We start from the raw sequence: 72,089 nt of genomic DNA, 5'->3' as shown, positions 1-72,089 counted from the left end.
CTGGGGAATATGTCGCAAACGAGAGGGACAACGGAATAGATGGCTGTATAGGTAGGAGAATCGAGCAGCTAACAACCGCGATGGAAATATTGATGCCATGAGATTCCATGCTCTCACACTTGCGCCCCGAAACAAATTTCGAAGGAAGGTGACAGTAATAAGGTACCGCTAGCAAAAGTTAGAAGCGACCTGAGAGCAGGACAGTTGCGGCGACGTATAATTAGTTGCAGGAATGCATGTTGTGAAACCGTTTCTCCGTTGGGGATAGTGCAAGGCACTTGCACGCGGTAGTACTAGTACATACGCGGTCAAGAGGGTAGGGGTGGCTTTAAAAACACTAGTATTCATTAAAGCGGTCAAACTTCTGAATTTGGGTCAGTTATATATCTTTAAGCTTTCCACCACTCCTTGTCAGCAGAACCAGCCGATCACCCTGGAAATTATTATATTGACAGCCAATCAGCCCAAATACCTTTGACGCAGTTTATGTACATCCACAGTGATTGGTTCATCTCTGACATGCCCTCATAATTGATGACAATATAGCTCTACGGAGGGCTGATTCTGGTTGATTCAGTTTCAGTAAGTAATCTCCCTCGAAGACCGTGCGATCTTGGCAATCAATTTACCTACCCACCTAGATATGACTCAGTTGCTTGGGCTTGATTCTTCTGTAACTAACGTGTACATTGCTACGGAGTGTGGCATACGATGATGTGCTGAGATACATTTAAATCGCTTACAGCTGATAGTCTCTTCACATCTCTCTCGATGTATATCTGGATTATAATCGCAGCATTTATCCTGATATTGTGCTGCTATCGAATCACAGTTCCTCCTTCCCACTTGCGACATCTCCCCCGTGTCGCGACACTTCCTCTCCTTTGCAGTTATTTGACTGGAGAGTCTGAAGATCGTCGGATCAAGAGGCTCATCATCCCATTTGCGAGGGACACCCATGAACATGTTGTTCTAGTGTGGGTCCTTGACCGATGGATGGTGCATATCTTGAATTTCGAAGTGTGGCCACCTTTCCTACACTTTTCCTTATACTATCGTTGACACCCAGTAAACAGCTTGCCTGAGAAATGTGCGATAACACTGCTCTGTTTCCTAAAGAGACTCCAGATGACGCTTCTCTCTTATGGCGTTTCGTGGGTTCCGCCACTCTCCTCATGTCCAATGGCAAGCGGTGGCAAAAACAGTCCGTCTTGATCAACGACGCGTTCAGCGCCAAAATCCCCGTCCAAGCATTCACATCCCTCGCTCATAATCTTTCCGCTATTGTGGGAAAGTGCCGCACTATGCAATGGGATAAATACGCTCAACGTTTCGCCCTCGACGCTGTGGGTTCGACGGTCCTCGGGCACAACTTCGACGCTATCGAAACGGACAATCCATTTGTCCAAGAGTACAATGCTGTCATGGCTGCTATTGCCGATCCTATATACCTTATCTTCCCATGGATGGAGCATACCTTTCCTAGGAAGAAGCTCATCTGTCGGATCGATACCTTGGTCGAGAGGTTCATGCAGCTCTTAACTGACAAGAAGAACAATCCGGGAGACGACATGATGACATTCATGCTTAAGGACCCTGCCATGTCGCACAAGGAGCTCCGTGATAACATGATCGTGTTATTCATCGGCGGACATGTAAGCCTAGTCGTTACTTGCACTCGATGGCATTGAATTCACTTCCATCCGTTATCAGGATACGGCGGCCGGTGCGATATCGACATTGTTCTATTTTCTTGCATGCCATCCTGACATGCAGCGGCGGGCGCGGGAGGAAATCATGGAAGTACTGGGCGACGATCTTGACCCAACCGTCGAACAACTCTCCGGGATATCATTGCTGTATCTCACTGCTTGTATTCGCGAAGCCATGCGTATCAATACCCCGATTTCCTACATCGTTCCTCGTCAGTCGAATCGATCTGTCCGGCTCGGAAAATACTTCGTTCCCGCGCGTACTTCGCTGATAGTGAATATCTACGCCATTCATCATGACGAAGAACGCTGGAAATCTCCCGATGCTTTTATCCCAGAAAGATTTTTGGAACAAGGATGGCAGAAATCCGGATGGCTTCCGTTCGCTCTGGGGCCACGGCAGTGCCCAGCAAGGAATTTTGCCATGTACGAGCAAAGAACATTGGCAGCCACGTTTCTGCGGGAGTACGAGTGGTCTTTACCTGAGTACTCTATCCATAAGGATTCGTTGAAGAACGCGTTCTCTTCCTTTGCGCTGACTTTACCCCACGACTTGGATCTGACGTTTAGGCGGATTTCAAAGGGAGAGAGAAAAACTTTTCGGCGTTCCCAAACGGAAGTAAAAAAGGCACCAGTTCGAGGGCACGATTTCTCAGTCGGTGTTCAGTTTTTGGCTAAAAAATGATAACATTTACATGCGACTACCTCATGTTGGGGATTAACATAGAAAGGTCGCTCTTGTGCGAACACAATTGAACGTCACTATACATTTATCAGGAAGGCTGATTCATGCCGCTAGCCTGACCTGCCGGGGTCCGACATCTGTACTGTGCACATGATGTCAAACATTGACATTAAATATGAAGGGAAGAGGAACGCACCGAGTATATCTATCTGTACGACCATTGGTATTCGCACAAGGAACACAAGCGGCAGTTCAGTGTTAGTCGTCCTTCGGGCGCGCTTGCATGCTTGGAATTGAGAGATTTTTGTCACGTTCATCGACGCGGGGGCTTGGTTAAAGATTCCTAAAGCACCGTTTTTAATGGATATCTGGATAGAAATTTATAATTCGCACCTTGAGCGTGCAAGACAGGAGCTGTCACTACTTCAATGAATCGACCGCAAGGATACTGCCTTCATCGTGACATCGGTATGGCCATGCATTGGGGACTGAGGTCTCCATGCTGTTTCTACAGCTACAAGGTCCCTCATCAACCATTCGGATCAGCTCATCTCGATACCGAGCTGAATGTCGAATAGCACTGAGCTGGCGCTCGACATCAACCGGTCCGACCTCATCAGGGAAAAATAAAGTCATTTTCGGATCGCTCAAAGTTCTAGAATTACATTCGTCAATGGATTCTACCTTGATACAGACATTTACGAACCTTGGCTTTCCGTTGAGCAAGCCGCAGTGCCATTTGTCGATACCCGCACCGACCAGTAGAATCGCCAAAATGAAGAAGCCCGTGTCTGCTGTAGTCGCGCCGGATGAGCAGTAACGAAGGATCAAAACGTAACGGCGAGAACAAAATGAAGGTCGATGCCGTCGTAGGTAGGTAGAATTACACGGCACGGTCCATCGAAGGGACGTTGGGCGTAGCTCGTCATGGTTAATGCCAAAGGTTGTTTGGCGACATCAACAAACAAACATGGTTCTCTCCGCCACTACGACCGTCACGCGTCCTTCGCACAAATCGCGACAATCGTCTCATAGGTCTGTCTGCAACGTTTCTAAGGAGTACACGATGCCGATGCAGCCAGTTTGGATAAGGTTCGATGGTGAGCAAGCATATTTCTTCTTCTCCTCATGTCCTTACACACCATTCTAGGCATTCTTTGGCGGCGAACGGAATCTGTTTATCACTGTATGGGCGACTAACGGTCCGCTGATAGTAGGGCGGCACTGAAGGCTTGCCACTGGCTGCACCGACGCCGCATACAGGCATCTTTTTGTAGTACCAGAATTCGGTCCTGTCGGAGGCAGTAGCTCTAATGGTCAGTCTACCTTGCCATTCCTCGCGACACTTCTTTTCATCCTCGAACACTATATCTGGTCAGTGATTCTATGTGCTGTGCAATGGACTAGTGGCTCAAAGAAGGATGGACGTTAGGTCAGATCTTTCCCATATGCGCCAATATCACCTCACTTTCCTCACATAATCTACATTCCAGGTCGTCCGCTTCGCTGAAATATAATTTCACCGCATTTCACTATCGTGCGAAGCTGCATCTGCTGACGAGTACTATGCCCGGCGTCCTTCGATGGACCGTGCCGTGTAATTCTATCTATCTACCTACCTACTTGTCGCTTCCTAGGAAGTATTGAACCGGTCGTATCTGGTTGTTTCACTGCAACAAGGTGATCAAATTCCATCGCTTCTAATCTAGAAATTCTCGCTAACTGTTCAAATAGATGCAGGATATTGGCTATAGCAGTACACCTGGACGACCTCTTCGGATGATAAAGCCGTTCTCAGTGACCATTGTCTCTAGCGCATATTCATACAGCTACAGCTACTGTAAAGAATATGGGATGCCCGATGCAGGATTGTAATGGTATGAGATCAATAAGCTACAACATAATCAACAATACTTACTACTGCTATCTAAAGGCTCGCTCGTGTTGTCTCATAGTGAGGAACTAGCAAAGTTACTACGCTGGATAGCATGAATAGCCATTACCGTTGTCAGACCTCGATTCCGAATACTCAGACCCGAAGACCCATATTTGTATATCAAACCGGTATCCCATCCTCCATCTTCACGCTGGAGTCCTCGAAGAGTCTGGAGGTCGATGTCATTTTTCACATCTGTAAAGTTGCACACAATTAGACGCATTGCCAAGGCAAGTCCGTCTCCTTCCGTCCCAATCCGCTCCATAACTCTCTCTTTCAGGAGTGGATAGAAACGACTATGGGTGACTGGGTTATCACAGCCGCCGATAAATCGATAGAGGAAGAAGAGGAAGCTCTCTGCTGTCTCGTAATACCGTGATCCTTGGAGGTAAGCACGATGGAGAAGAACCTGGTACACCCATTCCAATGTCTGGTTCATCTCATTTCCTCGACCATAGGAATAGAAGAGGCTGAGAACATTGACACAGACGACAGGATCGATTCGTGGCCGGGTGTGGTCAAAGTACGTCTAACCAGACAAGTTAGGATTCACCCGTGGATTCAAGGTGGAGAAAGATTCACCTGTACGATCCCGTCTTCGTTTACATACATCAGCATCTCATCCATCGTAGATGCTGCCACTTCCTCTTTCGCTCGAATCACCGTGAGGCCAAGTGAGGTCGTATCCAAATCACAAGGAAACTCGGTCGTTGTAAGTTTGCCGTTCCCTTTGATCATTATCAGCTCAGCTGACCACGGTGAACCATCAGTTCAACTTGCCGGGAAAGAAGTTCCATTTTCCCTCCTTTGGTGCATCCAAATCAACCAAAGTCCTATCACTTTATCAGCGCCTGATCTGGAAGATGACGGCCAGCAATATTAACTCACCGATCATTAGTCATATCAAGAATGAGCAGCTGAGCGAAGTTCTCTTGGATGGCTAGTCCAGCGCATTCGGAGGTAAGACATCCTGCATTCTTTTTCAAGTATTCTTGACCTCTGAGTACCGGATTTCCTAACAGATTGAGCAACGACTGCTTCAGCTCCGTGAAGTCGCGGTACACGAGACCATACAGTCCTTGTGAACGTGCAGAGAGCACATTCTCGAGTTTGTCGTCTATGAAAATGGTTCGAGAGGGATCGAGGTTCGCTTGAGAAAGCGTATAGCGGTAGAAACCGAGATCGGGTTTACGTCTACCGGCTGCAAAAGATGTAAAAATGCCGTCGAAGAATGACCAATCCATATCCGCCGAAATGTTTCGGAGCGCGTCATAGTCTGGCTGTGAAATGTTGGACATGGCAAAGATGTGCAATGCTCCGCGATTTTTATCTTTGAGTTCCTGGAAGAAGTTCGCCAGATTCCTGTCCCATTTCAAGGAGGCGCAGGAGTCTTCGACTACTCTGTGGATGTCGGCTGGATTGAGGGAGAGTTCGTGTCCGAGACGGTCGTAGCATGTCTCCTGGGAAATGCGGCCTTTCTCGTACTCAAACCATGTCGCAGAGGAGAAGATTTCGCGCAGGGTTTTGGGTGGAATAGTGTTGCTCGTTGGAGGAGACCATGAGAAAAGGACGTCTCCCAAGTCGCAGATAATGCTATCGTATCGTGCCATCGATACTCTGTGGTTTGCAATTCCAGAGCGAAGCCGATCGATGCTTTTATCTTGTCTGTAAGGAGAATTCATTTCCGAGCCTCCGATGTTAGTGCAATTTAGGTTCATTTTCATTGCTGTGGTGCTAGACACTGATCGTGCATTACAGCGCCTTTGACTCGTGAAAACAACTGAATGTACATCAGGCCCACAGGAACCACACCCTTTGCCATAACGCACAAAGGAAAGGAGAAAGAGTTGTCAGGCCAACCATACTCCGAGAACTCGGGTTTTGATGCCCTGAACCAGTATGGTATGGCACCTGGTAAAACGATTTTCTTGGACTTGGCCACGTCTTGTTTCCCTTACGGTCTTTTAGGAGGCCGGCACGAGTTGTATCATATCCCCCCGCGCCTCCAGTCACAGCCCTTGCACCTCTATCTCCGAACAATTCCGGCTTCTCGTCCGCTGAGACCACGCTGTCCGTACCGACGACGATTAACAGATCAGCTCCTCTAACGCACGTCCTACTCGTTCTCCGTGGACGGCGTGAATCACACAATGATTGAGCAGAACTTAGTGGCAGAATTGGCCCAACGTCGTCGTATGCCCGAGGTTGTTTGGTGATATCTACGAACAGCACTTTCTTCAAGACCATCATCACCGCATTCGCCGCAGTAGCCACGACGATAACTCACGACCATGGTCGCGTTGGCGTTTTAGTGCGAGTGAGCTATTGGTACCTTCGGCAGGTCGTCGGATATGGTATAAGCACCCACACAAAGCTTCCCTCAGATATATGATTTAATTATATTATTTCATTTCATTCTCCTAGTCTTTTCAGGTCGCGACACTGCGATTTCTTGAGGCTCACATCACAATCCCTGTACCTCGCGTGTTCTTTTATGACAACGATACGGATAATGCAGTCGGTAGCGCTTGGATGGCTATGGAATACGTTAATGTGATGCCTTCCTGACGTCCCATAATTCACCCATGTTGTTCAGATTAAAGGCGTACCGGCTAATTGGATGTAGCAAGAATTGAGTGCCAACCAACAACATCAGCTATACACCGCCATCGCTGATGTTTACTCGGAGCTGATGACCATACGGCTTCCACAGATTGCCGCTTCCAGGACTTACATGGACAGTTCTTTGTAGGGCCTATGACAATGCAATTCGGCGAAAACGGGCAGGGACCATCAGACCCGCACTGTTGTGGTCTGTTTCTCTCCGTATCCGAGTGGCTCATCGCTGCGGCTTCTGGATATCTCAAATTCTCCCCTTGTGTTGTTGCAGTATATGTCGTTGCTGATGTAGATGATTGTGCAAGGTCGTGAGTCACTTGTGGTTTGGCTGGGTGTGGGGGAAATTTGGGTTGTAGTTTGATACCAGATGTATCTACAGTCGACTCTCTTATAACCCATACCTCCAATAACCCATACTCCCCCATACCCCATAGATTTTTGTATCCACTGACCTCATTTGCAGGGAAATTGATGTCATAAACCCATACCCCATACCCCATAGCTTTTTCTGAGAAGCCCCTCTCTGGTACCCCATAGATACTTAGTCATTGTACTGACAGTAGCATCTAGTGATGTCAATTTAAGAGAGCCAGATGGTTGCTATGTCAGGGCTGTTGTCAAAGAAATGTAAAAACTCTTGTGTGCCATTATCAACTACTTCTACTGCCTTTTCTGTTGCACTAGAAGTCCTAGTATGACATTTCCAACTATTCATGAATTGAAAAAAACCCTCCAAACCTGCAAAGATAATACTGAGGCAAAATGAGCAAGTATTCTTGCTAGGCTCACTGAAAAGGGATCAGTCTCAGTGGAAGGAGTGTGGTTGGATGAAGCAGGGAATTTTGTTGATGAGGACATCATCATTGAGAAGCTCAAGTCAGCATCAGATTTTAAAGCTGCATTCAAGAATTTCAATATGAGCCAGAGACATGCATATGACTGACTTGAGAGTCAAATCAAAAAATTTAATAAGCTATCTCTGAAGAAAAAAGGTAAGTCATGCTCTAACTGTTGAACAGCATGTATTGATTCTTTATCATGCAGCATCAGAAAGGGATGTGGAGCATTGCAGTGATGGTGGGAAAGCACAAGCCAAAAAAAGAAAAGGAGCATCTACTGCAACTAGTGGACAGCATAGCAAGCTTGCAACAGTGCAGCAGCACATTGAGGTCCTTGATTAGTATCATGCCAATGAAAGAAATCAATCCAAGATGGCAAGACATTTCAATGCCAAATATCTGCATCCTAAAATCAAACAGCTGCTTGTCAGTGCATAGATGAAGGCAGAAGACAAGTGGAGGGAGGAGCACAAAAATAGTGGGGTAAATAACCACCAAGTAAAGTGCATGCATCAAACTCAGCACCCAGAGATAACTGAGATGATGGATTTATAGATCACAAAAGCAATAGCAGATGGTATCTTGCTGAATGGTGAAGTCTTGTGCTAAAAGTGGACAGTGTTTGCAGATTTGAAGGGGGTACCAGAGGATGAGAGACTAGGCTTGAGCTCTGGATAGCTGTTAAAATTCAAGAAGTGAAACAATTTAAAGGAATTCAAGTGACATGGCAAAGCTGGATCTGCTGATCTCACCAAGGTGAATGAAGAATGAGAGTGCATCAAGGGAATCCTAGCTAAATATAAGCTCTGTGATATTTATAACATAGATGAAACAGGCTTGTTCTATGGGTAAGTACACTGGCTTTGCAAAAATATCTGACTGAAACAAAACACAGTATGCCTTCTGACTATAGTCTTGCTGACAAAAAGCATTCCAATGTTAAGGGAAGCAAAGTTTGCTTGATATATGCATTCACTATAAATGCCAATGGCTCTGACAAGAAAGAGCCTTTCATCATTGGAAAAGCCTATAAATCTCATCCTTTTCAAAAGAAGTCAGACATGCAGCTGGAGTTCTACTACTGTAATAATGCAAAAGTCTAGATGATGACAGCTCTCTATAAGGAATGGATATTGTGATGGGATGCAGAGCTGCAGATGAAGAAAAGAAATATCTTGCTGTTACAAGACAATTTCTCAGCACATATTATTCCTGAAGATGATCTGCAGTGCATAACAGTCAAGAATTTCAAGCTTAATATGACCTCACATATCCAGCCACTTGATACTGACATCATTCACTGCTTTAAGGCCTATTACTGATTGAGCTACATCTGACAGGCTATTGATCACTGATAGTGATATCTCTCCTGCTGGAATCTAATCAACTTGAGGCTATGTGGCTTGCTGATACTGCATGGAAATCAGTGGATGCTTCCACAATAAAGCACTGTTAGCAGAAAGCTGGAATCTTATCTGATACTCCTCTTGCTCCTGTTGTGTCAGTATCAATTCTCATTGCTTTGCTTGTTCAGGATTCTATCACAGATATAGAGAAGCAGCTGAAGGAATCACTTGATGATCTCCAAGGCACAGATGTATTGCAATGCCATAACTATATGGATATTGAATCCTTGCTGAATCTGGAGATAGAGAATGTGGATGTGAAAGAGACAATGGACAAAGATATCTTTGATGCAGTGATGGCATCACAGAGTGCAGAAGAAGGCATGGATGAGAATGGACTTGAAGGTGATGATGACGGTGATGATGATTCAGTGTTGAAACCTTGTCCTAAGTGCCATGAGGCTCATCAAGCTGTCAAAACTCTTCAAAAATACATTGAGATCATGAATGATCTATTTGCTCAGAACTTGAAAAGCATCTTGGCTTTGTTTGGATAAAAAACAAGGCTTGATGAGGCTAATTCACTTTAGGATAGCCAGATTATGAGCTACTTCACTTCTAAATTACAAGTATGTTATATTATAGGCCTATTAACAAAATACAAGCCTCTATAAGGGCCTTGAAGTTAATCTACAACATCCTCTCTCCAACTCCATAGTCTCTCATAACCCATAGCTCTGAGAGTCCACTGAACACTATAAATTATTAGAGAGTTGACTGTAGAAAGAAATTGAGTATATAGTGTGTAAACCACTTGTTGGACTTGGTTGTTAAGGCTTGTGGCTCACTCAATGATTTAGTGCTTAGTAGAGAAGGGAGAGATGCAGTTAAATCAAATTTTCTGAAACAGATACAGACAAGAGAGTGAGAGATTGCTGTACACATGCTTATACATCACTAGAGCCTATACATTTTGGCTTCATGTATATACTAGTATTCTAAAACAAAAATATCAAAAGAAAGAAAATATTCTAGCTTATTCACCTCAGCTTCAAGCAAAACTAAACCACTCAGAATATATGCAACTATAGTAATGCTCCTCTGCTTAGCATACAAATAGTGGTTCAAGCTATTGTATCTCAATCTCTAGCATATTCTAAGGAAATGTCATCTGCTGTAGGCATTGGTCTTCATATCAGATAGAGTAGGGAGAAGAATTATGTTGAAATAAACTGGAGAGGAATTCAGTGAATTAGAAAGCAAAAACAAACTGGTATATGCATTAAACACCTAGATGACTCATACCAATCCTCCTGCCAATGCTTGAAACAGCTCTGTTGTCAGGAAGATGAGCTATCTCAATATTGGTGTTGAGATCTTGAAGGTATAAGCCTTGAGGCTATAAGGACTGAATGCATGCTTTTTGGTCTATGAGAAATGCTGCATCATACTTAGAAGGAATAGAAACCTGTAAGAAAGAATTAGAGGAAAAGCAGTAGAGATAGTGGTAAAAGAGAAAAGAAAGATGTGGCAAACTGAAAAAGGAAGTATAAGTCAGCTGATCTAAGACATTGAGTTTATATGTCAGGCAACTTGTACTACTATAGCATTTCTCATACTGAATAGAAACAGAACAGGATGAAGTCAGTCATTAATAAAATTAGTGGATCAGATCTCATGAGATGATATTACTCTATTCATTCTTGACCATGTCAACTTCTTCATGCAGAACATCTTTGTCTATAGAGATAATTCTACCCAGATCTCTGCAATTATTGACTGAGAGGATGCAAGGTTTGTCTCAATGCAAGCTGAAAACTCTATAGTTCATTGGCCAATAGGCATTTCAGTGGAGGAGAGTGATTATTTTTTGCAGGTTATTTCAGAATGGATCTTAGAAAATATACTACAGTGGAAAGATGCATTCAATCATAGTACAGATGATCTAAGGAGTCTGGATGACAGAGCTCTATATAGCATGCAAACAGGCAAAGGCAAGGTTGATTGGACAAAACCACCTTATTATTATCTGTCAGAAAATATATTTTTTAAAATCCAAGAGTCTTTTATTAGCACTGCCTGATGCCTTCCAGGAGCTAGTTCAGAACTGCTACAAGTAAACATGTATATGGTGGAGCAAAAAAAGTTGAGATCTGAATCTCTTTGTTTATATGCAATAACACTCAGAGATCATTCATGATCATAATTAAACCTCTTTCATTTTTTATGATACAGCATCAGAGGCAAACTAAATTATAGAATACAAGACTGGTACACTCTATTTCAAATAATGTGGTGTCTTAGAACCTCCAACACCCTTCTATTACTTTATATATTAGTTTTCAATTAGCTAATATCTACACATTGATTAATACTTTTATATAAGAATATTTTGTGTTTTGAAATAATTTATTAAAAACTTTTAAAAGCAATATTAGCTGATGAAGTCTAGTTTATTGACACACTAAGGAATATATATATACCTCTATCTACTACTAGCTCTATTTTGTCTTGCTTGCCTGTTATGCTGGATGTTATAACTGTAGTTATATTAGCTTATATCTAATAGAATTAGTTGCATATTAAGAGAGAATGTTGTTGGAGTTAATGAGGTAGGAGTGTGGTGACACACCCTCTCCATGTTCAGGCATGTAAAATTGCAAAAATTGAGAATACATAGACTGCATTTCAGTCCAGTAAGCATGTAACTGAGAATAGGATAAGAGTGCACTGAAACCTAGCCATCATAAGGCTAAACTGAAGTAACTGTGAGCAGAGTGCATGGCCTAGTAGCAGACTAATACCAGAGGGGTTAGACTGCATGTGAGATCCCAGTGCTTGGCCCTAAATGTGCCAATACCATTATAAGGGGACATGCTAAAAATAAAAAGAATATGATTGAAATATGATTAGCAATTCTGATCACATTGATCAAGGATGCACAGCCATTAATGCACTGATGGGACATGCTTTAGAACAGAGAACTGAGACCCAAAGAAAGGTATCTGAATAACAGGGTGTTGAACAGAGAAATGAAATGATGGCAACAAAGGAATAGATAGAGAAATACTACTCTCAGGAATGAATAGTACACATACTGCTCAGAAACTTGCATGCATACCTATGGTATCTTAATATGCATAACACAGCAAGAGACTCCACATCATACCAAGATATGACACATATCTATTGGGTTGGTTAATTGATGCATGTCAGGCCAGAAGTGGTGTATTTTGTGAGCCAGATAGAATATTGAGATACTGGAAAAGAGAACATAACTATTGTGGCTGACTCTAGACATGGAAGATAATCTCAGGGGTCTGAAACAGTTTACTACTGTCAGAGATGTATCACCAGGGAAATAAGAAAGTGAGCAGACCTGGCTAGGCCAGCTAGCTGATGTCAGCTAGTGAGAAAACAGCAGACAGTTCTGGTCTGAAAGAGAATAAGTGTGGCAACTGTGATATGTGTGTGAATAATATCTGTGGAATCTAGCACAGAGTCTCATGCTTTAAAGATACCATAGTAGGATTGTATTAGTAAGTACTACAGTAGAGTATTTAAATACCACATTGTATAGGTAGAATACAAGTTTTCAACCTCCACAGTTGCAGTGTATTGGAAACAGAAAGCCTTGCACTCTGGCTCTGGGTTTGTGTTTGTAACTTCAGGTGAGAGAATAAACTTATTATTGAATATCACTGAGAGAGATCTGAGAACTGAGCAAGGCATTGAAGCTTGCAAAGGACTTGAACCCAGTTTGATAAGAGGTTTTGGATTGCACTCTAATCTGAGAATAAGAGAGCGGTGTCTGAAGGACATCATCTTGAGTTTTTGAGGTATTTGTGACATATGGTGCTACAAGTGACAGAGGTTCAAACCCTTTGGCTTGATTAGTGTGTGCTTTTTGTGTTATTTCTGCAGATTGGCAGAAGTTCAAACCCTTTGGTCTGTTGGAAAGTGTTTTATTGTGTTTTGTATCTCTGAATCACATAGGTTTGAATCCTGTGGGTCTATGATCGGTTTGGAAACTTGTGAACAAAGATCTATGCTCTTTAGCACTTGTAAATGTGTTTGTGATTGGTTTCTGCTTAAAGTGTGAAGCTTTGAGTTGTGTATTATATGTGTTAGAGATTTTAAGTTGATCTGAGCTGTGCTTAGAACCTTTTGAGAGTTTTGTGGGAGTGTTTTGACATATTGTATTAAGCTGCAGTACCCTTTGTCTTGAGGCCCAGCAACATCTATTGCTATCTCTTGTTTTGATAAAATGAAAAGCTTTGAGATTTAGAGAGATCTAGGACAGTTGTACATGCACTATCACTGTTCACATGCTGTAGATTTATAGAAAAAGATAATTATATTTGTTGAATTACTACTTTTATCATATTATAATCCCTCCACAAACTAAGAGTTTTATGTGTGTATTGATGTGAGTGTGGTCAGTGGATAGCACTCTGCTGTTTCCATTTTCACCTTGTGCACACTCAGATCCTCTTCAGCAGATGTGATGAATGAGGAAAAAAGTTTTGGAAGAGAACAGATGCTAGAATAAAATGTTATTAGATCCAAGCTGCATATGACTAGATTCACATGATAAACTGATGTCACTTTGCACTTCAAGTGGAATGTCAGAGTTCACTGATTGTGATTTCTTGGTCTAGTGCATCAAGGCTAAAGGGTTTGGCTCAAGAGAGATGGTGTAGAATAAACTTTAGCTTGAAGCTGAGTTTCTCCAGCAAAGCAAGTGACCTTAAATACTGTACAAGTTGTGCTAATAATACTCCTACTTGTTGTGTGTTTCTGAGTCCATTATGCCCATTGTACTAGGGTGCCATTACCATACATAAAAGGCTCATTGTGCATTGTTGACAGCATTGTCATGTTGAAAGACAATGACAGACTTGGCCAGTTGTGATGACTAAGCTTTGTCTCACAGTCTTAAGTGCTTGTTTTAGCACTCTGACTAAGCATGAATAGGGGTTAATAAGACAAGAGAAAAAAGGAAAAATCATAACATTACCCCCTTCTTAAGACCATCATCCCAATAGCTTAATTTAGGGATAATTCATAGTCTTGTATGGCATTGTCTGCATTCATCTGCTTTTCATTCATCCACTGGTTAGATTCTGGTCTATATTCCTTCCAACTGATCAGGTAATTGACCATCATTGTCATTCTACTCCTTTTTGCTTTTACTTTTTGTAGTTTGTAATGCAATATTTGATTGATTTTATAGTGTTCTTCATCGTCGATGAGGTTGAGGGGTGGTGGCAGTGGTTGTTCCTGGTTTGGAAAGGCAGGGGTGATGTATGGTGTCAATAGTGTCATGTTAAAAACATTGTGAATCTTCTAAGTCACTGGCAGACATAGTTTGTATGCACTAGCCCCAATCTTGGAGATTATAGTGATGTGCTTAGTAATGGCTAAGTGACTAAGAGAGGTGAATGAGGAATGAACTCTCAAACACCAACATCTAACCACTCAATACACAATCACCAAATACAGTTGAGGTCAGTTGTTTTGAGTACAATAGAAGCACTCTTTCAGTCTTAAGTAAAATCAAAGAAACAGTCAATAAAGACAGTTATTCAACTCCATCTTGCTTTCAAAGATGCAATACTCATGAGAGTAGTTTATAGCAATATTTAAGTATAATTAGGACTTAGAATGAATGCTAAATTGCACTCCAAATCAACTTAGAATATTCTAAAACTCAAATACTAAGTCTATCAAGCACTTAGACTTGACTAGCTGCACTCTTGGCTGGCTAGTGGTCCTCAAAACCGAAGAACTTGTACTCTGATGCTGAAACCCTTATAGTTTGGAATCCAAATTAATCCAAAACCCAAAATACAGTTATTATTCCAATCCAATCCTCTCTAAGTGACAAAGCAACTTAAATAAATCACTAAGTCAAAGCAGAACTCAAAATCCTTTGTCCCAGGGACTAGCTACAGTGGGCTAGAAGGTCTGAATGTGGGGGTGGGTCACTTGCTTGCTATTTCCCCCCCATTCCCTTCTTTTATACACCAACAACAGGTACAGAATCTATAAATAAAGCATTCAAAATAATATTTCTCCTGTTTAAAGCAGAATCATGCTATTATTCTGGAATGGCAGCACTCCTGGACTCCCCTAGGCTTGCCCAGACCCACCTGGCCACCACACAGCTTTATTTTAAGCCTACAGTGCCTGTAGGTATCTAACTTCTTTCTGTCTACTCAAAGTTTTAATCCTCTGAGTTATTCTTAGTAGCTCAATTGATCAGGCCTGGTCAACCAGTCCTATCCACTCTATTCCTCTCAATTCTAAGTCCCTTAGGTCACCTGATATCTAGAAAATTTGGACTTAGGCATTTGAGTCAAAACTCACAGTGCTAGCCACAGATCATTGGGTCTCTCTTCTCACTGCTCCTGGATGATGTTATCTCTACTCAATACTCTATAACTGGCTATGGTATTATACCTCTAGCTGTCTTAGAATATACTTGTCTTAGTGGCATGTAGAATTGGCCCCATTTGAGATACCATTTCTAAGTCCAACTTGGACTTAGTATTTTCCAAGGTGTGGTGCTGAACTTTTCTAAGCTCAAACCTGACTTAGGATTTTTATCCTTAGGCCATGTTATTTTTACAAAGTCCAATTTGGACTTAGTATTGGTGACTAGCATGACTATCAGCTTGGAGCTTCAGCTATAGTCCTCTACTGGCTAATGATCCTCAGTTACTAGCATATTCTAGTGTGTTATGCAGAATTTGCAAATTATAGGGCTAGACATGTAGCCTGCATATCATTGGAGGGCCTCATCATAATTGAAGGGGATGTTAAGATCCCAAGTGAGGAATAACTGGTGGATGATTTCATTTCTGTTTTCTCAGATTTGTCACTCATTATTGAACCAGTCCAAGGGTGTCCTCTCCAGCCTACTGCTGATTCCAACTGAGTGGTGGTTTGAGGGGACAGAGCTGTGAGACTGGCTGCAAGGTGTGAGACACTAGGGTTCTGCAGCCATCTGAGTGAGACTGAGGGAATCTTGGGCATGGTTATCAATTCCAGGGGTTCAAGGAGGGCTGAGATGATCGGGGGAGGGAGACTGCTGAAAGAAGTCCACCAGGAGGTTCTCATCCTTGTGGTTGGGGATGAGGGTTCACTGCTAAGGGTTTCTGAATCCTATAAAACAAGTGTTGCTGTTTTGGCTAGTTGGTCAGGAGGGGTATTGGTGTCTTTCTTCTTCTTAATTGCATCTCTGATGTGAGCTGCTAGGCCCAGCTTCTGGTAAGGGGCTGATTGGAGGCTGATAGGATGTTTGTCAGAATTCAGAGATGTCATGGAGGAGTAGGTCTGGGGTCATATTGTGGAGGATCTGGCAGATGTGTTGGAATTTGTTGTAATATTGGATAGTCCAAGTGGTAATCGAGTGACATTCTCTGCACAGCTGGATGATCACAAGTAAGTCTAAGAGTGTTCTGATAATAGAAGATAGGAGTTTGAAGAACTCTTGATTGAAGTTTGGATCTGATAGAGTGACTGAGGGCATTCAGTTTCCTCCACACTATAGTGCATGAGAAAAGAGAAGAGGAAGCTTCAAGCTAATTGTTAGACCTAAGCTGCATGTGACTAGATTCACATGATAAACTGATGTCACTTTGCACTTTGAGTGGAATGTTAGAGTTCACTGATTGTGATTTCTTAGTCTAGTGCATCAAGGCTAAAGGGTTTGGCTCAAGAGAGATAATATAGAATAAACTTTAGCTCGAAGCTGAGTTTCTTCAGCAAAGCAAGTGACCTTAAATACTGTACAGATTATGCTAATAATACTCCTACTTATTGTGTGTTTCTGAGTCCATTATGCCTATTGTACTAGGGCATCATTACCATACATAAAAGGCTCATTGTGCATTGTTGACAGCATTGTCGTGTTGAAAGACAATGACAGACTTGGCCAGTTGTGATGACTAAGCTTTGTCTCACAGTCTTAAGTGCTTGTTTTAGCACTCTGACTAAGCATGAATAGGGGTTAATAAGACAAGAGAAAAAAGAAAAAATTGTAACAAATGTTATAACATTAATCTCAGCATTATAGTTGAAAGCTATGTTATTTACCTAGGATAAAATATCATAACATTACTATATAGGTGATAAGTAAATATAGTCAAGGATAGATATATATAGAAGGTACTCACATCTCAGTGTTATAGTTAAAAGCTGAGATATGCAGAATAGTGTGATATGCCAAAAAAAAAGGAATATCAAATAGATAAGCAAACATGTGTATATCATACTATTCCTATGTTTAACACTTCCTCTCAAAATATAAATAGTTTGCTTATATGATGCTCAGTGCCTCCACAAAATTCTTGAATTTTAGATGAGCCAACAGTTTCATGAGGATGTCAGCAACCATGTTATCAGTTGAGCACTACATCAGTCTGATGTGGTCTTGCTTGATGGTTTGCCAAATAAAATAGTACTGAACTCCAATATGTTTTGTTTGTTCATGGAATACTGAATCCTTGGCAATAGAAAGTGCATTTTGACTATCAGAGAAGAGGATGGTAGGATTTGTTGAGTAAATAGAAGAGTTTGCAACAAAGATAGAGAGCTCTGAGAGGAGTTTGTAAAGCCATATCATGTTTTTCGATGCTGGTGTGAGTCCAATGTATTCTGATTCACCGGTGGAGACAGTAACAATTGGTTGCTTTCTCAATGTCCACATAACAGCATCTTGATCTATGAATAGAACAAATCCAGATATAGACTTTCACCCAGGCTAGTTGGTGTATGCTATATCATGATAGCTCTTAGGACTGATACCAGGACCACTGATTATGAGCCATTGATTGCATGTACCCTTGAAGTAATGGAAGACTTGAAATCCTGCTTTTAAGTGAGTTGAATGTGGGTCTTCCATGAATTGTGATAATGCTGATACCAGATAGCTGATTTCAGGGTGAGATCCAACTGTGACATACATGAGGGACCCTAGCAGCTCATGATAGAGTGCTTTTTCATGTGGTGTAACAGATTCTATGGATATGGAGGGTAAATCTGGGTTTAGATCAAGATTTGCTTCTATTAGTGTTGCAAATGGTGCCATGTTCTGCACTCTGAATTGTTTTGCAATCTGATCAATGTAGGCTGGCTGTCCAATGCTGATGGTGCACTTTTCTCAGTTCTGAGTGATATGCATCCCCAAGAGCCAATGTATGGGTCTGAGATCAACTAGCTCAAAATGTGAGCCTATTTCTCATTTGAATCAGTCTGATTCATTTTGGGAGTCTGTGATGATAGTGAAATCATCTGTGGCAACTGCAACAATGGTATATTTGGTCTCTGATTCAATCTGGTAGAAAAAAGCCTCATCTGCATTGCTGATAGTGAATCTTAGAGAGATTATCATTGCCTTCAGGGTCTGATACCATTTATGTCCTGCTTGTTTTGTGCTATATAGATATTTGCACAGCTTAGCATAAATATTCTGGCCTTTGAGGTGTTTTGAGATTGTAAAGAATTCTTTATATCTGTTTGAGAACTTGATATAGATTTCCTCAGTGATATCAGCATGCAGATATGCATTTTTGATATTGGCTTGGTCTTTAATTGCATTTTGAGAGGTGGCTATAGAGAGTAGGATGTGGAGAGTGGAAAGATGGACAACTGGAGCATAGATGTTGAAGTAGTCAATGCCTTAGATCTGAGAGAATCCTTGAGCTACAAAATGAGATTTAGCCTTTTCAGGCTCACCAGTTTTGTTTTATTTGATCCAGTAGACAAACCTTGTACCTATAATATTTGCATCTGTGGAAATATCTTCTCTTTTCATCACCTCTCATACTTTCTTCTTCTCACACTGCCTTATCTCTGCAAGCATTGACTTGCACCATTTCCTTTCATCAGGATCACTCAGTGCTTTCTTCATAGTTACTGGTTTGACATCCACTATCATAGCATAGTTGACTGGTGAGTAGCTGTCTAGTTCATCATCATCATCTGATTCTGACTCATCTTCAAGTGCTGTTGCTGCAATTCCAGCTGTGGTGGAATGTTTGCACAAGTTTGGGAGTGTGAGTTGACCAGGTTTTAGGGCTGCAGATCGCTTAGAGTGGCTGGCTTGAGGGATAGAATCAGATTCTATATTTGTGAGTGAAGATTCAGGATGCTCTGGATGAGTTTCTGTGAGTGGTTCATCTGTTAGATTTTTGAAGGGTTTAGAAGCAGTTGATGACTTTGAGACAATAGGATTGGTATCTTCATCCTCCCCCTTGACTATAAATGATTGTGGAGTTAGATCATTCTTGCTGAAGTATACATCATGTTCGATACTGACTTTTCACTTTTTGAGCCAGTAAACTCTCCAGCCTCTGGCTTCAGTATCAATATCCACAAAGTGAGTTTCAATAGCATGCTCCTCAAGCTTCTCTGATGCTTTTACTCAGATCCAGCATTGGCATCCCCAAGGGTGAAGACCTGAGATGTTAGGCTTCCTGCCAGTTGCCATTTTGAATGGGGTTTTCCCTGATAGTATCACTTTTGTTGAGGTGTGATTGTAGATCCATTTGGCATGCTGATGAGCTTCAGCTCAGAGGTATTTTGGTAACCCTGAACTGATTAAGAAAGCTCTAGTTGTGTCTATCAGATAGCCATTTGAACATTCAGCAATCCCATTTGACTGTGAGAAATCATGTACATTAAGGTATCAAACAGTCCCCTTCAATTTGAGATGCTGACCAAACTCTTTGCTAGTGAATTCTCCCCCTTGATTCATACCAAGGATCTTGATGACCTTTATGCCTTGCTGAATCTTGATCTATATCTCATAATGTTTATATGACTCAAAGGTATCTGATTTCTTTGATAAGTATTCAGATTTTGATTCATGGGTGTGTAGGTCATGAAATGTGCAGGCATAGTGAGCTCCCTCTAGTGATGCCACAGACATTGGGCCCATCAGATTTCTGACAATCTTGTTACTGCTATTTTTGACATATTCATATCGGTCTTATTTTGAGAATAGCTTGTGCTTTGCTTTGGCCTTCACACAGATCTTGCAAAATTCTGGTTTGGAGTTAAGATCAAGCTTGATTTCTTTGATATAGCCATTGACATATATGCAGTGAAGAGCAGTGTGACTTTGGTGAACACAAATATTATGTAGCTCAGTGATGTTCACCTTGAGCTTACCTGCCTCTATAGCAATGCCTGATTTGGCTGCCATAGTTTGCTGTGCATTTGAGATTGAGATTATGTGTAATTCACCAGCTTTGGGGATTTTTGCAATGATCTTAGTGTCTGGCCATGATGTGGTCAGAGAGTTTGATATGGATGGAAAATCCAGCATGACTGACTTGTGAGAGTGATATAAGGGTGTAGGCTATTTTCAGTGCATGATATGCATTTTGAAAACTCACAATAGTGGGTTTCTGTCCCTTTTCTATAAGAAGTGGTAGTCAAAGATTTTCTTTTCCTATTGCATAGAAAACTTGGCCATTTACAGCTTTGATGGGCTTCAGTTTAGTTTTGATATAGTTTTTAAACCTCTGATGTTCAGATGAGTATATTTTCGATGCTCCACAATCTGCTAATGCTATAATGTTCTCCCTTTTTGCTGCATAGGCATCACCCTCAGCTCTATAATCAGATGTGTATATCAATGCCATATTCTTGTGATCATTGTCATCAGCTATAATAGTGATAACATGTTCATCATCACTTTCATCAATAGCTGCAGATGCTGACTCTTTTATCTTTTTCTTCTCCTTAGTCTTGTTCTTTTTTGAAGCTGAGCCTTGTTCTGTCTTTCCACCACCTTTGCACCAATAATCTGCAATGAGGTGGCCAGTTCTACCATATGCTGAGTTTGTGCATTTGAGATGAGATCAATCAGGTCTTTTTTTCAACTTCTCTCCAGAGCTCTGGCCCTTCTCTTTGCTCTGCCATTGAGCAGACATTGCTACATTTTCAGCAGTAGCCTTTGATGCAATCTCCTCATCCCATTCTTCATGCAGAGCTGCAATTAGGATGTCTGATGTTAGAGTCTTTTCAGTAAACTTTCTGGCAGCAGAGAGGATGTGACAGATATGATCATAGAAAGGTGAAAGTGATTTTTGGATTATCACAGTGCACTGATTGTCTTCAATCTTTAGACCCATCCCTTCAATTTGTTCATGGAGGACTTTCATTTTGGCAAGATGTTCATGCATATTGCCTTCATCAGGGCATGTCATATTTCCAAGCTGAGTAAGGAGGTGCTCTCACATGAGATCACTCTTGCCAGTCATGACAGTGATGAGCTTCTTCCAGACAAGGGCAGCTGTTGCCTCATCTTTGATCTCATTGAAGGTAGAGTTGGAAATGGTTTTGTAAATGATATTATGTATCTTTGCCTCTTTCTGCTCATATTCCTTCAGCTTATTCTCCAGCTTATCTAGGTCATTATCTGAGAGTGGATGTGAAAATGTAGTATCAGAAGACCAGTAGAAGTTTCTCTTGTGCTTGACAGGGTGCAGGGGTATGTGAGCTGTTTCTTGGAGGTGCTGGCCAAGGCTCTTATCTAGGAACTTGATGGTGAGCTTCTTTGAAAATGCTATCCAGTTTGATCCATCATCCACAAGCTTTGTCATGCTAACTAGCTTTATTTCAGTTGTTGTGGACATGCTGGTAGTGGGGCCCATAATCTATTGGAGTTAATGAGGTAGAAGCACAGATATGGTGAACAAGAAAAAAAGTTTTGGAAGAGAATAGACATTAGGATAAAATATCATAACATTAATTTCAGTGTTATAGTTGAAAGCTGAGATGTGCAGAATGATGTGACATGCCAAAAAAGAAAAGAATATCAAATAGGCAAGCAAGTATATGCATATCATACTATTCCTATGTTTAATAAATGTTTTTTTCAAAGAAAGAATAGTCATAGATAAGTGTGATCTTAAATGAGATGAGTGTATCACTCATTGTGAGCATAGAGTTTAATTAAGAATAATACTTTATTTATATCAAATATTCTTTGTAAAATAAAGCTTTAAATGAATAGAATCATATTATAGTCTGTCAGCATCTGGATGAAAACTAACAGCCATAAAATCTAATCAGACTATTTTCTGAATATATTCATAGTCTCAAAGTGTACAGAAATAGATGGAATGTAAACAATTGAACTCATTGACATTAAGCACAAAGAATGCTACTCTTGATATCATTTCTTACTTATTTAGGTAATAGCCTGACTAAGCTCATCATTGAGCTTAAATATGAATATCAAGTTTTAATACATAGAAGATTCTGAACACATTGTGATGTAGTGGACTTGAGATGATGATTATAGGAGTAAAAGTGAGACTTAGAGCTTTTATCTATTGTCAAGTATTAATCACAAAGAAACCTTGATATTGCTTCTATCTATTTAGGTAATGGCTTGACTAAGCTCATCATTGAGCTTAATGATCTGTTTTGTTATCATATTTGAAATTCACCATTAAGCTATTGTTTCAAAATAGAAATGGACTTCTAACTATTACAGAATTAATTACATGTGTTCTATAGATACTGGCAAAGTCAGCACTAGTATTAGCTTTTTAAGCTGAAATTTTTTTTTTTCATATTTGTTTAGGACTATAGAGATCTGTACTCTATGTGTGTTGTATGTCTCTATTAATTGATGTTACAGAGCATCATAATCATGCTTGTAATACTCACTTTTTGTATATGATATTCTTTTAGCCACTACTTCTCTGTTGTTATGATTCTTTCTACTTTTATTCTCTTTTCTATAAATTAACTCCTATTTATGCTTAGTCAGAGCATCAAGCCAGCACTTAGGACCATGGGAGAAGCTTAGTCATCACAAGGCAAGCCAATCCATCATTATCCTCCAATGTAGTGATCAGCCCTTGATGACACACAATCAATCTTTTGTGTACAGTAGTAATGCTCAAGAACAATGAGCACCAGGATCTAAAAATGTACAATAGGCAGTCATATATTTATCTTCATTATGTATACTATATAAGGAGGCTCACTCTCACTAGTAATCTCTAGCTTTGAGCTAAAGTTTATCTTCACACTATTCTACTCTTGAGCCAATCATAAGGCCTTGTAGCATATTGATTAATATTCACATTAGTGAACTCTGCCATTTCACTCAAAGTGCAAAGTGACAACAGTTTATCACATGTTTATAGTCATATGCAGCTTGAATCTAACATCTGTCAGAGCTTGAAGAATAAGGCTGATATTATCTTGAGTGTCTGTAAAATAATCTTCATCTGATTACTACTTTAGATAAGATGTTCAACAAAAAATGAACTGCTTCAATCATTGATGGTTTATACACATTTGTATCAGAATCTTAAAAAGACTTCCATAAAGTCAATGGATTTTGATAATCCTAATTAAGATAGTTAATTTCTGATTTTTAAAAATAAAACAAAAGTCACTTGTTTTATAAAAAAGCAATAATGAAAATTAAATTTGCTTTATCTATCACAGACATTGTCTCTAGAGTCATATAATCTTATATACAGTTGACTATCTCAAAATGCATGATACTGAAATGCATAAATCTGACTTTGCATACAGATTGGGCTGGAATGCAGTCAGAGAGCAGAGAAATAGACTAGAAATGCATTGTCAGATCCAAAATTGTAGTAAGCTGATATGACATTATGCATGTATTAGAACAATAAAGAATATAATTTGTTTGTATGGACTATAACAAACACAAAAAAAATTATTATAAAGTAGCTCAGCCTATATCTCTATAAACATGCCTTCTAAACTAACATGAAAACTATGTGCTAAACCTGAGAATCTATATGAGCACACAAAACAGAAGTGTCAGGTGACAACCAAATAATTACAAATATAATGCACTGCAACAGCTGGAGTCTAACATTAACTGAAGATAAAGCAGAAGGATGAGAGTAATGATGTTTTGGGATGATGATAAGGAGAGGGAGGTATAGGAGTTGATAGAGTACAACTGCCAGTATTGATACTAAAGTGGTAGTCACATTAAGAGTTTAGGAGTTTGATTGGTATATTGACCTTAACTCAAAACTGAGACATATCCCTGTATACTACTGACTTATATACTGTATAGAAAAGTCTTGGTGATCAGGCACAAAGCCTGTATCTCAGTGCCTCAAATCCAGCTAAGACAGCTGAGTATTATTGGTCTCTGATCAAACTACAAGCTAAGGCAGCTTCTGATCAAGCTATAAGCTGAGGCAGCCAGACATGATTTAGAGGCTAAAATTATGACAAAAAGAAGAAAGTCTCAATGTACACATTAGCTTAGCCTCTAAAGCAGACCTCCCATCCAGACCTCACAACAGGAGACTGGCTTGTAGTATTCAAACATGTTAATGACCATTCTTCCCATTGATATGCTGACATTGTGGCACATTTTGCAAATTGAAAGAAAGATACACTGCTCTTTACACAACCAACTCTTTCATGGAAACTAGCATCTTATATAAAAATTGAACAGCATGCAAATAAGAACTCTAATGCACTATCATCTAAAAAGTCTTGCATTGTTATCTGACCTGATATAGAATGTGCTGTTGTATCTTGATATTAGAACATGCAGCTCTGAGGTGAGACTGTAACTGGTGCAATGCTGATAGAGAAGTGAAATCAGATTAAAAATCTGATGGATGTTCCAAAGAATCAGTGTTTGAAAGGAGAGGAATGATTGAGATCATTCTGCAAAGTATGATAGATTCAGAAGATTCAGTAGTATGGAGAAGCAGGCTCAGTGGATATGATGGCAGTGAAAAAAGAACATATATATCTTCACAGCATTATAGTGAAATATGCAATGCAGGACAGATAAAACATTGATGAATCTGATCTTGTCATCTTTGCTATCTCAGATCATACCTTAGCATCTGGTCCTATGAGTGGATGGAAGTGGGACAAGTTCTGTATTACCATGTGTTTTGCTGTGAATGCAGATAGAAGTGAGCAGATGCCAGTTGTTTTCATTGGAAAGTTAAAGCAGCTATAGTGTTTCAAGAAAAAGAGCTTGACAGCAATAGGATTCTATTATTGAAACAACAAGAAGACCTAGGTGATGAGCAAACTATTTATGAAGTGGATGAAGATATTTGATTTAAAGATAAAGAGAGAGATGTGGCAGGTTCTGCTGACCTTAGACAACTTTTGAGAATATTCTATCACTTATACATCTCATAACACAAAGCTGGAGTTCTTCAAGCTCAATATAACTTCATATGTCCAGCCACTAGATGCTGGTATTGTTGTGGGATGACACAAGTATCTGATGTCAACCTTATATAAGCATAGACAGTTTTGTCCTGAGTCGATGGTCAATTGCCTTTAAGCAATTGACCATTGTACTCAGTCTGGCCTATTATCCACTGTGTAAAAGTAACCTGCCTGCAACAGATTATAGGCCCCACACTTTAAGGCCTATTTCAAGTTTTTTTCTTCACATCCTGCTTGTGCCCTGCTATCTCTCCATCAGTCATTTCACTACTGAAACGATATCACCACATACATTATGCCATCTTTCAACACAATCAAAAAAGGCTTTGACAATCTAAATGCCTCCAACTATGGTGAGTGGGAAGAAAACATGTCAGCTCTACTCAAAACTCGCTGTGAGTACCTTATCACCGTTGGCTATAACCCTGAACCAGAGTTTGCAGACCCTGAGAAGCCAACATACCAGGAGAGGAAGGACTGAAAGGACTGGAAGAAAACTCAGGTATCAGCTGCTGGCACAATCTACCTCTGCCTTGATGAATCCCAGAAGGCTCATGTCAAGGGCTGTCTTGACAATCCAGAGAGGATGTGGGACATATTAAAGACACACCATCAGCAAAGAAAACCAGCAACTCGATTTGTAGCCTATGACAGCTTCTTCAATCTTAAGAAGGAGACAAAAGAATCACTTCCAGACCTTGCCAGTCAGCACACTCAAATCATGAGTCATATCTGTGCTCTGCATCCTGCTCATTTTGGCATCCAGCAGTTAGAAGAAGAGCTTCTCATTATAGCCCTGATTTGTGCACTCCCTCAGCCTGAATTTGGAAACTTCATCACATCACTATTCCTTCTCTCTGATAAACTCACTCTTGAAGGACTCCACACTGCATTTTACAATGAAGAAAACAATCAGAAGCTGCATGCTGGTGATCCAGCAGTCTCTGTCACTCTCAAAGCCACACCTTTTCATTCAGCCACAAATCAGGCTACCAATGCTGCTGCAAAATGTGGATGGTGCCTTTGTGAGAATCATGCAGAAGAAGAATGTATAACCAAGAAGTTTTCACTTAAATGAGACTGTGAATGTGCTGCTGACTGTGCTGCTGGGAAGCATCATCACAAGGGGGCTGGAAAGAAGGACTCGGAAGCTGCTAACTCTGCCAAGATGAAGGAGAAGACTGCTAGCCAAGCAAGTACTGATTTATCATCACTTGCTGTGCCTCATTGGAATACTGATGCAGGTGCTTCTTATCATATGACCCCTCACCGACAATGGTTCTGACTCTATACTCCACATGTTGTTCCCATTTGTCTTGCAGACAATTCAGTCATTTATTCAGCAGGGATTGAGTCAGTAGTATTGGAGCCAGAGATTCAGAGGGAGAAAGGCTCAGTGATGGAACTTCTTGATACATTACATGTACCAGCATTGAAAAGTAATCTCTTATCACCCTATCATCTTACATGGGAAAAGGGATTTAGGATCTCAATCGCTGGATCAGATGTCACTTTCAGCCAGAGTGAAAAGATCTGATTCACAGCAACTGTAAACAAGAGTAATATTGGCTATATCAATGCTACCACATATTCATTCTCAAAATTGACCACTATCATTGCAAACTCAAGCTCTACAAGTATCTGCCAGATAGACAACACACTTTGGCACAGACATTGCTGTCATTGAAACATGGACACTATATGGCACATGCATACAAAGCAGCTAGTAACTGGAATGAAGTGAGAGTCAGATCCCCCAACTGATCCTATCTGCATACCATGCCTTGTTGGTAAACAGCATCATCACAATGTTTCTTGTGGCCCCTCAGAGTGGAAGAAACACCTTCTTGAGCAAGTATACAGTGATATCAAAGGTCTAATGCCTGTTGCAACTCCAGAGGGCTATCGCTACTGGATAACATTCATCTGCAGTGCATCTGACACTTGGGCTGTCACACCTCTGAAGTATAAAAGTGATGCCTTTAATGCCTTCAAGCAGTTCAAAGCATATGCAGAGAATATCCACCCAGGACTCAAAATCATTGAGTTTCAGGAAGATAAAGGCAGTGAATATATGGGAAAGGAGTTTGTCGACTTCTGTGCTGAGCATGAGATCAAAAGGCAATATACTGAACCCGATGAACTATACCAGAATGGCACAGCAGAACGAGCCAACCGCACAATTGCAGAGGCCATCACTGCCATGCTAAATGAGTCACATCTCCCACCATCATTTTAAAACCTCACTCTCCAAGTATTCATTCATGTCTGAAATCACATTTCCACAGATCCTCTTTCAAACACCACACTCTTCATAGAATGGGATCCAAATCACCAAAAACCAGATATATCCCACTTTCATGTGTTTGGATGTCTTGCATATATGCTAGTATGAAAAAAGGGATGTCAAGCATTAGAGTCACACACCCAAAAATATATCTTTGTTGAATAACCAGAGGGAGTAAAAGGCTGGCTATTCTGGAATCCTTCTACACAGTGGTTCATCACCTCCAGCCATGCTGTATTCGATGAGTGTGTATTTTCTAGAAATCACAAAAATATTATAAATCCTCTTGGTGATGATACATCTCTCACAAACAGATATAACAGCACAGATACTGCTATATCTGATGCAGTGATGCCTCATCAAGGGGGAGAGAACATACCTACTGATAAGCTATCTCCACCATCTGAGCAACTCCCATCATCATCATCATCACCATCTTTGCCAGCTCTATCCACTCTATCAAATATGCAAACACTTCCAGAATCACCTTTTACTCCACTATCAAGTCTTCTGATATCTCCTACACTCTCTTTACCACTTTTACATCCTTGGGCATGCTTCGAGCCACAATATGACTCTAAAGGTCTTATAATCTCATCTCCAAACACTGGACATAGTTTTCACTGTAAACATTCTGGCACCAATGCGATAAACTCATCAGACTCAGATGAACCCCTTTCTGATCCCATTAATGAAACTACTGCTGAGCCAAAGCTTACTGAGACAGATGTTGTTGCAGGAATGACCTTTGTATTGCATGATGATGATTATATCACATATACAGAAGCTCTTGAGCTTGCATTTCAGACAGCAGTAGAGATGGCAAACCAAGCATCTGCACCCAATGATGAACCAAAGACACTTGCAGAGGTGATGACTCAGCCAGAAGAGGAAAGTGAAAAATGGTATGAGGCAGCTCAGCAGGAATTGAATGCACTGCAGAAGAGTGGCACCTTTGAGCTTGTGAAGCTCCCTCCAGGGTGAAAGGCTATAAGTGGAAAATGGGTCTTCAAAGTGAAGTGTAACTGATGGATCCATTGAATGCTACAAGACATGCTATGTCACAAAAGAGTACTCACAGTGGCCAGGTTTTGACTACACTGAAACCTTCTCTTCTACTCCAAAATAGGCAGCTATCTGAACAGTCCTCACTCTTGCTGCACTTGAGGACCTAGAGCTCTGGAGTGTGGACATCTCATCAGTGTTTCTGAATGATGATCTAAAAGAGGAGGTATACCTTCAACAACCAGAGGGATTCGAGACAAAGGACAAGAGCTGGGTGCTTCATCTCTTCAAGTCCATCTATGGACTGAAGCAGGCTGGATATGAATGGCACAAAAAGCTCCACAGTGCTATGACCAAGATGGGCTTTAACAGAGTATGCTGTGAACACAGCATATGAGTGTACAAGGGAGATGATGCTCAGATTATTGTTCCAGTGTTTGTCAACAATGTAACAATTGCTGCAAAGTCCATAGAGTCTGCACAACATGTTGTCAATGATCTCAAGAAGCACTTCAAACTTCATGATCTAGGTCCAACTTCATTCCTCTTCAGTGTCAAAATATACAGAGACCATGTAAACTGAACACTCACACTCTCTCAACCACAGTACATCCAAAAAATCCTAAAATGTACCAGAATGTCTGACTGTAACAGTGTCAGTACTCCTCTTGATCCACACACTAAGCTATCCAGCTCAATGTCCCCTGCTACTCCAGAGGAATGGGAAACCATGTGGCACATCCCATATCTCTAGATCCTTGGCTCTGTAGCTTATCTGGCCATCGCCACTCATCCTGACATAGTCTTTGCAATCAGTGTCCTATCACATTTCAGCAAAAACCCTGGATTGAGGCATTGGGAGGCCCTGAAATGCCTCCTCAGATACATAAAGGGAACAATCAACCTAAAATTGACATATTCACCTGATGCTACAAACTCAGACCTGTTCAAAACATACACAGATGCAGATCATGGTGGAAACCCAGACAATGGGTGCTCGACCTCAGGATATGTTATCAAGATGGGCACAGGTGCAGTCAGCTGGATGAGTCAGCTACAATCTATAGTAACCTTATCGACCACAGAGGCTGAATATGTGGCTGCCATCTCTGCTGGACAGGAAATTCTGTGGCTGCAAAACCCATTCACAGAATTTGGCTTCCATCATCTGTCGCCATCACCACTGCTGATCGACAACCAGTCTGCTCTCTCTGTTGCTCACAATTCTGATCATCACAGTCATGTCAAACATCTTGACCTCCACTTCTACTGGTTACAAGACAAGGTTGAGTGGGGGCACATACATGTTGAATATCTTCACACAGAAGACATGCATGCTGACATCTTCACAAAGGCCTTAGGGAAGGAGAAGATGACTCACATGATCAGGCTGTTGGGTCTTGAACTCTGAGAAGTATTGTGTCAAGGGAGAGTGTTGCAGGATGACACAAGTATCTGATGTCAACCTTATATAAACATAGACAGTTTTGTCCTGAGTTGATAGTCAATTGCCTTTAAGCAATTGACTGTTGTACTCAGGTAAGTAGTAGTCATACGTATCTCTGCCTTTAAGCAATTGACCATCGTACTCAGTCTGGCCTATTATCCACTGCATAAAAGTAATCTGCCTGCAACAGGTATTATCTGCTGCTTCAAGACATATTATTGGAATGTCATGTGTATCTGTACACTTGATCTTGATAATCTTGGAGAGCCTGAAATCTTCAAGCTTAATCTCTTTGAAGCTATGACTATTGCTTGTAATGCTTGGGCAAATGTCAGCAGTGAAACAATAGCAAACTGCTGAAAACACACTGGTATAATGTCTGATGATGCACCTAAATCACAGTCCACTACACTATCCAATGATTTTCAAGACACCTTACTCCTCAATTCTGCATGGAACTTTGTTTGTGACTTTGCTTCAACAGACAAATACACACTTCTAAGGATCAAACAGATATTGCAGAATCTGCTTAGGAACCAATATGCTGATACTAACTGGTGTCCTGCTCTTATAGCTGTTATGAATGCAGAGAACAATATTGGTAAAACACTGGAGGCAGTCAATCAGTTGACTTTTTCATCACAGTCAAAAATGAACATATCCCCCACTCAAATTGTCTCTATTCAATAGCTTTAGACAGCAGAGATAATGTTGAAGGACCATCTTGTTGAATTAAAACAATAAAATTGCATGTTTGGTTTTATTCCAACTATTGAAGAGATGGTTAACTCTATTGCAGAAGAGTATATTGAAGATCTTGAGGTGATGTCAACAGATAAGGAGATTATTACTGCTGTCAAGCATGATATTGCCATAGAAAATAGGGAAGCAACCATTATTAACAATGATGAAGAGGAAAAGGAGAGTGAGAAAGAGCAGACCTTGATAACTACAAGAGAAGGGTTTGAGCTTATTTGAAAGCTGGAGGTATTTTGTGTTTCACAAGATGATCAGAGTGGATTAGTACCACAGCTGAGAAAGTTGAGAGAAGCATTATTCAAGGAGATGCATGAAAAGCTGACCCAAAAACTACTGACAGCATTTTGGAGCAACAATGATAATGTTATCATATAAGTCACATATCACAACACATGCTATTTTGGTTCTGCATAAATCTATAAATGGATATAGTTTTGGTGTCTTTTGACTATATACATTACAAGATAGTTAATCATAGTAAAAATGAATATATATAAATCCTAAATATTGATATAACTAGTGTATATCTAGAGTATATCAGTCTTATATTTTACACTAAATTATCCAATATGCCAGTGAGCAAAGTTCACCAGTTAGACTTTAGTGAACCAATATCAAGGTTCTTTAGAGTGTATTCAATTCAATCACTAGTTTCTTTTGATCAAACATAACAGCAATCTAATAACTGTGTCTTATAGGCAATATAACAATGATGATGTCAAATGAACTTCAGCCTCAACCAGAAGATGAAACAGCTATATATACTGAAGGTTCTATTATCTCATTTTACATCTGATCTATTCTTGCTTTTTGAGCTTTGTTTTATATGACTTTTGACAATCAAAAAAAAGACTACCTGTTTTCTGCTTGTATTCAGAGAATGAGAACTTAGCATATGATGATCATTGCTGGCATCATATTTAATGTCTGTTATATGCTTCTAATGATTGTTGCCAGCAACTTGGACTACCACTCTCATCTGTACTTTGTCTTTTTCAATCCTGTTTAATATACTATGCATCTGTTTTGTAAGTATCATTCTGCAAAATATTTTTTGTGGCTAAAGATGTATTGCCAGACTTGTATCTTTCTCTCTGGCATATGCAGTTAAAGTAAGCTTGTGTTTTTATAAATCTCTTTATGGAGAACATGTTGAGAGTATGAGCTATGACTACAGATACAGTCATATAGACTCCAAATTAATTACTGGTTCTAGCAATTTTCACTGTTTATACAGCCACATATTTTAGTGATTTACCATCCACTAAGATGTGAGTACATTACATCTACTTATATCATACCTTACTAATTCACAGTAGATACATCTATTTTTTTGCTTCAGGCCAATCCTCACTGCACTTGCTTTATTGTGAAGTCTCACTACTGTATCCTCTAAGATTCTCTGGTCCACTGCTCAACAGGTTATAGGCTCTGATGACATGTCTTCACTGATTTCTACTATCAAACTCTTTAATCTGCCTCATGTAAAAGACAATGGCATGAACTACATCTTATACAGAAAATAGATTCCAAATGTGGCCATCTCAAAAAAGCTTAGATAAGTCCTGTATAGAACTGTCAAGAAGCCCATAGAGATGACAGAGACAGATGAAGACTATTACCTACCAGAAAACCTTATACTCTTATTTGAAGATAAAGTTGAAAAGCAACTGACCCTTCAGGATGCATATGATCAGAAGGAGGCATAGGTCTGCAAGATAATGTATGAAACAATTAGCACTTCAACCTTTATGCAGATCAAAAATAAACCCTCTGCTACTGCAATGTAGAAGAAGCTCACTTTTATCTTCAAAGAAAAAGATATTTTGATACAGCAGAACCTACTCAACAAGCTCTAAAATCAACACAGTCCTGATGATGGAGATATCTGAATTCACTTTACCAATATGTCTAGGATGAGAGAAGAACTCACCATAATGAGAAAGTCCATCAGTGATAACTCTTATGCCATCTACATCTGAACATCATCCTTAATAAGCTACAGACTCACACTCAAGATACTTAATATTGCCTCATAGATAATTGGCAAACCCATATGAAGCAGCCTTCTGATTCAGCAGATCCAAGAGACCACTGATCAAAGGCAAGTAGAGAAGAACATTGATGAGTCTGTACAGAACTCAGCACTGTTCTCAAGCAACAATAAAGGAGGAAAAAAGAGTAAAGAAAAGGCTATTGCAAAAATAGAGGCAAAAAAAAGCAATAATAGCCTGCACTGCAACAACTGGAGCCATAACAACCACATCAAGAGGGACTGCTATAGAGAGGGAGGAGGCAAAGCAGAGCAAGCACCATAGGACAAGGCTAAAAAGATAGCCCAGGCCAACATGGCAGAGAAGGCAAACAATGAAACACTTATAAAATATGGATTCACAGCCATTCTAAATGTCAAAAGCTCCAGTCCTCAAGTGCACATCTGACTACCCAGCAGATGCACAAGCTCCCACAGCTCTGGACAATGACACAGCATCTGAAATCATTGATACTGGTGCAAGCAACTATTTCACTAGCTGCTGCAAATGATTCAGCAATTTTACAGCTATTAAGCCTATTTTTATTAAGGCAGCAGATAGCCAAACATTCAGCATGACAGGTAAAGAAGATTATCCTATTCAGTTACTGATGGGACCAGACCAAAAGCCAATACCTGTCACCTTTCATAACATCTACTACTCACCTAGCATGGCATTCATGCTCATATTAGTTAGCTGTCTAGATCATAATGGACACTCACTCACCATTAAGGATGGCCATTGTATGATACAAAGCCCACAGCCCAAACATAAAACAGTTGGCATAATATCAGTGATTAGAGACCTATACTGTATAACTGCCTTTATAGTGCTAATATCCATATAGACTAACATCTCTATCACTGTACTCTCTGAATGTCTCATAACCATAAAAGAGTTTTATAACCTTATAAGCCACCTAAGTAAAGCTATTCTCATTGTCATACAAAATCCAGATTGGTATATAGTATTCAGATTGATGTAGAAACTAAGATTAGGTTCTGCCAAGCATGCATTCAAGTCAAAGCCACCAAAAAGCCCTTCTCAAAGATCAGTCAGGAAAATAAAACAGCAAAAGCATGTAGCAATAAAGTTGTAACAGATATCTGAGAACCCACTAACACTGAGTCAATCAGTGATCACAAGTATAGTAACAACACTTATTAGAACATCTCATTATGAGAAGAAAAGGTCTACTTTATAAAGAAAAAGTCTGAATCTTACTTATGCTATCAGAAGTATGAGCCTTGGGCAAAGATGCAACATAATGCAAAGAATGTTCAGATGCTTGGCTCAGACTAAGAAGGAGAATTCATGAGCAAGAAATTCAAGAATCACTTTGACCTTGCTGAAACAACTTGTCATTTGACAGTCCATGACTTGCTCCAATCCAACAGAATAGCAGAGTATAGCAACTACTCACATCTTGAAGGTGCTTAAGCAATGTTAATCCAAGCAAGGCTGCTACCATATCTATAGGCAGAGGCTGTCTCACATAAAGTATAGCTAAAGAACAGAATAGCCTACAGCATATTAAAGAGAAATATCACTCCACATAAGAAGGCAACTCACCAGAAGCCTGATCTCTCTCAGCTACATGAATTTGAATGCACTGTATGGGTTAAAAAGCTCAGATGAAGCAAGCTTCAACCTCAGGCAGATGCTAAATGCTTTGTCAGATTTAATAAAGAATCCAAAGGTATTTGAGTATACTGGCCTGGACAGAGAAGAGTTAGCATTGAAAGAAACATCTACTTTGATAATAATGATGAGCCTGAAGATGTCAAGATTGAAGGGGAGACAGTAACCAATCTCAATCCAGATACTCCTGACTCAAGCCTGAAGCCTCATAATCAAGCAAGTGAACTCATAAATCTCAAAACCCCATCAGATACTATTAGAATTTAAGCTGTAGAAAGATGTTTTCAGTCTTTGGAGTAAGTTGTAAAAGGACTGAGGTAGCTGAGTAGAGAGTATGCTACTCATATATATATACTGTAGCAAACTAGGTGGCATTATTACATTGTCATCTAGAATAAGCATGATGAAATAGAAACAATAGCAAAATTCTAACAATACAGTTCTCAGTGGCACACTTACATTGTATGTATTATATGTGTACCAACACTCCTCCTCACTGAAAACTCCTTCTGACTCTTTTGTCTACAAGAGGCCTATAAATCCTTATAAGTGGATGAATTGAGCAGGCTGCAGTACTTTAGTAAAGCAGTCTGCAATGTTGTTCTTAGTATTAACATAGTCCAGTAAGATCTTCTTATTTTTAATGTATTCTCAGATAAAGTGATACTTTATATCTATGTGCTTGACTCATGCATGAAATGATGGATCTTTAAATAGGTTGATAGTGCTATTGTTATTGCAGTTGATTATAGTAGTGTTACATTGTTCAAAGCTAAGTCCTAAAAATAGCATCTGAATCTATACAGCTTCTTTTGTTGCCTCATATGCTGTCATATATTTGGATTTGCAGGATAATACAGTGACTGTTGGCTGATGTTTCACTGTCTAAGATATAAGTCCAGATTCCAATATGAAACAATATCTGCTGATATTATATCAAGTATTAAGACAATTAGTTCAGTCTGAGTTGGTGAAACTAGTGAGTCTAATATCAGAATATCCATCCAGATACAGGCTTAGATTTCTAGTGCTCTTGAGATATCAGACTATATGAAGGGCAGCATTCCAGTGGATAAATGAGAAGGTATCCAGAAAACAGGATAGTTGTTAAACAGCATAAGCAATGTCAAGATAGGTTTCAATTGCAAGATAGATAGAGGATTCTATGAGTGACTGGTAGGATAGTTTCTGCAAGGCAGTTTGATCCTCTTTAAAAAGGTGAAATAGATCAAGTTGACAAAGCTTCAATTCTGAGTCCATAGGTGTTGCTATTGGGTGGGCATCTTTCTGGCCATACTGAGAGATTATTCTGTTGATAAGAGCAGTTTGAGATAATGCAATAGTCCTATTCAAATAGTCTCTGAAGACAGTGATCCCTATACAGAATTTAGCTTCTCTTAGATCAGAGATAGTCCATTTCTATCACATTTGGGCCTTGAACCATTCATTCTCCTCCTTTAAACTGGCTATAGAGAGAAAATCATTGATATAGACAGCAGCTATCACTGTGCCAGTTGCAGTCTTCCTGCAGTAAATACAGTACTTACTGCTGAGGCATATGAAATCTCAGGATATCATTGCTTCATTTATAGTGCAGTTCCAGATGTGGCCACTCTACTTCATGCTATACAGTCCATGCTGGAGCTTCCAAACCCAGTCTTTTTTACTGGGTTCTTCAAAGTCTTTCAGCTGTTCCATGTACTGAGTTTCATCTTTAGGTAGGAGTTTATAAAGGAAAGTAGTTTTAATGTCAATTTGCTGAGCATCTCAGTAAAGAGTGGTGGCTAGATGCAACAGAATATGCTAGGATTCCATGTGAGTGGTGGAAGATGTGGTCTTTATGTAGTTTCTACCATAGATCTGTTCAAAACCTTTGAAGACAATGCATACTTTCCAGTGAACTGCAGAGTCAGCCTCATCTCATTTAACTTTGAATACAGGCTTACTCTTTTAAATTTTTTGACTAAGAGGAACAGACAAATATAGAACAAGTTTATAGACACCTATTTATTTTAGAGACTTCAGCTTATCTTGATAACCTGCAAGCCAATAGTCAGCATCTGCAGAAGCATTTGCTTCTTCCCATATGATAGGTTCATCACCCATTTATAAGACAGCATAGACTTTCTTCTCAACAGCTATGAAAGCTTTATCAAGGTAGTTCACCATGCTAGTACCCAGAAGCTTATTGAAAGATGTCTTCAATTTCTCTCTAGCAGCATTTTCAGCAATAGTAGGGTTCAGTTCAGCTGTCTAGTGAGTCATTTCCATCACAGCTCACTTTTGCTCATCTCATGCAGCCTTGGCCTATTGTTCAGCCTGTCAAGCCTCATCTATAGCATGTTCAAGTCAACTTGGACCATTCTTATCAATATTCAGAATCTACAAAGATTATCTAAGTTGTGAAATGGGATCTGAGGCATCAGCAAGAGGTATTAGATTAGCATTTTAAGCAGAAAATATAGACACTTCAGCAGGAGCATCAGACAGAGGTTTATTCACAGTGAAGGGCTTCTTGAGTGTTTTAAAAGCAGTGGCAGTAGTGAGGTTGGAGATGGTAGTGAGCATGCTTAGAGAAGGAACAGGTTCAGATGCAAGCATAGATGTGATGGGAGATCTGAGAGATTAGTGACTCTTGATGAAGACTCTATAGTGAGAGGTGATGATATGATAAGATAGTGCATGGTAGCAATGGTAAGCCTTCACATTGGGTTCATAGCCAATGAGTATGCATTCAACAGACCTTTCTAAGATTTTGGGATTGTATCAGTTCTGAATTAGCACAAAGGCTTTACATTCTATTTCTCATAGATGAGATAGATTAGGCTTCTATCAATACTACATCTCAAATGGAGTTTTTCCAGTTAGCAATTTCACCATTGTGAGATTATCAAGATATTGTGTAGTAAGATAGAATTCATCTCACAGATTTTCTGGACACTTTGCATCAAGTCACATAGTTTTTGCCTTGTTCATGAGAGTACAGTGATAATGCTCAACTTGTCCAATATGAGCAGATGTGTAGAGTGCTGTGAACTCATGCATGGTTTCCTTTGTTTTGAGCCAGTCACTCATTTTCACAATTCTAAGTTCACTATTATCAGTGCAATATACTCTGACTTTCTGTCCAGTCTCAAGCTCTCTGTTAGACCCAAATATCACATGAATAGAAACATGTGATAAATAGAAGCTACCTCGCACTTTGGATAGTCATCTGAGTTCACTGATGCACTTCTAACTCAGTGTGTCACAAGGCTAAAAGGGATCAGCTCAAGAGTGGAATGGTGTGAATAAACTTTAGCTTGAAGCTGAGGCTTAGACAGTGAGAGTGAGCTCCTTAAATACTGTACAGGTTACTACCTAAACATGAGTCTACTAATTGTGGGTTACTGGGGTTTTTGTGCTCATTGTCCTTGAGCATCTCTACAGTCCATAAAAAAACAATTGTGCATCATCAAGCAATATTGTTGCATCAGAGAACAATGACAGACTTGGCCTGTTGTGATGATTAAGCCTGGTCCCATAGTTCTAAGCACTTGTTCTAGTGCCCTGACTAAGCATAAATAGGGGTTCAAAGAGTAAGAAAAGGGGAAAATCATAATATTACCCTCTCCTTAAGACCATCATCCTGATGGCTTAATTTAAGGATAATTCATAGTCATGTATGGTAGTGTCTGCATTCATCAGCTTTTCATTGACTCACTGGTTGGATTCTGGACCATATCCTTTCCAACTGATGAGGTAGCCAACTGTTGTGGTTGTGCTGCCTCCCTTCACCTTCACCTTTCATAATTTGTGGTTCAGAACTTGGTTGATTTCATAGTGTTTTTTGTCATTGATGAGGTCAGATGGAGATGGCAGTGGATATTCTTGATTAGGAAATGCTGGTATGATGTATGGGATCAACAGCACTTTATTAAAGAAGTCATTTACTTTCCAAGTTGAAGGCAGTCACAGTTTGTAAGCACCTATGCCAACTTTGGAGATGATGGTGAAAGGGCCAGTATGTTTATCAGCAAGTTTTCATTTTGGGCATGGAAGATGAAGATTGGTTGTGTTGAGCCAGACTTCATTATTGAGGTTATATATATGTGCTGGGCAGCAGTGTTTATTGTATTGCTTTATCATGGTGGCTGCAGCTTTTTTGAGGGTGGTCTGGGTTTTGCTGTGGATATTTTTCATTATCATGGCAAAGTCTCTGGAGGCTGGAGTCATGGTGTGGTGGTGTTCAGTTTGGGAAACATTTGGATGTCTGCCATGATTAATGAAGAACAGGGTTTTCCCTGTTGCCAAATATATGCAGTTGTTATGCTGGAATGTGGCAAGCACTAGCCACTCCACTCAGTCATCTTATCAGTAGTTGATAAATAGGTGAAGATATTTCTCCACCTCCTGGTTGGCACACTCAGTTTGCTCATCTGTCTGAGGGTGATATGTGGTTGAGGTGTTTTATTTGATATTTAGGAGATGGTAGAGGTCGTCTAGGAATTTGGAGATGAATTGCAGACCCCTATCAGATATAACAACTTGAGGCATTCTGTATTTTGCATAGACCTTATCATGCAGGATTTTTGCCCACCCTTCAGAGGTTAATTCTGTTGAACATGCAATTGGGATGATCACTTTTGAGAAGTGATCAACTATGATGATGATGGCATTATAACCATTGCATTCCAGGAGTCTGGTAATCATATCGACCAAGATATGTGTCTATAGTGATAAAGAGATCTCGTTCAGGTGAAGCAGAGTGGCCTATAGTTGCATTGATGACTTTTCTCATTGACAGACTTCACATGCTTTGATATAAGCAGTGATGTCTGTGCTCATCTTCAGCCACCAGTATTTATGTAGGATCAATTCTTTGGTCTTGGTGATATCAGGATGTCCAGTGGTGGCATGATCATGACAGGTGGTGATAATTTCACCATATAGTCCTTGGTCCCAAGGGATATAGATCTGTCTGTCATAGCAGATCATTTCTCCCTCCCTTGTCATCTCTCGCTCATGATTGAGCAATGGAGCTACTCATTGGTCCCATTTATGGCTATCCTGAGTGGCACTCTTGATGCACTCATGGATTTCCTCCTTGGTAGGCATTATCATGGTCCAAAAGTGTTCAGGTTGTAATAGCATTACCCTCTCATTGTCACTGCTCCCCTGGTCATGATCTGCTCTCTGGCTCAGAAGGTCAGTCTTCTTGTTTGCTGCTCCAGCTTTGTGATGGAGCATGTATTGATATTGGCTGAGCTCTGTGATCCATCAGGCTTACTGGTGATTTAATTTTTGGGGTTGCTGGAAATATCACAGGTTTTGGTGATCAGTCCAGATCTCGAAGATGTCAGTGGCCCTAATCAAGTAATGCCACCACTCTTCTAGAGCTAGCATGATAGCAAGTAGCTCTTTGTCATAAATCTTGTAGTTCCATTCTGTAACTGTGAGTGCCTTGGAGAGAAATACAACTGGTCATCACTTCCTGTCCTGTTGCTATGAGAGCACAGCTCCAATGGTGCTTTCACTGGAATTGGCTTTGACTCAGAATTTTCCATCTTGCATAGGGATGACAAGTACTACATCCTCCACTAGACATCTCTTGAGGTCATCAAAGGTGGCTTGCTGAGTCAGACCTCAAGTCCATAGGGCATTTCCAGTGAGTTGTGTCATAGGGTGGATGATTTTGCTGTAGTCACAGATGAACTGTTGGTAGAAGTTAGTGAATCCTAGAAAGGACTGAAGTTCCTTCTTCTTGACTGGTATGGGCCATTTGGTGACTCTGGCAATCTTGACAGGGTCCATGCATATACTTCCTTTGCTGATGATGACTCCAAGGTACTCAGTTTCAAGCACCTCAAATTTGCACTTCTCCACTTTGAGGAACAACTTGTGCTTCCTCATTAGCATTAGCACCTGGCATACCAATCTCCTGTGTTCTTCCCTTGTTTTGGACATAATGAGAATATCATCAAGGTATATGGTGACCTCCCTGGTAGTGATGAGATCCTTAAAGATATCATTCATCATCCACTGGAAGGTGGCAGGTGAGTTGGTCAGCCCAAAGAATATTACTGTGGATTTAAACAATCCTTGGTTAGTTCAGAAGGCCACCTTCCACTCATCACCCTCTTTAATTCATACATTGTTGTATCTCCATTGTATGTTGAGTTTGGTATAATATCAGACCCTTTGGAGTTTATCCATTAGTTTCAAGATCAGAGGTAACAGATAGTGATTTTTGATCATCATTTTGTTTAGTTTGTGATAGTCTTATACTGGGCAAAGTTTACTGTCCTTCTTTTTGATGAAGAAGAAGGGTGAGGCCATAGGGGATTTGAAGGGTCATATCCTCCTGCTGGACAGGTTTTCATCAAGGAACTTATCAAGTTCCTGTTGCTCATGATTCTCCAGTGGGTAGATTTTGCAATCAAGGTTTGTGTTGGCATTTAGGATTAGTTTGATGGTGTGGTCTCAGGGTTTGAGTGCTGGAAACTCATCAAAGCTCTCTTTCTCAAATAGATCCCAGAACTCCTGAGCCTATTCAGAGACCATTTCTTTGAATGTCCTTTCCTCCTTCTGTTAATTGGCCTTAGCTGCCAACTCATTGGCATGATGTATGGCTTGGATCAGGACTTCCCTTTAGATGTTGATAGCCAGTATGGTTTGTCCATCCTCTATTTCTTCATCCCATTAATCTTCCAGATCCTCATCAGGTAATTTGAAGGGGATTTTGTGGTATTTACACTATGTGAAGGTAATCCTTCTGGTCTTCCAGTTGATCAATGGATTATGGCAGATCAACCAGTCATGACCCAGAAAGATTTCCTTGGTGCCTAGATCTGTGACTGCCAAGTCAATCCTTTCTGAATGGTCTCCTATTGTAAGTTGGAGTTCAACAAATTTGGTGATTGAGCCAGCTTGGTTTTTGGTTCTATCAGCATTGTAGACAGGAATGGATGCCACAGTGGTTCTGGTGGGCAATTTGTGTTGATTGATGAAACTTTGGTTGATCAAGCTCCCAGTGCAACTGCTGTCAATCAGGGCTATGACCACATGTGTGGAGCACTTTGTGAGCAATTTGATCTGGGCTTTGATGATGAGGTTCCATCCTCTGGTTTTGGTTTGCCTAATAAACTTCTGAGGTCCCTTGAGCTCATCCAACCACTCTAAGGCTCAGATCCTTCCTGCTTCTTTGATTCCTTTGATAACTTCATTGACTACTTCTTTGGCTCTGGTTTTGTGGATCCAGTTCTGAAGTATGGCCTTTGCCACACTTTCATTTGTCACATCTGTGATGGCCTGCCATGTCCATTCTGTTTTAAATGGTTTGAGCCATATAGTGGGACTCTCTGTCTCTGTTCAGCCTGAAGGCATTTGAGTTTCTTTTTGTGATTCTTCAATGTGTGAGGTATTTTTCTGGGGTATATTCAAATGCATGGGTAATACAGGCATAGGCACAACTATAGAAATACTATCAGTCCAACTTGCAGCTGGGATTTGCACACTGTAAAGTCTGTTGGCCAGTCCAGTGGAATTGCTCACTGGCTGGCCCCATCTTTTACTTCCTCGACCTTTGTTTTGGCCCCTAATTCTTTATCTTCCTTCTGCAATTCAGTGATTTGTGTGCAGATGTCTTCTCTGATGTGCTTCTTTTTGGGACAGTCCTTGGCCATATGACCCTTCTGTCTGCAATTGAAGCACTTTCCTTCTTTCTTCATGTGGTCTATATCCATTGGTTTTCCAGTTCTCATGTAAGTCATGCCAGTACCTGTCTTCTGAGTGGTATAAGATGGTGAGGCCATAGAGGATCTCTGTGGTTTTCTAGCAGTTGTCCCCAATTTGTTTGGGGTTGGCAGGATCAATTTCTTGGGATAGTCTTGCAATGTTGATGATTCCACTTTCTGCCTTTGCCACTTCTTATACATCTTGACAATCCTTTCCTTCCATTCATCATATCCAACTGATATCAGAGCCTTGACATCTATTGCTGAGATCATCATGATGTAAGAGGAGAGGACCTCTCACTTGAGGGCTTTGACTATCTGGCCATTATTGGCAACATCATCTCATATTCTGGCAAGCTTAGCAAGGCATTCCAGTTCATCAAAGTAATCCATTGCTGCCTTATCTCTCATCTTATACTCCTTGATCTTTTGTTTGTGCATCTCCTGCACTGTGGGGTCAATGAATTTGTTATTCAACATCTGTTTAAAGATGGGCCACAATGAGTAACAATAGTGTCCTTGAGTAGTGGATTGGAAATTGGAGAAGATTAGGATCCACCAGGTTTTTGCCTTCTCTTCAAGGTAAGAGATGGCAAAGATGACTTTGTTCATATCTGTCCTGAGATATCCAATAGACTTTGAAATACTGTTTGCAGTTCACTAAGAAGCAGTCAATGTTGTTGGAAGCCCCTTTAAAGGGTCAGGGCTTCTAGAGCAAGTCAGGATGGCACTGCAGGATGGCTGTGTCTTGTGAAAGTGTGCCCATTGGGTTAGGCCAATCAGAGAATAGCAGGCAGCACCATTCCTGTGGTGGTCCAGAGAAGGAGTGAAGTGAATTGTTGTCAGCTATAGGGCTTTCTTGAGGGAGCTCTTCTTTCTGAATGATTACCCTATGGCAGATGGTGAACCTGAGTCTCACAGCCTCAGGATCATCTCAAATTGGTCCTTTTCCCATGCTGCTCCCTGTTGTCTCATTGGATGAGGGTTAGACCCCAAGCATTTGGCTCTCCTTCCCAGTCCATAGGTTTTGATATGAGGTAGGCACCTTTTCAGGTCAGAGTCAGCTTTGAGTTAGCTGGATTGCCATAGAGTGGGAGGATAGGGTGGAGTATGAAAATTTACTTTGAATAAAAGGGGCCATGTACACAGCTCTCTTAGGAGTGACTGGCAGAGACTGCAGCATTAGTTGTACTTGTGCTAGCATGTAGTATGCCAGCAGCTGCTGGACTTGATCTTTGGGATGCCATTTGTTATATTGAACTGTAGTGTAGTCAGTAGCCACATGTCTCAATATTTCTGTTTTTTCAGTAGAGATAGAATGAAAATATAATTGTCCAAGTGAAGATGCCATCCAGATGGCATCATGCCATAAGAAGTTTATGCCTCACAGGTACCACCCTTGGTATTTCTGCTCTCTTGCTTCCTGCATTGTTCTGATCAATTCTTCTTCATCAGTGTCTTCTGTCATTAAATATGTGAGTTTCCCTCTGGTGCAGAGCAGGTCACTTTCTTCAGTTTCCTCCTCTTTCTTGTCCTCATCATCCTCTTCCTCAAGATGGAAATTATCAGACAGGTTGTAGTAACTCTCCTCATCCCCTGATGGTCAGATTGTCACTCTGCTATCCTGGCTGGGTGCTGGGACCAGCAGTGGGGCCTGAGGCTTCAGAGAGGTTGAGGTAGGTGGAGGCTGGCTGACTGCCAATATGGTTATCATATTGATTTCCCCCTGTTGCTCTCGCCATCTCCACTTGCTCACAATAGAGCTGGATATTTCACTGGTACCCATCATTGAGAAGTTGTCCAACCACCCTGCTCCTGAAAAACCCTCAGAGAGTGCAGACAGAGATGTGAGCTGTCTCAGGGACTCATAGCCTATAGTGTCTGAGAACAGACTCATCATTGCTGAACATAGTGTCAGTGCTGGGGGTTCAGCAGAGAGAGGGATACTGGGGGGTTGAGAGGCATGGGAGAGTTCCAGGGATCTGTCCACTGGCAGCAAGAGTTTTATTTTGCCAGTGATTCTCACTCCATAGGTCAGAGTCAGTATTAGGCTTTTGAAAGACAGGAGTTAAGAGGGATGGGTCAGCTTAGACAGGTGCAAGTACAGATGCGACCTCAGGCTGGATTTCATACCAGTTGGAGATGTTTGCCCTCTCCAATTGAGCCCTTTCGATGGCTTGCTGCTCTTCCCTATGCTCAGTGTCATGCTCAGTGGCCTGCCTCCTCTGTCTCCTGCTTTCAAGGATATGCTCCTCAAGCTCACTGAAAACTGGTCATGGTGCTGTTCGCTGCCTCTGCTCTTCCTGTCAAAGGGCCTCATCATAGTTGAAGAGGACATTGGTGTCCCAGGCAGGGAAGTTTCTGTGTATGACTTCATCTCAGGCCTTTCTGTTTCGGCACTCATCATTGAGCCAGTCTGAGGGTGACCTTCTCATCCCACCACTAGTCCTGACTGAGCATAGAGAAGTTGTGGCAGAGCTAGCAGGCTGATTCCTAGGTGTCATGTGTCAGGATCTTTCAGCCATCTGAGTGGGACTGAGAGAGTCTCTGGCATGGTTACCAATCTCTCTGGTTGGAGAGGCAGGGGCAGAGTTGGGAGAGGGAGACTGCTGAAAGAAGTCTCTCAGGATCTCTTCATCTTCATAGTCAGGGGGTGGTCCAGAGATCTATGGGTTTTAGAATTCCATGAGACAAGGGTCATGGTCTCAGCTAGGTCATCAGGGAGGGTATTGGTGTCTTTCTTCTTCTTGAATGTCTCTCTGATGTGGGCTGCTAGGCCCAGCTTCTGGTAAGGGGCTTGTTGGGGACTGATGGGACATTCATCAAGATTCAGAGATGTCATAGAGCAGGAGGTTGGAGGTTACATTTTATAAGATATGTCAGATATGCTGGAATTTGTTATAATGTCTGATAGCCTAGGCAGTGATTGAGTGGCATCCTCAGCACAGCTGGATGATCACCAATAATTCTAATAGTGTTCTGATGATGGAAGCAAGGAGTTCAAAGAACTCATGGTCAAAGTTTGGGTTTGATGGATTGATAGAGGGCATTTGGTTTCCTCCACACTAATGGGCATGAGAAAAGGGAAGGAACAGCTTTGAGCTAATTGTTAGACCCAAGCATCACATGAATAGAAACACATGATAAACAGAAGCTACCTCACACTTTGGGTAGTCATCTGAGTTCACTGATGTGCTTCTAACTCAGTGTGTCACAAGGCCAAAAGGGATCAGCTTGAGAGTGGAATGGTGTGAATAAACTTTAGCTCAAAGCTGAGGCTTGGATAGTGAGAGCAAGCTTCTTAAATACTGTACAGGTTACTACCTAAACATGAGTCTACTAATTGTGGATTACTGGGGTTTTTGTGCTCATTGTTCTTGAGCATCTCTATAGTCCATAAAAGAATGATTGTGCATCATCAAGTGATGTTATTGCATCAGAGAACAATGATAGACTTGGCCTGTTGTGATGACTAAGCCTGGTCCCATGGTTCTAAGTGCTTGTTCTAGTGCTCTAACTAAGCATAAATAGGGGTTCAGAGAGTAAGAAAAGGGGAAAATCATAACACTCTCATGCACACTCCCAGGCCTGAAGTTCAGTGAATGCATCACCTTTATTTTTCAAGAGAATGGATCAGGCTTGACTCATGAAGTTGTTGACAATATCCATAATATAATGGTATCCTGCCCAAGAGACAGTAGCCTGCAGACCTGCCAAGTCAACTCACACAATGCCCAGCAGTCTCATTGCTCTGTGTCTCTCCTCATATGTCTTTGGTACTGGCATCTTTGTCTGTTTACTGATAACACAGGGTTGGCATTTAGAAGGTACACAGGAGAGGTTGGCATGCATACTTTGAGTGACACTAGACTGGATCATTTTGGCTATTGCCTGGTAATTGGTATGTCCAAGATATCTGTGCCAGGTTTCAAGGTCAATAGGCAATGTTGTGGCAATTAAGGTGTGTTCAACATTAGCTTTATGAGTGGCAAGACTATACAGTTGTCTGAGTGTACTTGTTGACATAGAGTTTGACTGTTTCAATCTCAAGAGCTGTGATGGTTGAATTACTAATGTCTCAGATAGAATGAGGTGGAATAGATTTCAACATGAGGAAATCTCCATAGTATGGAGTGATATGTGCCATGGTGCCAGTGTCAAGGAAGAAGAGGTAGTCTATCAGAGACAGAAGAGTAGAATTCTTTTGATTTAATGGGAAAATAGACAATGCAGTGGTATTGTGAGCCTGGTATTCTTTGTTCCAGTTGACTGATGAGTTGATATTATCTTCAAAAGCTAGCTAACCTTCATATTTGACATGGTCAGCTATTGACAGATCCAGAAGAGTGTCTAAGAAGGCAACAGTAGCATCAGATGGTAATCTAGAAAATTCTGATGCATTAGAGCTATTGTGGAGAATCCAAAGTGATATTACCAGTAGTGGAATCAAGAAGATAAGCAGTACTATGGGTAGGATCTTTAAGAATTATGAGGTGATCTTTTTTTTTCAGCCAGTTTGCTCTTCTCTTTCTTCTTGGTTTCACAATCCTGTCACTTCACAGCTTTGGACTCCTCAGTTGTCTTTCCAGCCATTCCACCTCTGTTAGCAACACAATAAGAAATAGTGTGACCCTTCAGCAATAGGCAAGAGAAGTTGGTACAACTCAGAGATGTATGAGAAGTATTGCACAAGGTAGCCACTAGAGCTATGTCCTTGGTGGTCTTGTCATCTGTATCAAACAATTGCTGCTGAGTGTCAAGATCTCAGCAAATGTCAGAAGATTTGATGAGATCCTCCTTTATGGACCTGTTAATAATCTATGCTATTGATATTCATACAGAGAGCAGATCTCTGGACATAGCATTTAGCATCAGAATACAAAGAAACAGATCAGTTATAGGCTGGCCTATGTTCCAAATCCTGATATTCAGTTTGAACAGATGAGCAGTCATAGTGGCAAGATGTTCTTAACATATGTACCAGATGGTGAGAGCTTTCTGAATCAGATTGATTTGGACTATGAGGCCCTCCTGCTTATTGCAATTAGACAGTGATTTCTAGACTTCCTTAGCCAGTACAGAGCTTAAGATAGATATATATTTCTTTTTGTCAGAGTGGCATTTCATCTGGATAAAACTAATGACTGTGCAATTATTTGTTGATCAGTTCTGAGCTGCAATAGGTTTCTTGTCAGGATTGGAGGGTTTCCAGATACTAAAGAGATAGTGATCAAGGCTTCTAGATAAGACAAAGAGGTTGAGAATGTCTCAGCTCTATGAGCATCAATTATTTTTCTCCTTATCTAGGATATCGCCAGCAAAAAGAGCTGCCTGGATGTGGATGAGAAGAACAGATGATTTTGAGGATGTTTCAGCCATCATCATGTAACAGAAAAAATTAATAGTTAAGTCCAGATTCCAATGTCTCAGAGATAGCAGCAAATCCATAATCTATTAGAATCTAAGCTGTAGAAAGATGTTGTCAGTCTTCAGAGTAAGTTGTAGAAGGACTGAGATAGCTGGATAGAGAGTATGCTACTTATATACTGTAGTGAACTGCATAGCATTATTATATTGTCATCTAGAATAAGCATCATGAAATAAAAACAATAGCAAAATTCCAACAATACAGTTCTCAGTGGCACACTTATATTATATGTATTGTATGTGCACTAACAGATACATCTCATGAATGTTCACCATCACCACTTACACCACTTTCAGACAGTCTCAGCTCTGCTCCACATGAGTAACATATCCAAACTACAGATAATGCCAAAAATCAAGAGGATCCTGAATCTCTTGAAAAAGGCCATCATGCTAGAAGAAAGTCAAAAGGCTTCTATAATGATAATAGGCTATCAAAGCAGTCTACAACCAAGCACACTCTTATTATTGAAGATAAAAGGAGCACTGAGTCTGAGGCAGAGCTCAAAGCTAAGAAGGAAGAGTGATTTGCTGGCCTACAAATATTTATACTTGTGACAAGCCATAGAGAGCCTGAAAGCCTACAGGAAGCACTGAAAGGAGATCAGGTAAGGGAATGGAAGTAAGCAGTAGGAGACAAACTGGACAAAGTCAAAGCCCTGAGAACTTATGAAATAATTCTCAGGCCACTAGGCACAAATATGATTGAATACTAATACACTTTTAGAGCTAAAAGAGACAAAATGAACAGAATTGTATACTACAAAGCACACCTCATACTCAAAGACTTCTCTCAGATATATAGCATTGACTTTCATGAAACATTCACCTCAACTGTCTGACTCACAATTCTCCACATACTACTATCTGTCACAGTAAGCAAAGGCTCAGCAATCCAATAAGCTGATGTCAAAAATGCCTACCTGCAAGCAGAGCTCAAGAAAACCATCTATATGGAACTCCTTTCCATGTACAATACATTTCAAACCATTCCTGAGCACTTGAAGAGCAAGTAACTAATGTGCAAGCTCCTCAAACCACTCTATAGCAGCTGTCAAAGTGCAAATGAGTGGTACAACAAGCTAAAGTGTTTTCACACAGCTAGAGTATCAAGTATGTCAGTTGGATGAAGCTGTATTCTACAGATTTATTGGCAACAAGTATATTATTGTTGATGCTATCACCAATGATTTCACTATAATAGCAGCCTCAGATGACTCTGCAACTCTTATTAAGAAGTAGCTAAATGAGCACTTCAAAATGACTGATCTTAGCACTCTTCACTAGCTACTCAGCATCAGCATAAAGCATGACCTGACTGTAAAAACTATCATACTAGAGCAGTGGAGATATATTGATGCAATAATCAAGGACACAGATCTAGAGAATGCCAGAACAGTCACAATGCCTCTCAAGCCTAGAGTTGACCTCATCTATGACTCATCTTCTATCTCAAAAACTGTCTTATCCTCATGTGAGCAGAGCCATACATGGACAAGCCAAGAACAACCCACTGGGATGTCATTATCTGCATTTTCAAGTATCTAAAGAGAATAATCTATCTTGCACTTATACTCAGTGGCAAAAACATGTCTCTGACCAGATACACAGATGCTGATTGGAGCTCACAAATACATAGGTATTTGATTTCTGGCTATATCTTCTTTATCAGAATCAGAGCTGTCTCATGGAGTTCTAAAAAGCAACTGATCATCACAGCATCTATAACAGAATCAGAATATATTGTGATGACTCACTCATCAAAAGCACTGCTCTGAATATGAAAGATATTCATAGAGTTGATCTGCCAGCTCATCAGCTCTACAACTCTCTTTTTGGATAACAAGAGCACTATACAGCTCACCAAGGACTCTATGTTTCATGCTAGAACTAAGTATATCAATATTCAGTTTTATTTCATGCATCAGACAATCAGCCTTTGACAAGCTGACCTCAAGTACTGCTCCACCAATGATATAATTGTTAATATCTTCATGAAGTCACTGGCTCAAGTCAAGCTGGAGAGGTTTTGTACACTGTTAGGCTTTGCATAGGTTAAGCAGTTGAGCTCAAGGAGGAGTGTTGAGAATATAAGCCATGACTGCAGGTACAGTCATACAGACTCTAAATTAGTTACTGGTTCTAGCAATTTTTACTGTTTACACAGTCATATATTTTAGCAACTTATCACCTGCTAAAATGTGAGTACATTACATCTACTTATACTATACCTTACTAATTCACAGTAAATATATCTATTTTGTTGCTCTAAGCCAATCCTTACTGCACTTGCTTTTCCATAAAGTCTTGCTGCTGTGTCCTCTCAGATTCCTCAGTCTACTGCTCAACAGAATATACATTTATTCTACTGCAGTGCTAGGTCTTTCTTGTTTTAACTCATGCCATCTATAGAGGTGACAATACACTATCATCATCTGCTCATACACACATTGGTGAGTCATGCTTGCTTTATTTGATTTGTTTGTTTATATAGCATGCATTTAGCTGCTGATAGTTTTCTTATTTATTTTTATAGTGGTTTTCTCTGTGATACTTTTAATAATAAGAGATGCTTCTTTTATTTGAGAAATAGCTGACTCATATTATAGATGGATCTCTGACAATAAGAGACTATTGAATGCAATGAATGGAGTCTATACTGTTATTCAACTGCATCATCTCCATAGAGAAATAAGATAGAGAGATTAGTAGACTATGAATGCCAGTGTAAGAACTAGAGTGACAGTCACACTAAGAGCCTAAGAGTTTGATTGGTATAGATCAATCTTGGCTTAAGACTAGAGTACATCATTATAAACTACTGGCTTAAATACTGTCCAGAAATGTCTTGGCTCTATAGGTGACTATTATCTTATTGTCATGCACACTGTTAGGCTTCTACTAACACTCACAAATCTCTAGCACCACTTCTGCCAGGGTCTAATTATAGATGCTAAGTCTGAGTCTGGTTTTGATATAAAAGTATAATGAGAATGATAATGTAAGCTATAAGGATTTTGTGAAGGAGGATGAAGAGTTGTAGCTGATAGATATAGTCTGCCATTGTGGCAAGAGTATTCACACCAAGTAGTCAGAGAGTTTAGCAGGTGTATTAAATCTTAGCTCAAGACTGGAATACATCAGTGTATACTACTGCCTTATATACTGTCTAAAGAATCCTATGCTCTATAGATGACTATTGTCTGCTTTTCATGCCCTCTGCTCATTGTCTGAGATAACAATGACTGTGCTCTTGCTTTTGTTTGTTATTATCTCTCTACTGTACCATCACTATAGTGAGTTTCCCATATACCACAGTTCTCATTGTATTCAAGATGTGAGATAATGATAGTTACCACATTGTTCCTTGTTATCTTATTGTGCATCAATGAATAAGATGTAGCCATGATATCATCATGTCTTTATCATCTTTTGTAAGGTTGGCCTGAGGTTGAGATTGGTAAGCATCTGCTTACTAAGCATTGGCAGATCATGATTTAGAGGCAAAAATCATGATACACACTACTTATTGTCCAATGATAATACTACCTATATTGTGCAGCCATGCTATTGTCTGCCCACAATATTGTTACTACAGTGAGAGTTGCATGAGTTGCAGTCATTTTAGCTAAGGTCACACTATTGCACAGTCATTTCATATAGTCATCATGCTACTACCAGCTATATATCATGTGATGATGAGTAAGGCTCAGCATCATGCATATGTCATCCATAGTTTTATGTGGCCCTATTATGGTTTTTTTATAGCTAAGGCTGAATTCATCTAGAGATTCATCAGGATTTCAGAAGTGCCAGCTTACTAAGCACTGGCAGGTTGTGATTAGAGGCTAAAATTGTGACATTACTCTCTCTTTAAGGCAATCATCCTCAATTGTCTAGAAGAGCTCTGAGAACAAAGTGTTAATCTCATTATATCCATCAATTTTCACTGAAGTGTCACAAGTCCTATTCAAAGAATACTTTTAGACTATAAAAATCTCTATCTTGATTTCATCAATGTCTATCCATATATACAGCTTTTTGGCCTCAAATGAGTGTCTCTTAAGTTTGAAGAAGAGTTTCTGAGTTCTGATATAGTCTGTCTTATTGAACATCAGTTGTTTCAGCCTGACATTGTTGATCACTGAGTGGATTCTGTGCTATACTGTACTTCATGATTGTTATGATTTTTCATGCTAGTCATCACAATAAGCCAATTCATCATTGTTCTCCAATGCAGTGACCAGCTTTCAACAATGCACAATCAATCTTTTATGTATAGTAGCAACACTTAAAGACAATGGGCATCAGAACTTAGAAACATACAATAGAGAGTCATATATTTAGCTCAGCAATATACAGTATATAAGATGGCTTGCTCTTGCTGGTAAAATCCAGCTTCAAGCTAAAGTTTATTTATACCACTCTATCCTCAAGCCAATCACTAAGGTCTTGTTGCATAACAATCCATATTCACATTAGTGAACTCTGTCTTTCCACTTGAAGTGTGAAGTGACATCAGTTTATCATGTGTCTAGAATCACATGCAGCTTGGGTCTAACAATTAGCTTGAAGCTTCATCTTCCCTTTCCTCATGCACTATAATGTGGAGGAAACTGAATGCTATTTATCAACACATCAGACCCCAACTTCAATTATGAGTTCTTTGAACTCCTTGTCTCCATCATTAGAATATTGTTAGGATTATTGGTGATCATACAGCTGTGTCATGGATGCCAATCAATCATAGCATGGGCAGTTAGACACTACCACAAATTTCAGAACATCCAATGTATCTTACACAATATAACCTCAGACCTTCCACTCTATGACATCCCCAAATCCTGAAGAATGTCCTATCAGCTCATAGAGTGTCTCTTACCAGAAGCCAGGCCTAGCAGCATGAATATGGGAGACATTCAAGAAATGGAAAGACACCAATACCCTTCCTGATGACTAGACAGCAGAGACTGGAATCCTCATCTCACAGGATTCCAAAACCCATAGGTCCCATCCTCTGTTCCTAACCATGAAGACAAGGACCTCCCTCTGAACTTCTTTGAGGACTCACCATCCTCCAAGCCTTTCACTGTCAGCTGAACTCCTGGGATTGCTAACCATGCCAGGGACTCTCTTGATGCTACTAAGATGGCTTCAAGATCTGGAAGTATTTCACTGCACACAGGAAACTCCCATCATGGATCCCTCTATATGATCTTGTCAGAAAGCTCTGACTATTCCCATCACAGTGGTCATGAGACAGACCAGTTGATGACTGAGTCAGCATGCATCATAGCTGAAGATGTCAGAGCTGAGACCATCCACTGCCTATTCTCAGACTGGGACCTCAATATTCCTTTCAACTTTGATGATGCATGGCAATAATATTATCAACTATGAGATGAGCAAGCCCAGGCGGACCCCAAGCAAGTCTGAGAAGACCTCACTGAAAATGCCCAAGCAGAGGCTCAGTGAAAAGCTGAAGAAGCAGAATACAATAGACAGAGATGCCAACAGCAGTGAGAGGATGAGGCCACTCACTTGGAAAGTGGCTCTCCAGGCTGGTATAGTCTCCATTCTGAGCTCTCTATCTCAGTCTTCAGAAAGCCCAGCACCACTGAGAGTGACCCATGGGCAGGATCCTACAGTCCTGTCACTCCCAAGTGAGGTTGACCAAAGAGGGAATGGAAACAGAGTCTTCTACCCCCCTTAACATGCCACCAGCCCCAAAACTCTCCAGTATCCCCCTTCTAAACACACTTCTAGTAATGACATCACCCACTCAGATGATCAGTTCATTCTCAACCACTATAGGCTATGAGTACCTCTCAACACTCACATCTCTGACTATGCCCTCTGAGGTTTTCTCAAAAGTCAAATCACTCACCAGTTTCTCAACAAGGACTTTTACAGAAACTTCTGAGTCTATAGCAAGGACTTGAAGGTAACATGAGCATATGGTGGCAACAGATATGACTTCAAGGTTAGAGCCAGTCCCTGAGCAGGCCTCTCTATAATTCTCATCTCAATTAACTAGACTGCTGAAATTGGGCCAAGTATCCAGCTAGAGCAGCAGTTCTCTGATGATAATATGATCTTCCAGAGAGAGCATCTTCAACCAGCCTATCACTTTCCTCCTCAGAGAGGACAACAAGACTGACAAAATAAGAACAATGAGGAGACAGAGAGCAGTGAAGAGTCACATAGGTTTGTGGACTACATCCTGGAAGACACAGATGAAGAAGCCTTGGAAGAAGAAATACAGAGGGCAAGGATTAGGGAGCATCAGGACCTGTATGAGACAGAGGTAACATTTTTATAGTGTGACACCAATTGATTGGCATCACAATTAGGACAATTATATATTCATGCAGATTCTGCCAAACATCAGGATATTTTACAATATGCCACTACCAAATAAACTATTGACACTTATAACAGTGGACACCCAGAGGACCAGCTTCAGGAGCTACTGGCATACAAATCAAGGTTCAACATCTGATCAATATCTTGGTTGCCAACTGTAACTCCACAATGAGCCATATACATAGCCTCATCTATCCACAGTAACCAAAGCCAATATTCATACTCTATCTCCTTGGTCTGATCCATGGCCACTCAGCTCTCTCATCTCCAACCACAGCTGACAATCTGGCCCATCAGATTCAGAAACCCCTGGGTCAGCCAAGAAAGCCAATTACTCAGAGAACAGCCACTGCCTGATGAGGCAACAGGGAGTGGGATTAGAAAAGAACCCATCAAAGATGACTCTGAGGCTGTGCAATTAGGCTTCACAATCAAGAACAGAATAATCATATGAAAGGAAGCCACCCTGCAGGGAAGCCCTGTCACTGATGATAATTCCCTTCATTCCTTCCCTAGATCTCCCACTGAACTTCACTGACCACCTTTTGATGAGTATCCAAACCCTATGGGTGCACTGGCCTATAATGTGGCCATGATACAATGTAAACTAGATCTTGTTTGCATCCTCCACCTCTTTAAGGGAGTATCCAATGATATAAACTGATTCTTAATTGACTGTAAACAGTACTTTGAGGTATACATCATGTATCTCAGAACTGACATAAACAAGATAGCATTTGCAGCCTTATACTTCAAAAGCAAGGCCAAGCAATGGTAGACCCTAATTTCTCTGACACTCTACTCCACCATCTGGCAACACCATTGCTTTCTCTCATGGCCAGTGTTTAAATGAATAGTGTGAGACAAGTTTATTGACTCAGCCATCCAAGAGGTACACAAAAATAAGATGAAAGACCTACAGATATCAGAAGACAAGATCACAAGTGAATACTTTGATGAGCTAAAACAGTTGGGAACTCTAGCAGGAGTATGAAAAACCATTGATGATGACAGCAGGATGGTTGAGTATCTGAAACTTGGTATACCCTTCTCATACATCTCTATGATCTCCAACATTAGCACCAATATCCCAAAGAAATATGATATATAGAAGGATCAGATCATAGAAATAAACAAAGAGTGACTCCAATAGAAGGCAGTAAACACTGGTGAAGAGGATCTGAGTGTGTGCAAGGTGAAAATAGATACAGCAGAGCATTATCCACTGATTACACTCACACCAACACACACACAAAACTCTTAGTTCATGGAGGGATTATAATGCAATAAAAGTAGTAATCAACAAATATAATTGTCCTCTTCAATGAAATCACAGTGCATGAACAGTAATAGCATGCTTATAATAGTCCAAGGTCTCTCTAAGTCTCAAGGCTTTTTATTTTATCAGAACAAGAGATGGCAACAGATGTTGTCAGGCCTCAAGGCAAAGGGTACTGCAGCTCAATACAATATATCAAAACACTCACAAAACTCTCCAAAAAGTCCTAAGCACAGCTCAGATCACCTCAAAATCCCTAACACACACAATACATGCCTCAAAGCTTCATACTCTAAGTAAAAACCAATCACAAACACATCCACAAGTGCCAAAGAGCACAGCTCTCTGTTCACAAGTTTCCAAACCGATCATAGACCCACAGGATTCAAACTTATGTGATCCAGAGACACAAAACACAATAAAACACTGTCTGACAGACCAAAGGGTTTGAACCTCTGCCACCTGTAGCACCATGCATCACAAATACCTCAAAAACTCAAGATGGCACTCTTTAGACACCACTCTCTTATTCTCAGGTTAGAGTGCAATCCAAAACCTCTTATCAGACCAGGCTCAAGTCCTTCATGAGCTTCAATGCCTTGCTTAGTTCTCACAGCTCTCTCTACAATGTTCAATAATACATTTATTCTCTCACCCAAAGTTACAAACACAAACCCAGAGCTAGAGTGCAAGGCTTTCTGTTAGATCCAAAGTGCATGTGACTATAAACACATAATAAGCTGACATCACTTCACACTTTGAGTGGAATGTCAGAGTTCACTGGCTGCCAATGGTCATTGTGTGACAAGGCTATAGAGACTGGCTTGAGAGAGAATGGTATAGAATAAACTTTAGCTCAAAGCTGGGGTTTCCAGCAAGAGTAAGCTATCTTAAATACTGTACAGATCCTGTGCTAAATATACTGTTACTAATTGTGCATTGCTGGATCCTTTGTGCTTGTTATCCTTAGGTATCATTACTATACATAAAAGGATGATTGTGTGTCACCAAGCAGCACTGTCATGTCAGAAGACAATAACTGACTTGGCCATCTTATGATGACTAAGCTTCATCTCACAGTCTTAAGTGCTGGTGTTTAACACCCTGACTAAGCTTAAATAAGGGTTTAATCAGGAAGAGAAATGGAAAAATCATAACATTACCCCCTCCTTAAGACTATCGTCTCAATGGCTTAATTTAGAGATAATTCATAGTTGTGTATAGCATCATCAGCATCCATTCATTTTTCATTCACCCACTGATTGGATTCAGGCCTGTACTCCTTCCAGCTGATGAGATAATCAACCATTGTTGTTGAGCCACTCTCTCTTGCCCAGATCTTTTATAATCTATGATTTAGGACTTGGTTGACTTTGTAGTGCTCTTCATCATTGATCAGGTCAGGGAGAGGTGGAGAGGGCCTGTCTTGGTTAGAAAAGGCAGGGGTGATGTAGAGGGTCAATAATGTCTCGTTAAAGATATTATAGACTTTCCAATTAATAGATAATTTGATTTTATAAGTGCTGGCCCCAATTTTGCTTAGAATTTGGAATGGGCCTGTGCACTTATCAGATAGTTTACACTTTGGTTGTGGGAGATGGAGATTCACTATGTCAAGCCATACTTTGTCACTGATGGCATACATGTAAGCCTGTCAATGATGTCTGTCATACTGTTTTTTTTATTGTTAAGGCTGCTTTTTTGAGAGCTGTCTTTGTCTCATTATGGATGTTAGTTATAAGCAAGGCAAAGTCCATGGAAGCAGAGGTTGTTGTATGGTATCATCTGATCTGCATCATGTTTGGATGTTGGCCATAATTAATGAAGAATGATATCTTTCCCATTGCTGAGTGAATTTGGTTATTATATTGGAAGGCAGCAAGTGCCAACCATTCCACTCAGTCATCTTGTCAATAGTTGATGAAGAGGCACAAATATTTCTCCACTTCCTGATTTGCCTGTTCTGTTTGCCCATCAGTTTGAGGATGGTATGCAGTGGACATGTTTCATTTGATGTGGAGTAGATGATAGAGGTTGTCAAGGAATTTGGAGACAAACTGGGGTCCTCAGTCTGAGATAACAACTTGAGACATGCCATATTTGGCATAAACTTCGTTATATAGAATCTTTGTCCAACCTTCTGAGGTTAATTCTGTTGAACAAGTGATTGGGATGATGGCTTTCGAAAAGTGGTTGATGATTATGATAATGGCATTATAATCATTGCATTCAGAAAGTCTGATAATCATGTTCACAGAGATGTGGGTCTATGAGGATAATAGGACCTCATTTGAGTAAAGTGGTGTGGCATGAGGTTGTGTTAAAGATTTGCCTTGTTGGCAGATTTCACATGCTTTTACATATATGATGATGTTGTTGTTCATTTTTAGCCATCAGTATTCCTGCAGTATCAATTCCTTGGTTTTGGCAATGCCTGGATGACCAGTGGTCATGTGATCATGACAGATTGTGATGATGTCACCTCACAGTCTTTGATCATGAGAGATATAGATGTGTCTATTATAATGGATGAGTCCTTCCTTTTTTATCATCCCTCACTCATGATTGAGAGAAGAGGCTACCTATTGATCCCACTTGTGATTGTCCCATGTCATGCTTTTAATGCATTCATGGATTTCTTCCTTTATCAGCATTATCATGGCCCTAAAGTGTTTGAGTTGTAATAACATGACTCTCTCATTGTCAGTTTCTCTCTAGTTGTGATCTGCCTGATGGCTAAGGAGATCAGCTTTTTTGTTGGCTGTCTCTGCCTTATGATGCAGGGTGTATTGGTACTGACTTTGTTCAGTGATCTATCTGGCTTGTCATCGGTTAAGCTTTTGGGGTTGTCAGAAGTATTGGAGGTTTTGGTGATCCATCCAGATTTCAAAAACTTCTGTGGCCTCAATCAGATAATGCCACCACTGTTATGATTTTTATGATTTCTCTTTCTTTTACCCCTATCTCTGCTTAGTCAGGGGACTAAAATGGAAGTGCCTAAAGTTGTGGAGAGCTTAGTCATCACAACTGGCCAACTCCATCATTTATTCCCTGGTGCATGCCAATGATGCTTGATGATGCACAATCAACCTTTTATGTGCAGTAACAATGCTCAAGGACAATGGGCACCATGGACACTGAAAGATACAATAAGTAGTAGTATTCTTAGCACAACCTCAACTGTATTTAAGACCCACAGCTCTCGCTGGTATACTCCAGCTTTAAGCTAAAGTTTATACATACTATTCTATACTCGAGCTAAAGGCCTTGTGACACTCTGACTGGAACTATGCCCAGTGAACTCAGCTGATCCCTCAAAGTGCAAAGGGACATCTGTTTATCACATGGACCAGCTCACATGATGCTTGGGTCTAACAATTAGCTTGAAGCTTCCTTCTTCCCTTTTTCAAGCCTAATTGTGCTGAGAAACCAAATGCCCCTCCCTAGTAATGACAACCTGAACTTTGACCATGAGTTCTTCAAACTCATCTCTTCCATCATTGGAACATTGATTGGTTTATTGGTGATCATCCAGCTGTGCCAGAGATGCCATTCCATCACTGCCTGGGCCCTTAGATATTATCAAGAATTTCAGAACATCTAATGTATTCTATAAAATGTAACCCCCGACCTCCCCCTCCATAACATCCCCAACTCCTGACAAACAACCTACCAGCCCCCAGAAGCTGGACCTAGTGGCACACATCAGAGGGATGGTCAAAAAGAAGAGGGAGGACAGCACCCTTGACCCAGAAACCAGAACTATAGCATCCCATGAAGATATGGAATCCTTGTATCAAGAAACCCCCCTTAAGCCCAGGACCTCCTGAAGGACTTCTTTCAGCAGTCCCCCTCCCCCTCTTCTGCCTCTCAGACCCATAGAATTGCCAACCATGCCAGGGACTCTCTCGATGCTCCTAGAATGGCTACAAGATCCCATGCACTAATATCTGGCAGCCAGCCTCATGGCTCTCATGCCTCCACAACTGGCAGCACCCAGGTGAGGGAGAACATTGACAATCAACCCAGCAATGAGTAGAGGCGATGAGAATGATGGGAAGAGATGGTCTGCTGATACTTCTCTACCTGGGACTTTGCTGTCCCTTTTGACTATGATGAGGCCATTTAACAAGAAGGGTGGAGACAGCAGAATGAGCCACAGTCAGAACATCATGAGCCTGAAGAAAGAACTGAGGCAGAAGAGCTACAAAAGAGGGTGGCCACTGAGTATGATGAGCAGAACCAAAGCCACCAGTGAGAAGTGGAGTGAGAAAGATTGGCCAGAGCCAATGTTGCCAACTGGTATGGACTTTGACCAGAGGTTGCTAGTGTCCTCATGCCTGTACAAGCCAATCCTTCTGCCCCTGTCTTCAGAGAGCCAAGCACCTTGCAAAGTGGAACCTCTGAGTTCTGAGCTGATGGAACCTGGACCAGGAGGGGCCTTAGGCCCCTGATCCCATAGTATCTCCCTTCCTGCTGAAGCTCTAGTGCCAACTCTGCTTTTGGGAGTGATGAGTCTGTCCTTGGACACTACAGGCTCTGAGTCCCCAGAAATGCTCATATCCCCACCTGCACTCTCAGAGGATTTCTCGGAAGTCGAGTTGTCAGACAACTTATCGACAACAACTACTAGCAGAATATCCACCTCTATCGCAAGTGAGTGGAGGCAGCAAGAGTGACAGGAGGGAACCGTTATGACTCTGATATCAGAAGCCATCCCACAGCCACCTATAACAATACACCAGGCCTTGCAGCTGCTGGGCCGAGTACTCAGCTAGAGCAGTGAGACAATGATACAACAAGGACAGGAAGGGAGTTTTTATGGCCTGCCCACTGCTTCCCTCCTTGAGGAGGAAGAGGATGGCAAGGAGGACACAGAGGAAGAAACTGAGAGCAGTGACCCACCCCATCCTGGTGGAGGATATGCATATGAAACTACTGATGAGGAGGAATTGGAACAGAAGATACAGAGGACCAGGACACAGGAGTACCAGGAGTACTACCTGCAAGGGGTGAACTTTTTATAGCATGATGCTACATGGATAGCATCACAAGTAGGACAATTATATTTGCATTCTACCACTGATGAACAGACAGAAATCCTGAGACATGCAGCAACAGACTATGCTGCAGTCCAATATAACAAGAGGCACTCTGAGGATCAAATTCGCCAGCCACTAGCATACTAAATGCCAAAAAACATACGCCAATGCTGGTGTCACCACCAGTAACTCTGAAGTGAGCCATATACATGGCTCCATCCATCTGAAGCACATTTTCATACTCCACACCCTCGCTCCGATCAATGGCAACTCGCCTATCACAGTCATGAGTAGAGCTGAAGGAAAGATCAGTTGGTTATCAAAATCCCTAAACCAGCAAAGGAAGCTGACTCTTGGGGGCTCAGCCCTCATCTGACAAGGCCACAGAGAGTAGTACCAGAAAGGAACCAGTTTGAGACAATCCTGAAGCAGTACAGTTGGGATTCACCATATGGGATAGAGTGATAGTTTGAAAAGAAGAGACACAGGGAAGCCTGGTAGCTAATGATAATTCTCTACACTTATTTCCTGGTCTGCCACAGGAGTGGAGATGGCCTCTGTTCAAAGATTGGCCCAACCCCATGGGAGCTCTGCCCTAGGACATGGCAGTCCTTCAATGCTGCCCAGACCTTCTTTGGAAGCTCCAGCCCTTTAAAGGGGCCTCTGATGATATAGACTGCTTTCTAGTAGATTGCAAACAGTACTTCAAAGTCTACATCAGATACCTGAAGACCGATATGAACAAGATCATCTTCACCACTTCCTACTTAGAAAAGAAGGTAAAGAACTGGTGGGTACTCATTTCTCCAAATTTCTGGTCCACCATCTGAGGGCACTACTGATACCCCTCCTAGCCCATCTTCAAACAAATATTGAATGACAAATTCATTGACTCTGCAGTCCAGAAAATCCATAAACAGAAGATCAAGAAATATAAAATAGCTGATAAGGCAGCAATGGATTATTTTGATGAGCTGGAATGATTAGCTAAGCTTGCTGGAATTCGGGATGATATAGGGAATATTAGACAGATGGTTGAGGCACTCAAACAAGGGATCCCCTCCTCATACATCACAATGATCTCAGCAATCAGCATCAAGGGCTTGATGCCGATAGGCTACAACAAATGGAAGGAATGGATCATTGAAATATATAAGGAGCAGCAAAGACAGAAAGTAGAATCATCAATGTTACAAGATTACCCAAAAAAAATGATGCTGTCAACCCCAAACAAGTTGGGGACAACTGCTGGGAAACTACAGAGATCCTCAATGACCTCACCATCCTATAGCACCCAGAAAACAGGCATCAGAACCATGTACACCAGATCAGAAAAACCTATGGACATTGATCACATGAAGAAAGAAGGAAAGTGTTTCAATTGTGGGCAGAAGGGCCATATGGCAAAAGATTGTCTGAAGAAAAAAAGAACTTGGGAAGACATCCAAGCACAGATTGCCAAACTACAGAAGAAGGATGAGGAGCTCAGCAAGGACATGAAAGTGGAGGAAGTAAAAGAGAGAGCTGACTAGTAAGCAATTCCACTGGATCAGCCAAAGACTTTTATGGTGTGCAAACCTCAACTGCTAGTCAGACTAATAGTATCTCTGTAGCTACTCCTATACCTATATACACTATGCATTTGAATATACCCAATACTGTCACACACACCAATGAATCACAAGATAAAACTCAAATGCTTAAGGGCCAAACAGAGGCAGAGGGTCCCATAGCCTGGCTCAAACCATTTGACACCAAGTGGACTTGGAGAGCAATCAGGGACACCAAGGATGAAGCAGCAGCAAAAGCTGTGCTGAAGAATTGGGTCTATCAAGCCAGGGTTGATGAAGTAATCAACAAAATGGTGGAAGGGATGAAGAAGGTGGAGTGATGCTGAGCTCTAGAATAGCTTGATGAACTCCATGGACCCCAAAAGTTTATCCAGCAAGCCAAGACAGCCAGACAGAACCTAGTCACCAAGACCCAGATCAAAATCCTTACATCTCAAACCACACATGTGGTATCTGCCTTGATCGACAGCAGATGTACTGGAAGTTCTATCAATCGTGCTTTTGTCAATAAGCACCAACTCCCAACTCAGGCCACCACAGCCCCAATACCAGTATACAACACTGACAGAACAAAGAACCAAGCCAGTTCAATAACTGAATTTGTAGAACTCTGGCTCACCATTGGTGACCACTCAGAATGAATTGACTTGGCTGTCATGGATCTTGGGACCAAGGAAATCTTCCTTGGTCATAACTGGCTTATATGGCATAATCCACTAATTAACTGAAAAACCAGATGAATCATGTTTGCCAAATGCCAATGTCACAAAATCCTATTTGCACTTTCCAATGAAGATCCCAAAGACCAATGGGATGAGGAGATGGAGGACAGGGAGACCATCCTCACTGTTGATCTGCAGCAGGAGATACACATTCATGCAATGCACTATGCCAACAACCTAGCTGCCAAGGCCAACAAGCAGAAAGAGGAAAAGACATTCGAGAAGATGGTACCTGAATGGGCCCAGGACTTCAGGGACCTATTCAAAGAGGAGAGCTTTGATGAACTACCAGGGCCAAAACCCTGGAATCATGTGATCAAGCTCATTCCAAATGCCAGCACCAATCTCAACTGCAAGACCTACTCCCTCAGTAATACTGAACAATAGGAGCTCAATAAGTTCTTAGATGAGAACTTATCCAGTGGGCACATCAGACCCTCTAAATCCCCCATGGCATCACTATTCTTCTTTCTAAAAGAGAAGAACAGTAAGCTTTGACCGGTCCAGGACTACTGGAAATTAAATGAGATGACAATCAAAAACTGGTATCCCCTCCTGCTGATATCTGAGCTAATGGACAAACTTTGGGGCACAAAATATTACACAAAGCTCAATGTCTGATGGGGATATAACAACATATGCATCAAGGAGGGAGATGAGTGGAAGGCAGCATTCAGAACAAACTGAGGACTCTTCAAACCAACAGTCATGTTCTTTGGACTGACTAATTCTCCTGCTACATTCCAATGGATGATGAATGACATATTTAAGGATCTCATCTCCACCAGGAAAGTGACCATCTACCTTGACAATATTTTAATCATGTCTAAGACAAGAGAGGAGCACCGATCACTAGTGCGACAAGTGCTGATGCTCATGAGGAAGCATAAACTCTTCCTTAAAGCTGAAAAATGTGAGTTTGAAGTACTCGAGACAGAGTACCTCAGAGTAATCATTGTGGAGGGAAGAATCTGAATGGACCCTGTCAAAGTTAGGGGGGTAATGGAGTGGCCAGAACCAATGAAGAAAAAAGAACTACAGTCATTCCTCAGGTTCACCAACTTCTCTTCTGACAGCCCCAAAAACTAAACTGCTGCCAAGCCAGATGGGTTACAGAACTAAGCCAGTACCAGTACATGCTTCACTATAAAGCAGATACTGCTAACAAGAAGGCCAACTTGCTCAGCCAATGCATGGACCATGACCAAGGAGGAATGGACAATGAAGGAGTCACTCTACTGCACCCTGAACATTTCAGGGCCATGATAATGCCAACAGAGGAAGAGATTCATAAATGCATTAAAAGCACAACTCATGATAATAGTAAATGGGACCAACAAGTAGCCCCTTCCCTCAATCACAAGTGAGACATGATGAAGGAAGGTGGGCTAATCCATTACGATGGCCAGATCTACATTCCAAGAGACCAAAGACTCCAGGGGGAGATCATTGCTACTTGTCATGACCATGCCACTGCTGGTCATCTCAGGATAGCAAAGACCAAGGAGTTGGTGCTGTGAGAATACTGGTGGCCAAAAATAATCAATGATGTCACTAAATACATCCAGGCCTGTGAGGTCTGCCAATATGGGAAATCCTCCACATGGGTCCATGCCACTCCATTACACCTAAACAAGGTTTCATCATCACCATGGACTCATGTGTCTATTGACATGATTACTGGACTGCCAGATTATAATGACTATGATGCTATCATTATCATAGTCAACCAATTCTCAAAAGCAATTATCCTGATCACTTATTCCATGGAGCTAACTTTGGAAGGATGAGCTAAGATCCTCCATGATAAAGTTTATGTGAAGTATGGCATGCCTCAGATGATCATCTCTGATTGAGAACTGCAATTCGTTTCCAAATTCCTCAATGACCTCTACTGTCTCCTATGCATTAAGCACAATGCATCAACAACCTATCATCCTCAGACTGATGGGCAGACTGAACACGTCAATCAAGAAGTTGAAAAATATCTTCACCTCGTCATCAACTATGGACAAGATGATTGGGTAGAATGGCTCACTCTTGCAGCCTTTCAACATAATAATTGAGTACACTCAGCAATGGGAAAAACACCCTTCTTCATCAACTATGGTCAACACCCAAACATTGCCCAGACAGAATGGCATTGAACATCTACATCTGCCTCCATGGACTTCACCTCCATGATGGTGAAAATCCACACAGAGACAAAGACAGCACTTGAACACATGGCAACTTCAATGAAAGTGCAATATAACAAACACCACCATTCAGCCTATAACTACTCTATTGGAGACAAGATATGGCTCGACACAACAAATCTCCACCTCCCTCAGCTAAAATAAAAGCTCACTGACAAATGAACTAGCCCCTTCAGCATTCTTGCAAAGATCAGGACCAGTGCTTATAGGCTCTGTCTTCCACCTTTCTGAAAGATCTATGACATTTTTAATGAGATATTACTGTCACCATATATTGCTTCCATCTTTTCAAACCAGAAAAAACCACCACCTCCACCCCCTGACCTAGTTGATGATGAAGAACATTATGAAATTGACCAAGTCCTCAACCATAAATTATGAAAAATAAAAGCAAAAGGGGGTGGGACAACAATAACAGTCGACTATCTGGTCAGCTGGAAAGGCTACAGGCTCAAATCAAATCAATGGATAAACAAAAAACTGATGAATGCTGATGAGGCTATATGAGACTATGAAATATCCCTAAATTAAACCATCAGGATGATGGTCTTAAGGAGGGGGTAATGTTATGATTTTTATGATTTCTCTTTCTTTTACCCCTATCTCTGCTTAGTCAGAGCACTAAAATGGAAGTGCCTAAAGTCATGGGGAGCTTAGTCATCACAACTGGCCAACTCCATCATTTATTTCCTGGTGCATGCCAATGATGCTTGATGATGCACAATCAACCTTTTATGTGCAGTAACGATGCTCAAGAACAATGGGCACCATGGACACTGAAAGATACAATAAGTAGTAGTATTCTTAGCACAACCTCAACTGTATTTAAGACCCACAGCTCTCGCTGGTATACTCCAGCTTTAAGCTAAAGTTTATACATACTATTCTATACTCGAGCCAAAGACCTTATGACACCCTGACTGGAACCATGCCCAGTGAACTCAGCTGATCCCTCAAAGTGCAAAGAGACATCTGTTTATCATGTGGACCAGCTCACATGATGCTTGGGTCTAACAACCACTTCTCCAGGGCAAGCATTATGATGAGTAACTCTTTGTCATAGATTTTGTAATTTTGCTTGGTAATAGTGAGTGCTTTGGAGAGAAATATGACTGGTCACCATTTTCCATCCTGTTTTTGCAAGAGTACAGCACCAATGGCCCCCTCACTTGAGTCAGCTTCTATGTAAAATCACTCTTCCTGAGTGGAGATAACAAGGATTACATCTTTGGCTAAACATCACTTGAGGTCATTGAAAGCAGCCTGTTGCAATGCCTCTCAGATCCAGAGGGCATTGCCAGTCAGTTGTGTCATAGGTCTGATAATCCTGCTGTAATCTTGGATGAATCAATAGTAGAAATTGATGAACCCAAGGAATGATTGTAACTCCTTCTTCTTGATAGATTCTGGCCACTCTGTAACTCCTGACACTTTAATAGGATCCATCCGCATGCTTCCTTCACTGATTATGATGCTGAGGTATTTGGTTTTGAGTACCTCAAATTCACATTTCTCTGCCTTGAGGAACAGTTTGTGTTTCCTCATGAGAGTTAATACTTGTCATACTAGCTGTCAATGTTTCTCCTTCATTTTTGACATGATTAGAATGTTGTCAAGATAGATGGTCACCTTCCCAGTGGTGATGAGATCTTTGAAGATGTCATTCATCATCCATTGAAACATCACCAGGAAATTTGTTAGTCTGAAGAACATAACTGTCAGCTCATACAGTCCTTGGTTCATTCAGAATGCTGTCTTCTACTTGTCCCCTTCTTTAATCCAGACATTATTATAGCTCTATTGAATGTCAAGTTTGGTGTAATACTTAGTGCCATGGAGCTTGTTCATCAATTCTGAAATTAGGAGAAGGGGGTAATAGTTCTTGATGGTCATCTCATTGAGTTTTTGATAATCCTGAACTGATCAGAGTTTACCATCTTTCTTTTTGATAAAGAAAAATAGTGAGACCATGGGGGATTTAGAAGGTTAGATTTGCCTGCTGAACAGGTTCTCCTCGAGAAACTTGTCAAGTTCCTGTTGTTTGTTAATACCAAGCAGATAAGTTTTGCAATCCAGATTAGCATTCATGTTTAGAATCAGTTTAATGGCATGGTTCTATAGTTTTGGTTCTGGTAACTCATCAAAGCTTTCTTTCTCAAATAAGTCCCAAAAATCTCATGCCCATTCAGAGACCATTTTCTTGAAGATCCTTTCCCCTTTTTGTTCATTGGCTTTGGTGGCCAAGTTGTTAGTGTGGTGGATCACCTGAATGTGTATCTCCCATTGGAGATTGATGGCAAGAATGGTCTCCCCATCTTCTATCTCCTCATCCCACTGGTCTTCTGGATCTTCATCTGGTAATTCAAACAGAATCTTCCAGCATCAACACCTTGAGAACATGATTTTCTCAGTCTTCTAATTTATTAATGAGTTATAACATATGAGCCAGTCATGATCAAGGAAAATCTCTTTGGTTCCTAGGTCTGTTACTGCAAGGTTGATCTACTTAGAATGATCCCCAATTGTTAGTCTGAGTTCAATGAATTTAGTGATCAAACCAGCTTGATTTTTGGTTCCATCTGCATTGTAAACTGGGATTGGTGCCACCATGGCTCAGGTAGAGAGTTTGTGCCTGTCAACAAAGGTTTGATTGATAGAGCTCCCAGTGCAGCCACTGTTGATTAGGGTGGTTACTGCATGAGTTGTTCAGGATGTAAGGGTTTCAATCTGAGCCTTGGTGAGTAGATCTTTTCTCAGTGTCTTGGACCATCAAATGAACTTTCATGGTCCATGGAGTTTATCAAGCCATTCCAAGGCTTGACATCACTCAGTTCCTTCTATCCTTCTGACCATCTCATCTTCGACTTCTTCTATCTGTGTCTTGTATATCCAATTCCTCAGTATGGCTTTTGCTGCTTCTTTGCTTTTGGCTTCTTTGATGGCCCTCCAAGTTCATTCTGTATTGAAGGGTTTGAGCTATGTAATGGGGTTTGCTACCCCTGTTCAGCCTATAGGCATTTGAGTTTTTGTTTGCAACTCTTTGGTGTGCAAGATGTAACTTCGTGGTATATTCAAATGCTCATCATATATAGGCATAGAGGTAACTACAGAGGTACTATTAGTCTGACTAGCAGTTAAGGTTTGCACACCATGAAGTCCTTTGGCCAGCTCAGTGGAGTCGCTCACTGACTGGCCCTATCTTTTACTTCCTCCACTTTGGTTTTCTCATCAAGATTTTCATCTTCTTTCTGCAACTTGGTGATCTGAGCCCTAATATCTTTCTGTGTCCACTTCTTCTTTGGACAGTTCTTCATCATGTGGCCCTTCTGTCTGCAGTTGAAACACTTGCCTTCTTTCTTCATCCGATCTATGTCCATTGGCTTTCTGCTTTCAGTATAGGTGGTTCTGGTCCTGGTCTTCTGGATCCCATAGGCAGGGGCCATAGAGGTTTCTGATGATTTCTCAGCAGTTGTTCCTGATGCTTTGTTCAGGGTTGGCAGTGTTGACTTTTTTATATAGTCCTGTAGCATCATTGATTCTGCTTTCTGCCTTTGTCACTCCTTATATATTTTGATGATCCACTCCTTCCATTTGTTGTAGCCATTGGGCATGAGGGCACAGATGCCAATAGCAGAGATCATTGTGATATAAGAGGAGGGAATGCCTTGCTTGAGGGTCTCGACCATTCTTCCATTATTTGCCATGTCATCTCATATTCTAGTGAGTTTGGCCAATCATTCCAGCTTGTCAAAATAGTCTGTGGCAGCCTTATCAGCCATCTTGTACTCCTTGATCTTTTGTTTGTGCACTTCTTGCACAGTGAGATCAATGAACTTATCATAGAGCATTTGTTTAAAGATAGCTCATGAGAAGTGATAATAGTGCTCTTGAGTTGTTAATTGAAAGTTTGAGAAGATGAGGATCCACCAGGTCTTAGCCTTCTCTTCAAGGTAGAAGGTGGTGAAGATGACCTTGTTCATGTCTGATCTGAGATATCCAATATAGACTTTGAAATATTACTTGCAGTCTACAAGAAATCAGTCAATGTTGTCAGATGCTTCTTTAAAAGGTCAGGGCTTTCTTAAGAGATCCAGGCAACATTGTAATACTGCTGCATCTTAGGGCAATACACCCATCAGGTTTGGCTATTCTGAGAATGGCAGACAGTGCCACTCCTGTGGTGGTCCCAGGAAGGAATAAAGTGAATTGTCATTGGCCACTGGGCTCTCTCATAGTTGTTCCTCTTTTTGGACAATAACCCCATCCCTGATGGTAAATCTGAGTCATACTGCTTTCAGATTGTCTCAGACTGGTTCTTTCCTGGTGCCACTCCCTGTGGCCTCATCTGGTGGTGGCTGTGCATCTAGCATCCTACTCCCTTTGCCAGTCCAGAGGTTTCAGTAAGAGGTCAGTGGGATATCTGGCAAAACCCAGCTTCAAGAGAGCTGGGTTGCCATAGACCAGGATGAGGGTGCTGAATATGAGAATGTGCTTTGGACCAAGGGAGCTATGTATATGGCTCATTTTGGGGTGACCAGTGGTGACTGTGGCATTGGTTGTATTTGTCTCAGCATCAGATATGCCAGTGGTCACTAAACCTGATCTTTCAGATGTTTTCTGTTGTATTCGACAGCAGTATAGTCAGTTGCCATATGTCTTAGGATCTCCATTCTTTCACTAATTGGTGACTGTAAATATAATTGTCCTAGTTGTGATGCTACCCAGGCAGCATTGCACCATAAAAAGTTTACTCTCTATAGGTAAAATTCCTGGTATTCTTGGCTCCTTGCCTTCTATATAGCCCTTTTCAATTCTTCATCATCTGTGTCTTCTTGTAAGAGATATGAGAGGTTGCCTCTAGCATGTGGTGGGTTGCTACTTTCAGTTTCCTCATCTCTCTCATTCTTGTCCCCCTCTTCCTTAGGGAAGATGGCAGGCAGGGCATAGGAACTCTCCTCATCTTCTGGTGGTCAGACTGTCATTCTGCTACCCTAGCTGAGTGCTGGGGCCAGCAGCAAGGCTTGAGATGTAGGTGGAGGCTGGTTGGGCTCCAATATATTTATTATAGCAGTTCCCTCCTATCACTCTTGCCACCTCCACTTGCTCATGATAGAGCTGGACATTCCTTCTATATCTGTTGTCAAGTAACTATCCAACCACTTGACTCCCAAGAAACTCTCTGAGAGTATAGGTGGAGATATGAGCAGTTCCAGGGACTCATAACCTGTAGTGTCTAAGAATGAACTCATCATCACTGAACATAGTGTTGATGCTAGGGGTTCATCAGAAAGGGGGATACTAGAAGGTTGGAGGGTATGGGGGGGTTCCAGGAACTCGTCTACTAGCTGTGAGGGTTTTATTTTGCCAGTAGTTCTCACTCCATGGGTCAGAGTCAGTATTAGGCTCTTGAAAGACAGAGGTCAAGAAGAATGGGTCAGCTTAGATGGGTGCAAGTACAGATGCAACCTCAGGCTGGATTCCATACCAGTTGAAGATGTTTGCCCTCTCCAGTCGAGCTCTTTCAACAGCTCACTGCTTCTCCCTGTGCTCATTGTCATACTCGATGGCTTGCCTCCTCTGCCTCCCACTTTCGAGGATACACTCCTCAAGCTTGCTGAGAACTGGTCATGGTGCTATTTGCTGTCTTTGCTCTTCTTGTTGAAGAGCCTCATCATAGTTGAAAAGGACATTGGTGTCCTAGATGGGGAAGTATCTGTGTATGACTTCATCTCAGGCCTCTCTGTCTCAGCACTCATCATTGAGCCAGTCTGAGGGTGACCTCCTCATCCCACCACTAGTCCTGACTGAGCATGGAGGAGTTGTGGCAGAGCTAGCAGGCTGGTTTCTAGATGTCATGTGTCAGGATCTTTCAGCCATCTGAGCAGGACTGAGAGAGTTTCTGGCATGGTTACCAACCCCTCTGATTGGAGAGGCAGAAGTAGAGTTGAGAGAGGGAGACTGCTGAAAGAAGTCCCCTGGGATCTCCTCATCCTTGTGGTCTGGCAGAGGTCTAGGGACCTATAGGTTTCAGAATCCCATGAGGCAAGAGTCATGATCTCTACTGGGTCATCAAGGAGGGTATTGGTGTCTTTCCTCTTCTTGAACATCCCTTTGATATGAGCTGCTAGGCCTGGCTTCTGGTAAGGGGCTTGTTGGGGGCTGGTAGGATGTTTGTCAGAATTCAGGAATGTCATAGAGCAGGAGATCAGGGGTTACATTTCATAGGATATGTTGGATGTGTTAGAACTCGTTATAGTGTCTGATAGCCTAGATGGTAATTGAATGGCATCTCCAGCACAGCTGGATGATCACCAATAATCCTAACAATGTTTCAATGATAGAAGCAAGGAGTTCAAAGAACTCGTAATGGAAGTTTGGGTCTAAGGAGTTGATAGAGGGCATTCAGTTTCCTCTACACTAATGGGTATGAGAAAAAGGAAGGTACAGCTTTGAGCTAATTGTTAGACCCAAAGTGCATATAACTATGAACATGTGATAAGCTGATGTCACTTTACACTTTGAGTGGAACATCAGAGTTCACTGGCTGTCAATGGTCATTGTGCAGCAAGACTGTAGAGACTGGCTTGAGAGAGAATGATATAGAATAAACTTTAGCTCAAAGCTGGGGTTTCCAGCAAGAGTAAGCTATCTTAAATACTGTACAGATCCTGTGCTAAATATACTGTTACTAATTGTGCATTGCTGGATCCTTTGTGCTCATTGTCCTTGGGCATCATTACTATACATAAAAGGATGATTGTGTGTCACCAAGCAGCACTGTCATGTCAGAAGACAATGACTGACTTGGCCATCTTGTGATGACTAAGCTTCATCTCACAGTCTTAAGTGCTGGTGTTTAACACCCTGACTAAGCTTAAATAAGGGTTTAATCAGGAAGAGAAATAGAAAAATTGTAACACTTTCTGTGCCCAATACACTGCAACTGTAGGGGTCAGAAACTCTCCTTTTCTACTCATACAATACCATATTTAAATACTCTACTATAGTACTTACTAATACAACTCTATGATGGTATCTTCAAAGCATAGGACTCTATGCCAGATCTCACAGGTATTATTTGTGCATATATCACAGTTGCTATGCTTATTCTCTTCTGAGCCAGGACTGCACAATGTCTCCTCACTAGCTGACCTCAGCTAGCTGGCCCAGCCAGGTCTGCTCACTTTCTTCTTGCCTCAGTGACACATCTCTGACAGCAGTAAACTG

At 41.0% G+C, this 72,089-nt stretch overlaps 7 protein-coding genes across 7 annotated transcripts in view; 3 read left to right on the top strand and 4 right to left on the bottom strand.

Annotated features, from left to right (window-relative positions):
- BT62DRAFT_1040777 (uncharacterized protein) overlaps positions 1-101 on the top strand; it is a gene marked incomplete at its 3' end in the record, with an annotated part of 657 nt that extends 556 nt beyond the window's left edge. The window contains exon 3 of the mRNA XM_043178419.1: positions 1-101. This exon is cut by the window's left edge and continues 30 nt beyond it. Coding sequence (XP_043035825.1) covers positions 1-101 — 101 coding nt within the window.
- Positions 102-771: 670 nt separating this feature from the next.
- BT62DRAFT_973856 (cytochrome P450) lies at positions 772-2,397 on the top strand (the record flags this gene model as incomplete). Its single annotated transcript, XM_043189135.1, has 3 exons — positions 772-1,057; positions 1,087-1,655; positions 1,714-2,397. 3 exons carry the CDS (start codon positions 772-774, stop codon positions 2,395-2,397), a joined length of 1,539 nt encoding a protein of 512 aa, XP_043035824.1.
- Positions 2,398-4,346: 1,949 nt separating this feature from the next.
- On the bottom strand, positions 4,347-5,943 carry BT62DRAFT_973855 (HAD-like protein; the record flags this gene model as incomplete). The annotated part of the gene is made up of 4 exons (XM_043189134.1): positions 4,347-4,862; positions 4,916-5,082; positions 5,110-5,135; positions 5,222-5,943. 4 exons carry the CDS (start codon positions 5,941-5,943, stop codon positions 4,347-4,349), a joined length of 1,431 nt encoding a protein of 476 aa, XP_043035823.1.
- A 2,744-nt stretch (positions 5,944-8,687) lies between these two features.
- On the top strand, positions 8,688-9,694 carry BT62DRAFT_982538 (uncharacterized protein; the record flags this gene model as incomplete). Its single annotated transcript, XM_043189693.1, has 3 exons — positions 8,688-8,863; positions 8,960-9,029; positions 9,251-9,694. 3 exons carry the CDS (start codon positions 8,688-8,690, stop codon positions 9,692-9,694), a joined length of 690 nt encoding a protein of 229 aa, XP_043035822.1.
- Positions 9,695-36,156: 26,462 nt separating this feature from the next.
- Positions 36,157-36,309, bottom strand: BT62DRAFT_906355 (uncharacterized protein; the record flags this gene model as incomplete). The annotated part of the gene is made up of 1 exon (XM_043183632.1): positions 36,157-36,309. A coding segment is annotated over one exon (153 nt), but the record flags the coding sequence as incomplete, so codon positions are not given.
- A 1,185-nt stretch (positions 36,310-37,494) lies between these two features.
- Positions 37,495-37,656, bottom strand: BT62DRAFT_906148 (uncharacterized protein; the record flags this gene model as incomplete). The annotated part of the gene is made up of 1 exon (XM_043183624.1): positions 37,495-37,656. A coding segment is annotated over one exon (162 nt), but the record flags the coding sequence as incomplete, so codon positions are not given.
- An 8,363-nt stretch (positions 37,657-46,019) lies between these two features.
- BT62DRAFT_851854 (uncharacterized protein) lies at positions 46,020-46,169 on the bottom strand (the record flags this gene model as incomplete). Its single annotated transcript, XM_043182475.1, has 1 exon — positions 46,020-46,169. A coding segment is annotated over one exon (150 nt), but the record flags the coding sequence as incomplete, so codon positions are not given.
- Positions 46,170-72,089: the final 25,920 nt, after the last annotated feature.

The sequence above is a fragment of the Guyanagaster necrorhizus genome, assembly GCF_019112545.1.
Source record: "Guyanagaster necrorhizus MCA 3950 unplaced genomic scaffold BT62scaffold_30, whole genome shotgun sequence".
NCBI lineage: Eukaryota > Fungi > Basidiomycota > Agaricomycetes > Agaricales > Physalacriaceae > Guyanagaster > Guyanagaster necrorhizus.
Note: the sequence above shows the minus strand (reverse complement) of the source record. Positions and strands in the feature narration are given on the sequence as shown.